Below are 72,089 nucleotides of genomic sequence, written 5' to 3' on the forward strand. Positions count from 1 at the left end.
ATTTTTTGGAGATGGATCCGTCTCTTCAGTTCTGTACTTAAGAGTTTTTGTGCGTGTATCCTGGGTTCATCTGAACTTCCGCCCAAATTCAAGTCTATCTCCAGCACATAAAGCCTATCCGAAGCGTAATTCTTTTTTTATGTAAGTTCCCTACCTCCATTAACTCGTGCTCTTTCTTTTCTGAGTTTATTTCTCTTTGGCTCCCTTTCTTTCCCGTCGCGGGTTAGGTTTGTTTTAGCAAATGACAAAGACGACTAAATTGAGATTAAGGAAGTTAGTCGATACTGAAGAGGCGATGAATAAGTTCATCGTTGATTATAGGATTCCCCCCAACGTAAGTCTGGAGCACTGTAAGATGGGGGAATGGCACTATAAGAGGGGAACGGGCGCGGTAGTAATTCCCGTCCTCGCCTTTGTTGAGGGAGGCATGAGAATCCCTATGGGGCCAGTGACGAGGGGTTATCTCAGACATTTCCGTCTAGTCCCCACCCAATGTGCCGGCAACGTTTTTAGGATTCTGGGGTGCATGGACGCTTTGAATGAGAAGATGGGGTTAAGACTGACCCATAATGCCGTGAACTGGTGCTATAACCTCCAAAAATTGAAAGGGAAAACCTACTACATGAGGTCGAGGGACAAAAGGGTTTGGTTGATCCAGTGCCTCCCTGACTCCAACAAGGGACTGAACAAGGATTTCCTTATCGTCTCTGGGGAATGGCACGATGGCGATCCATGCCCCGTAGTAGAAGGAGAACCAGGTGGGGTACTGGGAATGGAAGGGATAACCCTTTACGCCATTCTAATCTAACGTTGTTCGATAGCTAACTATACATATATGTTTGTTGTTTTTTTTTTTGTAGATGAACACGCTTATACACGGCATTTTCACTTAGTCAATCGGGCGGACTTGGAGACCGTTTTACAAGCGGCGGTTTTTGTGAATGACAGAGATGGCCAAGTCCGAGCAGCTCACAAAATACTAGGGTACCCTCCTGTTCAGAAGTCGTTTGGGGACGCAAGGCACGTGATTAGTGCCCGCCGTCCTTGGCTTCCCAAAATTACCGTAGTTGAGACGGGATTTTTAATCTCCCAGGAGCCAGCTGTCCCCGAGAACATCCCACAGGTGGGCCCCTCCTCGTCTCACCCAGTAGCAGAGGACGAAGACGAGCCAGATCAGCCCGAGGAAGGTTTTGGGGTATTTGACCTAGTCTGTCAATTCGAGGACCCTCCTGGTGACATAGGTGACCCAGCTTTGTCCGAGGCGGAATTGTCGTCAATAGGCACTTCTTCTCAAGCCGAGATGGGAGTCAAGAGAATACCCTTGACCCCTCTTCTACAACTCCTCGAGGGCCAACCAGGGAAGGATACACAGGAAACACCACAACCCGATGCTCCTCCTCCACCACCTCGGCCCCTTACAATCCAAACCAGGTCATTCTCCACCAAGTCCCAGCCACAATCCACCCGCCCCGAACTTCCCACTTCCTCCCAACCAGCTCGGCCTCCTCGACCTGAAGGTGCTGATTCCAAGAGAAAGAGGAGCCACAAGGGCAAGGACATTGTGGACGAGGGAAAATCCCAACCTCCTAAGGAGAAGGATGAGACTCCGCGCACAAAACAACTGAAGGTCAGACCCCAAGGCAAGGGCAAAGGAACCGAAGTTCAAACTTCTCAAGGCAAGGGAAAGGGAATTGATTCCCAGTCCCTACCAAGTGCCTGGCTTCCTGCCCCAATGCTTCACGGGGGTCCATTACTGGAGACGGCCTCTCTGAGGGACCTTGGAGACGGCGAGGGTGGCTACGTGGCGGATGCATTAAGGAGAACCATGTTACTCCCTAATGACATGGATGAGCTGAGGAGAATGAGGATGCAGGAGGTTTTTCTCAGTACTAAGAGATACTTGGGCATGGTAAGATTTCTTGAAACCTAACACTTTATTAACTCTTGTCACCGGTTTGTTACTCACTACACGCTCATCTTTCTTGACAGGTTCTCCAGGCAACCTATAGGATGGAGGAAGAAGTGCATGACAGGAGTAAGGCGGCCAAGAACGAACGCAAGAAGCGCATAACGGCCTCAAAGACTCTCGAAGCTTCTGAAAAGGAACTTGCCAAGGTCAAGGATGACTTAACAATAACTACCTGCGAGAGGGATAACGTCTCGGCAGGCCTTGCTAGTGCCTAAAAACAGGCCAAGGACCAAACAAAGCGTGCACTTGAAGCCGAGGACCAGTTACGAATAGCCAAAGACCTGATCGAGGATTTAAACAAGCAGCTGGCCGCGACTGTGCATGAAAAGGGAGTGGCAGAATATGTCCGAGATGAGGTCCAAAGGGCAAAGCAGGAGGCCGAGTTTGCCAGGAATGAGGCAGAGGCTGCCAAGAATACGGCCGAAGATGACGGTTACAACATGGGAGTCGCCGAGACCCAGGCCACCCTTAAGGCGCAGATTCCTGGAGTGTGTAGGTTTTATTGCTCCCAGGTTTGGGAAGAAGCATTGAAGCAAGCTGGGGTGGATGCTTCATCTGATTTGTGGAAGGCGGAGAGCATATTCTACCCGGCGGCCATCCGTGAGGCCACTTCTACTAACTCAGCGGCTACGTGTGATCAACCCGAGGAAGAGATCACCCCATCGGAGGACTTACAGGCCAGCGGTTCCTCTAGCAAGGCGCCCAAAGAAGGAGAACTTCAGGATGTCATAATGATATCTCAGCATACGGGTCCTGAGGCACCTAAAGAGGTTACTGAGCCCGTGGTTGGCATTCAGGTGTCTAGTATAGAGGAGCCAGCCACACTTGCACAGCCGCCACAGGCCATTCCCCTTGCTGTGGTCCCTCAGAGTACCAGCGCTGGCCCCGTTCAGCCTTCCCCAGAAGGGACCATCCTCCCGGGCATCGAAGCTGATCCTGTTCCTTCCTCTCAGGACGTGACCGACAAAAAAGTAGAAAAGTAGAGATCTTGGCTAGGCTTTTGTATTCATTTTTATTTTAACGATTAACTTGTTTCCTTTTATTTCAAAAACCTCCTAATTTGTTGATGATTTGCAAGCATTTGAACATGTATATATGAAATCTTGTTTATCCTTTTTCTTTCTGGTTACATCGTTAACTGCCCTCGTTGATACGCAATATTTGTTTATAAATTCTGCGCTGTTTCATTTTATCATGTACGAATGTCTATGCATGCAATACACTTATCATCATGTTCCTCAAACCCTAACTTATTTGCACCCGCAGAGGCTTTAGATTCATTTCTAACCCTCGTTTAATGAAGATATAGGCACCATTTTCGACGTCACGCATAGTAGCTAAGTCTTGCTTAGTGCCCAATTTTCTCATCCAAGTAGTTGGTTTTCCCGTAGGCTTGAGTCCAAGGACCATGCAATGCCTTGGTTCTGTCCAAAACCTAGTTTTCCTCATCCAGGTAGTTGGTTTTCCCATAGGCTTGGGTCCGAGGACCATGCAATGCCTTGGTTCTGTCCAAAACCTAGTTTTCCTCATCTAGGTAGTTGGTTTTCCCATAGGCTTGAGTCCGAGGACCATGCAATGCCTTGGTTCTGTCCAAAACCTAGTTTTCCTCATCCAGGTAGTTGGTTTTCCCATAGGCTTGAGTCCGAGGACTATGCAATGCCTTGGTTCTGTCCAAAACCTAGTTTTCCTCATCCAGGTAGTTGGTTTTCCCATAGGCTTGAGTCCGAGGACTATGCAATGCCTTGGTTCTGTCCAAAACCTAGTTTTCCTCATCCAGGTAGTTGGTTTTCCCATAGGCTTGAGTCCGAGGACCATGCAATGCCTTGGTTCTGTCCAAAACCTAGTTTTCCTCATCCAGGTAGTTGGTTTTCCCATAGGCTTGAGTCCGAGGACCATGCAATGCCTTGGTTCTGTCCAAAACCTAGTTTTCCTCATCCAGGTAGTTGGTTTTCCCATAGGCTTGAGTCCGAGGATCATGCAATGCCTTGGTTCTGTCCAAAACCTAGTTTTCCAGCCCATAGGCTTGAGTCCGTGGACCATGCAATGCCTTGGTTCTGTCCAAAACCTAGTTTTCCTCATCCAGGTAGTTGGTTTTCCCATAGGCTTGAGTCCGAGGACCATGCAATGCCTTGGTTCTGTCCAAAACCTAGTTTTCCTCATCCAGGTAGTTGGTTTTCCCATAGGCTTGAGTCCGAGGACTATGCAATGCCTTGGTTCTGTCCAAAACCTAGTTTTCCTCATCCAGGTAGTTGGTTTTCCCATAGGCTTGAGTCCGTGGACCATGCAATGCCTTGGTTCTGTCCAAAACCTAGTTTTCCTCATCCAGGTAGTTGGTTTCCCCATAGGCTTGAGTCCGAGGACCATGCAATGCCTTGGTTCTGTCCAAAACCTAGTTTTCCTTTGACGCTGGACCTTGGCTTTAGGGGAGTTAGCTCCTCGGCCAAGCCCCTAGAATTATCCGCGCGATTAACGTTACCAAGCGTAGCCCCTAGTCAAGAAGCATAGCCCCTAGCAGAACTTTACTCTAAAACTCTATAGCCAGTTGTCAGAAATGACAAGGGAACTCTCTCGACCCACCGCCTATGCCAACACACAAGCCTTCCCCACAGACGGCGCCAATTGTAAGGACTCGATTCGTAACGAACCGTAGCAGTGTTGGGTTCGCACGTAAAAAGGCCCAAACAATATCATTTGTAGAGCGTGGGTTTGGAAGGCTAGGCCTTAGTCACCTGGTGGTGGGTTTTTCGTGGTGGTCATGCGTGGTTAAGTTTTCTTCACCCCTGGAACCTTTCTCCTGGAGGTGGGCTGGGAGGCTCTGGTTTTTGGCTATTTTTCCCAGCCTCCTGCTTGGTGCACCTACCTTTTTATTATATAGTCTGTCTTGGTTGATCCTGGCCCTCCACTTGTAGGTCAAGCAGGAGCTTATTTCTGTATCCATCCCATCAACCGTCCCGTCTTACTTTCTATTAGTTGCATGGATCGAAGTTTACACCGTCCAAACGTCTTTTCTCATTAATCAGCTCTGGGTATTGGCAGGTGCATTTACTGAAGAGGGGACGCATTTTCCTTGGTCCAATTTCACACCCTGCTTCCCTGTGGGCCCCATTCCGTTCATATCCCCTTGAGGGGGCTGTTTGGGGATTGCCTCCACCATGATGTTGGTCTTCCCATTGAAGCTCTGGAATGTCGAGGACATGGTAGTTTCTCAGCCGTTCCCCTTGCTACCCCGGCCATTGATCATTCGTCCTCGGCAAGAGACCTCCTCGGCACGGGCCCTGGGCCCAGATAGAGTTTGGGCCGGATTGCAGACCTCTCGAACCCACAATATTTATTACTACATTATTTTGTAAATTTTTTTATTGTAAAAGTTATAATAGCTTTAGATTATCCAAAAAGTAAAACAAATATGCATTAATATAAATTTAATACAATCACCATTAAGTAAATAAGTAATATTAAAAAGTAAGAATAATGAATTTTAAATAAAAATTTCAAAATAAAACTTAAATTAAAAATTTTTAAGTGATATATAAATATAAAAATGCCTGTTCAAACTTATCGCCATAAGCAGCGTCTATTGATCCAACCATGCATAAAGTTATTCTCTTCGTCAACAGAGAATGGGCAAATGCCAACTTACTCAAACGACATGTGAGTTCTACTTTTGTTTGGCTGAAAGTTAACCAAAAAATAACTCTTAAAACCCATTTTCCCACATATTGGACCCAAGTAATAAAAATTAGAAATAACATTCATGTGACATGAAATTGTAAAAAAATTCATTATAAGAGTATGAAATTGTAGTAAAATCCACTTATGAATCCCTTCATGGGACAAGTCCTATATCCGACATCACATTCCCAGGTAATTATAAAACATTTTCAATTTAACGTATTAAAAAATTTCTAAACTTCAACCAAATTACAAATACACTTTAGAAGTAGCATATATAAGAGCATTCGCATTGACATTTGGATATGCCAAGTGTAAGCTCTAATTTACAATTCAGCCCAAAAATAGCCCACAGTTGGACTGGTAAACATGAGATATGCCAATTTTTTTTGGCATAGTGCTACAGTGCCATCGCAAATATAGGATGGCACTATGGCAACTTTTCTATATCACAAATTATTATTTTAATGGTACTGTAGCTATTTTAAAAAAATATATGATGGTACTGTAGCAATATTATATTATTTTAATGTGTAAATATATTATTTTAATGAGTAGAATAGGAAAATAAAAGTTGGGATATTGGGTATATTGTAAAATGATATGAGATAATTGATAAAATAGCTTTTTGAAATGGTAAAATAGAATAGTCTGAAAATACCGGATGTGAATGCTCTAAACCTAAAAATTAAAAAAAAGCAGTAACAATAACAATCCATCTTTAACATGTTCTTTATTTGGATTTTTTTCCATTTAAGAATTTTCTATCTTTCAAGTACTTTTATCATGATAAGCAACTTCAAATCAGTGGAGATTGTTATTTTACACGGGTTAGAATTCTTACCTTCAAAACAATAATCTCTTTAATAATTTAGTACCTAAGTAATAGAATGATGAATTATGTCAAAAGAATTAATTTTAAAGAAGTGTTACGTCCATAATATTTTCGCAATAATTAATTTCAGAACAAATCATAGATTTTAAGTAGTTATTGGTTTTATGAATCATAGATTTTTTGCTTATCTGTAACAACTCATAACAATCTACAATTTAACATTTGTTGTGAAAGTATTGTGAAAATATTGTGGACATAGCATTTCTCTTAATTTTATCCTAATCAAAGTAGGAAAAATACCAAAAATCCAAATTTTGCTTGTAAAACAACATTAAAAGATTCCTATAATATATTGTACCAGTCACAACAACATCAATAACAATAAACATAATATTAACAATAATTTTTTTAACAATGTACTTTCTTTGATCAGCTTCTGGTGATGAAAGAAATTTCCTAGCTTTTAAACATTTATGATCAATGTGATCTTTAGCCAACTGGAATATAGTTTACTATGATGTAAGTTTAAAACTATTACATATTTCCCGCATATTTTAATAGTTTTCTAATAAGCACGTGCCTCTTATACGAAAGTAAGAGGTAAGAATTTAATCCAAAAAAAGAGAGTAAGAAGTAAGAATATTCGAAGGTTGTTCATATCAAATTATATGGGAAATTCATCCGTCATAAAAATCGATCTTATAAAATTTTGCTATAAGATTTGAAGGCTGTATGTGTCAAATTATAATGGAAATTCATCCGTCGTAAAAATTGATCTTGTAAAAATTTGCTCCTCATTCATGTTGGGAATCTTAGAAATTGTGTCAAACAAATTAATCCAGTACTCCTCCCTCGTTAGAATCTTCAGCTCTGTCCTTTCTCTACTGTAAATTTGTAATGACTGGACTTAAGATCAATGTAAAATATAATGAATTAAATTCTAACCTCTACTTTGTTATGTAATATCTGTTAATTTTATAATTTTAAACTCGTCTTTTTGAACTCTTCAGTTGGGTAAATTTTCTTTAATATTTCCCTAACTTGAGACAATTTGTTATAGAAAAAGAAAAAATCATTTAAAGCAGTAAAGTGATGCAAATATAAAATACTACTAATTGAGTCAGTTATTTAATTTTTTTAAGGTATAGCATTTCAAATACTTAATTTTAAAATATAATAGAATGATACTAAAAATTTTATTTAAAATCATTATGGATTACACAAACTTTTTACACATGTATTTCTTGCCTCCCAAACAACACCAAACTTATCCTTTTGATATTGTAGAACCTAATTAATAGAAGATTCATTTCAACATAGGGTTCATTTGGATATAGCTTATTTTGCTGAAAATTTAAAATTGAAAACTGAAAACACTGTAACAAAATAATATTTAAATGTGTGAATAGTGTCGTGAAACCTATTTTTAATGAAAAAGTTGAGTTTGTGGTCCCGTGAACAGTGCACGGGACCCACTAATGTGCACTGGTCATGGAAGAATAACTGCGGCTAAAAAAAAGAAAGAAAAAAAAGAAGAGAAAAACGCTGAAAAGTGAAAACGTGAATCCAAACAATCACATAATTAACTTTGTCCCAGTTAATGTAAGAAAAAAACCAAAACCCAAATTTGGTGTAAAAAACAATAAAAGAAAATCCTATATCATACCATAAAAGGTGAGAACAATATCAATAACAATAAACATAACAATAACAGTTAGAGCATTTGCAGCAGTGGAGCTAAATAGTTATAATGCTATTTTAGCTCCACCAAAATACCAAAAACAGCCATGCAGCGGTGGACGAGGTGAGTCTGTGCACTGTAGCATACATCTAAAAAAAAAAAAAAAAAAAATTTATTCACCCCGGATTAAAATAACACTACTTGTTTTATTTTTTTCATTTCTTTTAATCTCATCTCATCGTGCTCAGCTCAGTGTCACTCTCAAGCTCCCATTTGAAATTTCTCTCAAGCTCTTACCTCTTTGTTTACCACCGCCAGCCCTCCCCCCCATCTCACCTGAAACTCAAGCTCTCATATGAAACTCAATCTCAAGCTCTCATCTCTCAAACTCTCACCTCTCTGTTTACCGCCGCCAGCCGACCCACCATCTCATTTGAAACTCAAGCTCTCAAGCTCAAGCTCTCAGACCCACGTCGTCCCAAGCCGCCCATCTCTCTCAACTCCCACCGAAGCTCGACCCACCAGCCATCCCAGCCACCAATCGCCAAAAACCCACCAGCCGTCCCAGCTGCTGATTGCCTCCGGCATCATGGATCGAAGTGGCTTCCCTCACCTCCACTCCGCCACTGGGTTGTGGTTGTGCTCCGATGTGCGTTGGTATCGGGGTTGAGATTGGTGTGCGTTGAAGGTGGTTGTGCCGTGTTTTGTGGTATCGGGTTGAGATCGGGTTTGCTCCAGTGTGCATTGGTATCGGGTTTGTTTTGTGCCGCTATGTTGGCGGTGGTTGTGCCGTGTTTTGTGGTGTTGTGGTTTTTTTTTTTTTTTTTTTTGTTTTTTGTTTTTTTTGTTTGTTGCTGTGGACTGGTGGTGGTGGTGGTGGTGGTTGTGGCTGTGGCTGATGGTAGAGTGGTTGTGGTTGGTGCTATGGATGTTTTTTTGGGTAGTGAAATATATTATTTTATTGTAGTGGTTATATTATTTTATTGTGATGTTCATATTATTTTATTGTGTTAAAAGCTAAAATAGATCCACTGCTGCAGTATGTGTGTAGGTAAAATAGATAAAATAACTTTTGGTGGAGCTAAAAAGTTAAATTTTTAGCTCCACTGCTGTGGATGCTCTTACAAGTCCTTTTTTTTTTAGCAATATACTTTATGGAATGAGGGCGTTTTGTTGCGTTTTTATTTATTTTTTGCTGGGGCTTTTTTCTTTGCTTTTGATGATGAACACTGGTTATTATTTAGCAGAAAGAACATATCTGGTCCTACGGTCTAAGAGATCTGAACTCACGGCCATGGGTTCTCTTGCAGTACAGGAAGGAAAAAAGCAGAAGATGTATTTTAAGTTTTAATACCGTTTGTCTGGGCTGTTAAACTAGATAAATGTCAAAAATTTAAGAGAGGAATTTAAGGAAAAGTAGCCAAGATATTATATTTATGTTTTACCGAATTGTCAAACACTATATTACTTTTCAATAAATATGGTAAAATATACATACCACACATTGTGGTTACCTGAAGTGACTTAATATATGTATCAAAGAAGTTAATACCGTACCTTACCAGTTGGTACCGTCGGTATTTATCATACCGGCACCTAAACCGGTACTGAAACATGTTTGTTTCTTACCACTCCAAATACCGGGGCATAGTGGATTGTACAGGCCATACCGGGAAATATATCGGATTCCGGCCAAAAAATAAAAATAGGCCGGTATTTGAAAAAAAAAAAAAACCAAAACAAATGATGTAGTGAATAAGAATAAAAAGCCAGATAGCTTAGATCCTCATTGTCACCATGATGTTCAGGTAGTGAGTCTAGTGACTCTATTTCATCCTCTCATCTAGTCCTTCTAATGTTGTTCTTCTTTGCGTAGAGCCCCGAAAGCCAGACTTCTTCCCTTCTTTTTTATTTTTTTTATTTTTTTTTTTATTTTATTTTTTTTCTATTTCTTACTTTATCTTATGGTTATGGATGGCAGACTCAAGTAATAGTTTTTTAACTTTTATTTTTTTGGAGGACATGTGTAGCTTTTATGGCCTTTAAACTTGAAGTTTGGGTAGTGTGCCTTTGAAAGGCTTTGATAGGACACTAACTCACGTTAACTTGATAATTCAAAGTTTTAAAAATTTTTAGGGGTGTGTAGAGGAGTTTGAGTAGTGTTGTTTGTAATTTTTTGAAATACGTGTGGGTAGAAAAGTATGTGAAAATGTGTGTAATGTTGTTTAAAAACTGAAAATGAGTGTTTGAAATGCTCTACCAAACAAGCCCTTATTTTTTTTTAATTAAAATCTTTTTAAAACCTTAAAGCATCCACAGTAGTGGAGCTAAAAATTTAGCAATTTAGCTTAACCAAAAGTTACTTTATTTATTTTACCTACACACATGCTATAGCAGTGGATCTATTTTAGTTTTCAACATAATAAAATAATATAAACATCACAATAAAATAATGTAACCACTACAATAAAATAATATATTACACTACCCAAAAACATCCACAACACCAACCAAAACCACCTCTACCATCAGTCATAGTCACAACCACAACCACAGCCACAACCACCACCAACACCACCAGCACTAGTACTAGCAGTCCATAGCAGAAGAAAAAAAAAAACCAATTTTTTTCGTCAACCCAGACCAAACAAAATCACCAATCACAAAAAAATAAAAAATCACCAATCACAAACAAGCACAATGTCGGCGAGCTGGGTCGGCAGAAGGGATGGGTTGGCGGCAAGGGTCTGAGGCGATCGGCGGCTTGGGACGGCTGGGTCGAGCTGGCAGCGGTGAATGAGGGAGCTTGAGAGAGTGACGGTGAGAGAGGAGAGTGACGGCAATCAGCGACTTGGGATGGCTGGGTCGGGCCGGCGGCGATGAATGAGGGAGATTGAGAGAGTGACGGTGAGAGAGGAGAGTGACAGTGAGGAGAGTGACTGAGAGAGGATGAGAGCTTGAGACATTGAGAGTCTTGGGAGAGGATGAGAGTTGAGTGATTGAGAGAGAGAGAGAGACACACACACGGAGTGAGAGAGAGAATGAAATAATATATTTAATCTCCGGGGCAGAATAAAATAATATATATATTTTTTTAGCTCTCATGAACAATGCACATTTATCTATAAATGTGCACTATAGCAGTGGAGCTAAAAAAATAGATTTAGCTCCACTGCTGGAGCAAGATTTTGATGTTTGAGGAGTTATAATTTAGCAATATAGCAATATAGATGTACTGTTGTGAGTGCTCTTAGAAGTTTCCAATGGCAGGTAGGAAAAGACATTAATTATTATTATTAACTAAATAGTAAATAGTAAATACATCAATGAGCTAATATTACTAATTAGCTCACACTTTAACTAAAGCTTAATATATTAAGTGAGTTTTTTATTTCTAAATTTAAATTTCTTTTACAAATTATAGGGATTTAACTTAACATATATAAATATATTAAATTAGCGATAATCCTGAAACGATACACCGGTATTAATCGGTATTGAAATATTTCGTTTTCATGACCAAAACGAAATGCCCTCTAGTATGGTATTGACTTCCTTATTATGTATGTATTACACTTTGTAAAATTAATGCATGTGTTTCTTTCATATGAATAATTAAGTTAATTACTTTACCTAAAACTCTATTAAGGATTCAATTGACACACTAGTTATTAATATAATATATTTATGTATAATTTTTTAATCAAATCTTGCGTGGCACAAGCATAATACTACTTCCATGAAAATTATCAAAATTCTATTTTAAAATTACCACAAAAAGGTAAGTATAACATAATTAAAACTAAAACACCTAATAATTTCACATTTTATTGGTTCACAAATTTTAACAATTTGCATTTTAAAGAACGGGAAAAAAACCTGCGTTTCAAAATCAGAGCTACTTCTAGCTTTTTGGAAACATTGTTTTTTAGACAACAAACACATCTTTGCAATGGCTAATTTTTAGGATGTAAATTCCTAAAGTATTATCTATTTAGAGAAATGTTATATATGTCCACAATATTTTCACAACAAATTTTATGTCGCAAGTTGTTCCTTATAATTTCAGTGGGGAATTCAAATAATTCCTATGGGCTGAGGCTAGGACATCTGTGGTCTAGAAAAATCGGGTATGCTTGACTTTTATATAGAGGAAGCATTATTTTGGCTGTTAATAAGAGGAAGGAACACGTTTTAGTGCTTTTGCTACATGTCATCCAATTATGGTGAATTTGCCTTTCTTTTCTTTTTTTAATGTTTACAAGCCAAGTGAACATGTGATGTTTCCCAAGAGCCAAGAGCCAAGGAATTATTTTAGTTCAACGCACAATAAAATATAATTATTTTTTTTTCATAATTGTCTTTTATGATAGATTTTGATTAGTTGTCTATTACTATTATATGAATCACAATTTTTCTCTATCATTCATGAACACTTGTGACAAAGTGTATGCTATTATAATTATTTAGACGCAAAAGCTATATTAGGGGTGGCAAAATCAACCCAAATCCATTTGCCCACCCAATTATTAATTGGGTTAAATGGGTATTAACCCAATTAGACCCAATTATAATCCAACTATCATTTCTACAAATCACCCAACTCTAAAATGCCCTAAAACCACTAAAATTACCAAAATACCCTCTCAACCTAAAAAATGATCAAAATAACACCTAAACCTAAAAATGACCAAAATACCCCTAAAACCTAAAAAAAGACCAAAATACCCCCTTAAACCTAAAAAATGACCAAAATACCCCCTGCTAGGGTACTTTTTTTTTTACACTTTATTTTATTTGGGTACCACCTATTTATTTTCAAACACCACTAATAAGTTATTGGGTTTTCCCAAATATTTTTTGCTCTCCTATTATGTTAATCACAAATATTTCATATCTTATTATCTAAATTGGGTTATGATATAAAATACCACAAAAAAAGCCCGAAAGCTCATTTTTTTATCCAATTTTATTATCATGTTCTATTTAAAGCCCAAGAATACTTATGCTTGACAATATTTGAGAAGCCTATGATTCAAGTCCATGGTAAAACAATTTTATCAATGGAATTCAAATCCATGATCAAAGCCCATGATTTAAACCCATGGCAATTTATTTATCCAAAACCCAATTTTCATTGGCAACATCAAAGCCCAATTCTCATTGGCAATATCAAAAGCCCAACTTACGTTGGCACTATTTAAAACCCAATTTTCATTGGCAACATCAAAACCCAATTTTCATTGACAATATCAAAAGCCCAACTTACGTTGGCACTATTAAAAGCCCAAACTAACTATTTGGCACTATTCTATCAAAAGCTCAAGGTTATTAATATTTGGCAAAATACTATATATTATTTCACTTAAAAGTCTAATAATGAACAATACTTTAAATTCTTAAACATATTATTATAATATTACAAGTTTGTGGAATTTATGAATTATCTATTCTCAAAGTATAAGAATAGAACCCACTTAAAGTAGTCGTCTTAGACCCCACAATACCTTGAACCGGCCCTGTCCCCTTATGCGCATTTCCCATATTCTCCTACTTTACACTTACGCCCAATAAATGTCCACACTTATAAATTAATAAATACTCTATTTTTTTTTTTTTAATCAATGTGGGATTCCAAATTTGGCTAAAACACTAAATTTACTACATCAAACTCTCATATCTTGTGGGTTCCAGTTAGCTCAATTGGTAAAGTCTCTGATGGTTATAAGTTTCAAATATTTATTTTTTAAATATAAGAGTGACACTAAGAATAATAAAAATTTTATTTTTAAACAATTTTATCATTATACATAATTTCAAATCATTAAGAATTAGACAAACATTTTACACAAGTATTTCTTGCCTCCCAAAAAAAAAACGAAAATTATCCATTTAATATTGTAGAACCTATGTAATAGAAGATTTTCAACATAATTAACTTTGTCCTAGTTAATGTAAGAAAAATACCAAAATCCAAATTTGGTGTTAAAAAAAACAATATAAGGAAATCATAAATCATACCGAAATAGGTAATTAAGAACAGTATCAATAACAATAAACATAAAAATAACAGTTATAAATCTCTTTTTTGTGTCATATATATATATAGTGAAACCCCCAAGGGTGAAATTTATTCAATAAAAAACAAATCCTTAACGTAAACATCTTAGATATTTGGCGGAATTAACTCCATCCAGACAAGAATAAAATCAAATGATCTAGCTCTTTTAGCAAGACTATGGGCAACAATGTTTCCAAGTCTCTTGACATGACAAAAATTAATCTTAGAAAAAAACGATGAAAATGTCTTTCAAAATATCCTACTCGGGTTGATATTTTCACATTTTATAAACACTTGATTTAGTCTGGGGTGGGGACTATATAGAACCCATGCAATTGAAAAACACTCATGTAACATGAATTAATAATCATCTAGTAAGAGATTCTCAAAATAAATAAATAAATAAATAAATAAATAAATAAAGGTCATTATCAAAGTCACCTAGTTACCTTTATATAGGACTAGTCCTATGATTCATATAGGTATCCATATAGGTATGGCTATGAGGTCTCGTTAAAGAAGTTTTGTTTCTTTTAAAGACTTCTATATTATAATACATAGTCTTTTTATTTTATGGTTTGACTTACTTCTAGTAATTTTTAACTAGAATCACATTAACCACTAACTAAATAAAATGTAGAGATTAAAATTCACTATCACTTGCCATTATGTATTTAAAATAAAAGAAGATTTCTAGTTAAAAAAGTACTGGAAGTAAACCAAATTTTTTTTATTTTTATCTTTATTTTTATAGAAGGTTTCAACTTATAGTGTCCGCTCCTAATACATAGTTTTAAATGTTCGTAAATTGTGTAAAAACTTCATTCCATTTTTATTAGATTTATCCTTTCAATTTTGTACCACTTAGATAATTGTGTATTTGTGTTAGAACCATTTTCTTTCTCCCTTATGTGTGTTTTTATTTCTCAAAAAAATAAATAATATAAGGATTTAATGTTGCAAGAATGAAATCTCTTATTTAGCATAGGAAAAAGGAAATACATTAAATATCCAAATTGGGCATGAGAAATATAATATTAAATATCCATTTTTAATTAATAACAATATCAATTGAAACAAAAGAACATCTATAACAAGTCTTCTTTTGACACGGTATTTTTAGGGAAGCTTTTAGTCATGTAAGAAGTTTCCTCACTTTTAAACACTTTTTCTTGGGTTATATATTTTATCTCCTTGTTTGAATAAATATGTTTTTTTTAACGTGGTTGCCATATTTTTATATTATAAATTACTAGTGTATAATCTATGCATATGCACACTACAATTAAAAACAACACAATTACATATAAAGGGATTCAAATTATATATTGTTTAAATCATAGATATATAAATGAGTTTTGCTCTTTCTTTCTTTTTATTTATTTATTTTATCTTATCTTATTTTATTTTTTGGATATACACATGAGTTTACTCTTTTTTATTGGGTTTTTCTTTTAGTGGTTTATTCATTTAGACTCTTTGACTTTTACACAACATTAACTTGCCTAGAAATTAAAAAAATATTTAGATATATAGGACACGTGACACAAAATTATATAACAATTAGAATCTAATTTGAAATCTATATATATATATATATATATATATAACTTGGAGAATGAATTCAACTCCCAATAATGAGTAATCCCTCAATCAAGAGAACTTGTTAGCAAGGAGAGATTAAAATAAACACAACTGCAAATACATAAAATTAAAGCAAATAAAATCAACAACTAAGAGATTGATGAACCCCATTTGAATCAAATTGAAGATCATAATACAAGAGTTGATTACAAATGTTAAAGATGAACAACAAGACAGTGACAGAAACTCGAATACAAGAAGATCACTTCTACACTAATCCTACTTATAGATGAACTACAAGAACTGAACAACCCTTTGTCTATGATAAAAAAGAAGACATGCATGTTGTCTTGAAGTTGAATATTAATGTGTGTTGAATGTTGCTGTCTTTCTTCATGCAAACCCTTCCCCTTATATAGACAATGTTGGACGTTATTTTCATGCCCATAAACCTACAAAGCAAGGAAGTGGGGTGATTATATCCATTTGAACGACAAGTCTCTTCGAACCTTTTTATCTACTTGAAAAGAGTCTTCAAGCCTTCTAACTACTTCACAAGGAAATCTGCAGTCCAAAATTAAGGCAGCATGAGCACTGTTTGAACAATGAATACTACCAACCCAATCAAAAACCACCTTAGCATCCAGCTATATCTTAATTGCCTCCATATTCAAATTTTTGCACAAGAAGAGTCCATCTTTGAGGGCCCATAACTCAGCCTCAACACTAGTAGCATGATGCAGGACAGAATCTTCAAATTAATTTCTGTAATTTGTTATATTTGGTATTTTTATGTAATTTTTGATATTTTAGGTTTATGGCATTTATTTCCTTGTTTTTAGGTGTTTTTAATGCTTTTTAGGTCAAATTTGGTTCTTGTTATGGTTAGGTATTAATTAGGACTTATTTTAGAATATATTTCCTTATCTATCAAGTTTTACGAAGCTCTTAAATAGGCATCTAAGTTTATAAACCTTTTTTTTAAGTATTATGTGGACGACTAAATTTAGAGTTTGAAATAAATCAAACAAGTAAAATAGTTTTACAAATGTGAATTTGTATTAATGAATGTGTGGTACAATTTTCTGTGATTACAAAAGAGCGATCATCTGATTCGATCTCCTTGCAAGACTTGTTGATTGGAATTGTGGTAATGTGATTTTGACTCGAATGCCAAATATCCTTCAATTTGTTTGAAGAATAGATCGAAAATCCTTGAAACAGAATTACAACAAATCTCTAACTATAAAGTTGTTAGAAATTCTTTGTTGTTTGTGTTCTTCATGTGTTCTTTGTCCTTGAAGGTTTATTGTGGAAGTTCTTCGGAGCTTTTGGGGCTTAAATCCGTAGAACTTCACTGATTTGTGGTTTGTTGAAGGTTCTAGAGGCTTTGAGCTTGATTTCAGCAAACTTTAAGATCTAAGCAGGTAGTTTGGATGGTTCTGCTTCGAATGTTTTTCGATTTTGAGGTTGAAGTTCTGAAAGGCTTTGAGACTTGATTCTTGCAAAGCTTCTATACTTCTGAGTGTTTCTGAATCTTCTTTGATGCTGCTAGTGCTCTAAATGTCTTGGTGTGTAGAAATGCCTTAGGAAGGCCTCTATTTATAGGAGTTTGGGGGTGGATGAGCGACACGTGGTGGAGTTTGATTGGTGACATGTGTCATAGTCTAATTGGAGGAGCATTAAGACTTTTTCACCATGACATGTGGCATCTTTTGATTGGCCAAAATGTCTTGATTTTCAAGGTGACACATGTCAGCACCCGATTGGACTACTTATGTCATTGCTTACATGCACCGATGTGTGATCAGTTTTCGCACGCTTTTTATGCTTTTATTTCAACGACACTTGGCAAAATTTCTGTTGATTTCTGAATAGTGACTATAGAACCTAGTTGTAGTACATGTCATTTTGTAATTGGATGTACTTTATGGACTTTGAAGTATGATGTGTTAGCTTGTGATAGGTCGGGAATTTTCCCTCTCTACATTATTAATATTAATAAAAATTCAGATTTTTGTCTATTATTTCTCTAGTAGATTCTAGAATCCTTTCTCCTAGGGGATTCAAGGAACCTTGCGGATTCAAGAAACCTTCATAGATTTGAGGGTATTTTCATAAGCAAACGTGTTTTGTTTCTTGTTTTCTAAAAGTAGACGTGTTCTGCTTCTTAACACTTCTGCATCTCGCATCATAGCCAATATTCTGGATGAATCTAGCTATATATCCACATCCCTTTATCAATCCACCACCACTTACTCTGCCTGGATTGCCTAATGAAGAGCCATCTATATTAAGTTTGAACCAATTAGCAATAGGCTTAGTCCAACTCATCTGTTATCTATATATATATATATATATATAAAACCGAAGCCTTTGAAACTCCCACAATTTTCCACATCATCATTTTAATTTAAAAAAATTTTAATTTTTAAAACTAAATAGTGAGAGAGTCCTAACAGGAGTCTTTTATATATATAAGAGACAAAATCTTTGAAAATCCTAAAGCAATCTCCTCTGTCCGTCTCCACTAAGAGAGAAAACCCTAAGCTTCAATTTCTTTGGTATGCTTGCTATTGCTTTTTCTCTTTTTTGTGAATTAGTTTTTTTTGCTTTTGTTTTGTATAGAGTAGTACTTTATAATATATAGTATAACTACAAGTATTGTAGTAAGTTTGCTAACTTTTTGTGTGGTTCAAAGATGCTATATTCTATATTATTTTAGATTATATAACCTTAAGCTTTACCTTATGGAGACGTATGTACAAGTTTTCAATTCTTTTTGTGTGGATATTTTCTCACAGTTGTGGAGTAAGGAATATGCACTATATGTTATCTTATGTTTTCTCTTATGGTGTCATGCTTCTTTGTTTATTAATTAAAGATTATGTTGGAAGCCTATATTATTTGCACCTTTAAAGTGTTCGACAATGTTTGAACCAAATTTTTCATCAATTAGGAAGAATTGGATAAAAAAAAACTTAGAAAAGCTTTCCATCCTTACTGAAATTGTCTCGCAATAATGACTTTTTTATTTATTTATTTTTTATTTTTATAATTTGTAGGTTCTGAATGTTTTGATTTTTAATTTTATTGTCTTTTGAAAGTTTGACCATCTAAATTTTTGGGTTCAATTTTTTGCAATATTTGAAACAGTTTAGCAAATTTCAACTGTTATAACTATGGATTATTCTCTTGAAGGTAACTTATCTTTCTCTTATATTTCTCTATTTGGTAGTCATATATATTTTGTTTTGTTTCAATAATTTCTAGGCAGTGCCAGTAAATTTTCTGATTTTTTCCCCCTTTCGAACGTTTTAACATCAGAACTTTTTAGTTATTTTTTTTTAATATCTAAATTTGGCTTATTCATCAAATTGTAACTCAAAAAGATAGGAGCAATTCACGCAATAGTATAGTTTCATAATCAATTTAAAATTTTATAAAATTATTTTAGTCTATTATAAATAGGTAAGTTCCCGTGCGTTGCACGGGTTTCCGACTAGTTATTAATATTACTGTTTTATAGTATATACTATACGCATTCCTTATAGTAATGCATATAAACTATTTAACCTGTTTTTTCGATCAAAATAAACTATTTAACTTTGGTTTAGAATCCTCGCATCTTATAAAAACTTATTCTATTCTTTTGAGTATATGGCTCTCAAGTAATAGAAATTAGAAAGTAGAAACGAAACCATATATAGTCATGACTCATGTCACATGAATCACTTATCTTATGGTTGGAGTTAGAAATATAAACGGAAAAGAAATTAATGATTTACGTTAGACATTCGAGTGTAGGAAAAGCCATCTAGGTGACTATGACCTCAAGGGACTAGTATTTAAAAAATAATAACATTATTATAAAATAAAATCCAATGAGAAACCATTGTGGACTATTAATTTATGGATAGATAGCTAAAATTAAGAAAGGGTAAAACGTAAAGTAGACTAACAATTGCATGTAATATCCCTATCACATAAGAGCGGGAGGGATGTCATATATAAGTGTTAAACGAAGTAATAAATCAAGTTCTGGAGTAGGGGTGTCCATGGGTCTGGCCGGTTCGGGTTTGGGCTCGACCCAAAACCAACCCGATCCTGTAGGGTTGTAGGACAGGCGACCCACTGCCGATCGTGAAAAACCGCGGGTCGAGTTGAATCAGGCTCGAGTAGACAATGGCCAGATCTGACTTCGATCGGAAAACACAAATCAAGAACCAAACTTTGTACAAATTTCAAAAATTTGAAAGAACAAATCTATACTAACAAACAAATTTACAAAACTAAACACCAGTAGCCCACAAATACAAAACACAAACAGAAATAGAGAGAGATGATAGCAGATTTGAACTTTCAAGTGACTCAAATGAAGAGAGAAAATGACTAAAAATCAAACCTAAGCAAGGTATTTGCATATCGACGATGGGTGATGGAGGAGATTTGCAGTTCGGTGATGGGCGATGGAGATTTGCAGATCAGTGATGGGTTGGAGGTTTTAGCTATTGAGTGTTGAGAGATCAAGAGTGAGAGATCCTAGAGACTGAGAGAGAAAAAGAGGACTGAGAAACAAATAGTAATGACTGAGGAGTGTAAGGGTTATCTATCATGGTCGAGTTGGGTGGATCGGGTTTTGGAAGGGAAGACCCGCAACTCAACATATCGGAACCGGGTTGGGAAGGCAAGGACTTGCCATCAACTGCCAGGAAGTTGGGTCGAGTGATGGATGGTTCGGGTCCGGTCGGTTAAGCCGGGTGGGTCAGGTCTACTGTTTTTTGGACAGGCCTATTCAAGAATCAAAGAAGAGGTTTTGTCTTTTTCATATATGTGCTAGTGTGCACTATGCCACATATGATTCTAAAGTGATGCGACAATTGTACCTTAAGCAATTGCACAAAGGTAACTAGAAGCGTCACATGTTGACCAATGGTCAACTTTGTTGTCTATCTTAAGAAGCCTAACAACAAGAAAGTTTAGGAACATAACAAAATGTTAACATTTTCACAAGATTCTTACTTTTAGTGCGGTGGATTCTAGTATAATATATACTATATATAAGAGGATTCTTCTCTTTCAACTAGATTTTTTTGTAGTTTAAAAATAGCTTTGTTAATGAAGGGTAATTTCATTTAGAAATAAGGTCATAAATGTCAAATAACAAATTTTATTTTGAATTCAAAAGGAGAACTTCTAAAATTTAGGATTTTTTTCCCTTCACGGTCAAAAAAGAAATTACAGTTACTGTTTATCTCTAAAGTTTATCATTTTTATTTATTTGAAAAAAAAAAATCTAAATTATAATAAATGTAAATTGTTAACTTTTACTTAAAAAAATAGAAAAACATATGAACATGCGCGTGAGCTTAGAGGCTAACACATCAATTGATATGAAAATTAAAGTTACGACAACAACTAGCCTCACAACTATTCTTGTGGACTTAACCATGAGATTCAGTTGAACAAGGTCTACTTGTAACTGGTGGATGGGTAGCTGAAGGCACCCAATAACTAGTGTCATAAGTAGATTGAGCTTAGCCCTTAACAAATCATGAGCCGTGGTTGGTCGTTCTAGTTCCTCAATTCTCAAACCCAATACTAGTGACCCTTTTAAGGGCAACTCAAGACCAGTTTCACTGGACCAATTTTCGTTACTGTGGCTAAGCTAACTTAGCCAGTCAGCCAGGCAAAATCCCAAGCACGACCGTACATAGCATTAAAGCTGAAGCCCATTGAAGATGAGAAGCACGACTGAGGTGTTCAGAGCAAGTGTGAGCCCAGTAGAGTTAACCCATGAAATTTAATAGGAAATGTATACATATATATTGGACAATCTCACAATCAATTTTGGTTCTTCTAAGAAGGGTCCAAATGTCTATTAGACCTACCTAAACAATGCTTAGTCAACCACGTTTTACTTTGGGTCCTAGAAATCTTAGTTGTGTAAGTAACTATTTTCTATTTGGGACAAGTGTCCCCACTTTCATTAACTACTAAGATAGTTTATTAAACTCTATTTTAAATTTCCGAAAATTTCAAATTATAATTCAACTAAATTATATCACTAAAAGTTTCAAATAATTTGAAATAAATTTAACATTTTTTTTCCATTATTTTGATTATAAATTTACTCACCAGACACATTGCAATTATGCAAAATGGCTTAATATGTGTATGTATTATGTCTCATAAAGTTAATGTGTTTTTGTCATATGATTCATTAAGTTACTAAAGGTAAAACGCTATTAAGGTTTCAAATGCCCCCCCCTCAAAAAAAAAAAAAAAAAAAGTTTCAAGTGGCCCATTAATTATTGATATAATTTCAATATATTTACATGTAACTTTTTAATCAAGTCATGCATTGCACAGGCACAATACTAATTCCATTAAAATTATCAAAAACTCTATTAAACTAATCACAAAAAAGTAAGTATCATAAAACTAAAGCACATGATAATTTCACATTTGAATAGCATAAGAGAACCGAAATTGTAGCATAGGACAATCTTTTTTACATAAAAAAAATTCTTGATAGATGATGCTAACACTTACACATAATCAAATTCCACTGAAATTATGAAAACAACTTGCAAAACTAATCATAAAAAGGGATATATCACTAAAATAAAGCACAAGAGAACTCCACATTTGAATAACATACGATAAGAATGGTATCTTTCAATTATCTATTTTATAATTAGGTGAACAAAGACTTAAAATAATTAAATAAAAAGAGCCCTTTCAAAGAGACTTTTTTTTTTTTTTTTTTTTGAGAATGCCATAAATCCAAAAACCCAAGTTCTATTTGCCACAATTTTAGGCATTTATATTCTAATACATACTTTTAATTGAATTTAAACTCTTTTTTAGAATCTTACAACATCACATTATCTTTAAATGATAGAATAAATAGTTCCATATATTATAATAAATATTTATTAATAATTACTATGATTATTAAATTACATTTTTAATATTTCATAAATAAACATAATCTAAATAAATATCTATTAATAAATAATTATCATAATTATTAAATTTTAAATTTATATTAAAAAAATCTTTCTTTTTTATGACAATCATATTCATATAAAAGAAGATCAGAAACTGTTCTGGATTTGGGTCCCACTTTAGACATTTGTTCAAAGCAGATTTGAAGATCTAAAAGAAGAAAAAAAAAAGATTGATTCAGCCAGGGCCCTTTGATCCCCGGCAATTACGCTTGGAATTATTTGGGTCCCACAGCCAGCAAAATGTTTTTGGTCCCACACTCATTGATGAGCATTTTAGCAACGCGTTTTCTGACAACTTTTTAGAGCTTCCCTTCTGTGATGAATTGGTCAGTGCGAACAATTATTCTCAAATCTCAACCATCAAAATTAACGATTTTTTTTTTTTTTTTTCTCTCCTCTTTTTTAAGTGTTTTGCTTTGGCAAAAAGTTTATGATTATAAATATATATATATATATATATATATATATATGAAATAGGTCTAAATGTTCGAGCTGTAGTTGTCTAATTTTGATCGTATGGTCTTGACTCTTGACTCTTAAGTCCACCAACTGTTTAGTTGTTTGATCCAGATTACAGCTCTAATGCTCTAATGGACATTTCATTTTAAATGTCATACATATTTTATAAAATGGTTTTGCTTATTGTACATTAATGTATCTATATTTGGTTTAGAGCTTGCTTAATTGTTTGCTTTTATCTCACTGAGTTTACACCATTAGTTAAAGTGTGAACAATCTATAAGGAAAAAAAAATTCACAATTTATGGATATTTTATAAGAAAAAATATTCAAGATTTGCAAATTGTAATTCAATCATTTATCTCAAATTCTGAAATTCTAAAATATTAAACCGCCTTTTTTAATTGAAAATATTCATGCCAACATGTCTTTTTTGGGTCAACAAAGCTGAGTAGTGAGGACTTTTTTAATCTCTTTCTCAACAATATTTGTGGACAAGAATGATCTGATAATCTCATGGTTATTTCATTCAAAATTCTTAGTTAATATTCTATCTGTCCCAATTTGTTTGTCTTATTTGAAAAATCAAACTTTTTAAAGAAACATCATTTATTGTCTTGTCTGCCTTATAAAAATGTATACGTTTTTCAATACTACCCTTAAGTAAATTTATCAGCTTTTTTTAAAAGAATTATTCTTAATGAGGCAACAAAAAAGGTACCCCAATTAGATTGATTTAAAAAAAAATATTTGTTAGTTTTTTTTTCAAATACTTTTGAAAATAAAGTATGGGTATAATAGGAACATTAGTAAATTGATGACTTCTATTTTTAGAAACATAACAATATTTTAAAACATTTCAAAATAGAATAGAAGACAAACAAACTGAGATAGAAGAAGTATTAATTATTATTATTTTTTTTTTTGGAAACTAGTATTAATTATTTATTGGAGTTTGAATTTTCTATAAGCACGATAATTGTACAAGGAAAGGGATAAGGTTTTCTGTGCAATAAATTTAGTCGCTCCCATCCAATACCCACCAAAATGAGGTTAAGGCCAAGAAAAAGCTTTAAAAATAAAATAAAAAGAGTCAATCAGGAAGGCCAAGTCAATAACTCTCATTCTTGGTACAAGCCAAGGAATCTCGTGTCTCTTTCACAATCATATTCAAACTTTCAACTTGCCAAGTCAGAGCTGAAATTTAAGATGAAGTTACAAGAGGAAGAGGAAGACTAGTCACCATAGGCAAGCAGAGACTTTAGAATCTCTGATATTTTGAGCCATTACAAAAACTTTCCTTGCAATAATTTTCATTAGCCAGACAGCCAGAATAGCACCTTGCTTTTCTTCAACCAAAAAAAAAAAAAAAAAGAATTCTAAAGAGTAAAATAATAAATAATAATCAGCCCCCATAACATTACCATATTGAAAACTCTATTGCTTTTCCTATCCAACTACAAATTCAGAAGAAGTGATTCCTAACCAGCTTGAAAGTGGAGCTGATTTTCATGGTAATTATAGTTCTGCAGAATCTGAGATGTTGTCATTAACCAATGAATCATCTTTTTATCAGAATCAAGAAAGTAGTGACATGGGAGGAACAGAGCCAAAGAAGAAGCTGAAGAAATTGAGGTCAGTCAAGCTTTCAAGATTGCCAAGCTTAAGATCATCCACAAGGAGGGCTAAATCTCGATCCAATCACCTTCCCATTGTCTTATCTGCTAATGTATCAAGCTCAGGGCAGTCAACTCCATTTGAAATGTCAGATGGATCTCCAAATTTTGTGAAGGCCACAAGCAGTGCAGATGCAAAGAAGGAAACTTCGCAGGTAAGCATTTGTATTTCTGTATCTTGTTTTGGTAAGTAATGATTCAAGTAAAGGGTATTCTTTTCCTTTTTCTTTCAATAAGTGGGGGAGGGTGATTCAAACCCGGGTTGTCCTCGTTGGAAGAATCGGGAAATGTCATTAAGCTACAAGGTTCTTGGCAATTAAAGGGTGTTCAAATTGTTTGATTCCAAATATTGTTTTTCTTCTGGGCAGAATTCAGTGACAAGGTTGATAAGGAGATCAAGTTTTAAGCCTGGGAAGAGTTTAACAAGAATGTCTAGTTTGAGGTACAAGAGGCCTTTGATGAGTAAAAGCTCTGGAGGGACAGAGTTGCAGAGGAAACTGAAGAAGTCAAGATCAATGAAGAAGGCAAGTTTTAAGGGGTCAAGTCTATCCACAAGAAGCACGGAATCTGGCTATCAGGCAAGTCCCCATACTTCTGAATCCAGTTTTAGTAGCAATGGTCAAATTAGGAAAAAAACAAGAGCTCCAAATCCAAAACCAGTCTTTTCTGGTAACAAATCTGTGAGAATTATAACAAGAACATCAAGTTTGAAACCCATGAAAGTGTTAACAAAAATGGGTACTTTCAAATCAAAGAAAAATTCCATGGGGAGATGTTCTAACACATGTCAAATCTCGGACTCAAGCATGCGTAAAGCTACCTGTTCTTCAACTCTCAAGAACTCCAAATTCCCTGTTTCTTCAACTCTCAAGAACTCCAAATTCCCTGTCTCCTTGGAGCTTCTTCCTGGAGGACATGAATCTGAAAGAAATTCAATCATGAAGGTTTGTCCATACACTTACTGCTCTCTTCATGGCCATCACCATAATGATTCACCTCCATTGAAGCGCTTCATATCTACAAAGCGGAGTTTATTGAAGACCCAGAAGAGCATGAAACGGGACAGTCAATTTCTTAAAGGCAGCCGATCTGGAAATATGAAGAAAGGGATTCAGAAAAACAAAATGGTCCACAATGGAGATCCTGCAGCTCGTAAATCCCGCAGAGCTATCTCTCCCATTGAAGAAAAAGCAGGCAGGGACTTCACTGTAGATATATATGCTGAACCAGAAGCCACATCAAATGCAGTAGCCACTTCAGGTGGAAAAGATGAAGGGCTCAGTGATTTTGATTATGATACTGAGATGCTGCATAGTGAAAGGTCACAGCCACATATATATGAAGCCACTCATATGGAAAGAAGAGAAGAGAGAAGTGTTGCATCCAACCATCATGATGAAGAGGTTAATTCCATTCTCACTGATGACATGTACAATGGTGATTCAGAATCATTTGGCGAAAATTTTAAGGCCAATTGTTTAATTGTTGAACCACCTGATGGATATAGAAGACCAATCCTTGATAGATTTGTGGAATCAACAGGAAGTAACAGTGTGGTCTCTTCTGATATTGATCATGAGCCAATGGAGGAAGAAATTACAGGCGGTGAAGAAAAGAAAGGATGTTCAAACGATGTAGAAGGCAAGAGGCAGTTTAAAAATCAGAAATATATCAGAATGTGGCGCTTGCTATATAAGCATGCAGTGGTAGGTATTGATGGAAAAGTTGAAAACCAGCATCATCTAGATGGAGTGGACAGTGAAGAACAAGTGGAAGATGGCAACAACTTGCTTGGAATGAACAACTCTAGTTCTTCTGAGGATTTTTCTGAAACAAATGAAGACACCGCTAAGGAAAGTCACGATACATACCAACAAAGGAATGAGCTCAGCCAGATTGATGCCATTAAGCTGGTACAAGAAGCAGTCGATAATGTCCTTCTCCAAGACTTTCAAGACAACTCAACTGATGATCAATCAATTACTAGTAGCACAAGTTCAGACCAGGAACTCTTAGGAAAGAGTCATGGTGAGGGTGGGGATCGGAGCATGTCAGATTCCAGCGAGCCTGCTAAAGACAGTATGATACAAGATACAAAAGCAATATGGCTCAACATCAATACTATTAGTACTCCCAAAGATGAGAAAGCAGCATCTGAGGTGGGAAACAAATCTGACAAGAAAATGCCCAAGGGATGGAGCAATTTGAAAAGGATAATCCTCCTCAAGAGATTTGTCAAGGCACTGGAGAAGGTGAGGAATTTCAAACCCCGAGGGCCACGATATCTATCTTTGAAGCCTGATCCAGAAGCAGAAAAAGTTAATCTGAGGCGCCAAACAACAGACGAGAGAAAAAACACTGAGGAATGGATGCTTGATCATGCACTTCAACAGGTCATTTCTAAATTAGCTCCAGCTCAAAAACAAAAAGTAGCACTGCTTGTAGAAGCTTTTGAGAAAGTACTTCCACTTCAAGAAATTGAAACTAGCCAGAGGTCCAATGCAGCAGTTTGCACTCGAGCAAATTCCATTCAATCCTGTAATGGTTTTTCAATTCAAAGTGGAGAAGAAACATGTCAAGAAAGAAGTTATGAAGAGTCTGCTGAGAACTTGCCAAGAAAAACATCATATCTAGAGAAAGAATTCAAAGACTATCCAGACCAAGTCGGCGATTTTCTTACAGACAAACAGCAAACTCCAGTGAAATTTTCTGAGCTTGGAGCAGATTTGGAGAGTTGCTGCATTAAAACAGAACATGACATTCTTGCTTCTCAAGCCACCAAAGAAGACTGGAAGGAAAAGAAAATTGTTGCCATCAATCTTGATAAGGTGGACAACAAATTCATTCTTGCTGATGATCTGCCTGATTCCATCAACAGTTGTTCACCGGAGGTCAAAGTCCCCAGCTCATGTGATGAATTCTCCTTGAAGCCAGAGGACATTGTGAGCACCTGTCACGAAGAAGTTCAAGAGAATGGAGAAGTCTCCAGAGAATTTACTTCAAGTTCAGAACCTTGCAACAGTGGTTCTGAATCAATTGCAACCCGGGAAGAAAGAGGAGGAGCTAAGCCAGAATCTCAGTCCCTTCCAGGGTTTTCTCCAATTGAAGAATCTAAGCATTGTTCCACCGCTGATGTAGCAAATGATACACAATTTGAAAAACAGAAAAACATGGGGCTGTGGGGCTTAGTATATAAGCACATGGTATCAGCTCTTGCAGAAAATGATGAAACCAAGCCACATCTTGATGAAGCAGGTAAAGAAGAACAAGCGAGCAATGCAAACTCATTGCCTGTACCAAGCATCTCCAATTCTTGTCAAAATTTCTCAGAAATAAATCAAGACATGGAAATAGATAACAAGCCAGATGACCAGAAGGTTGAACTCCAACGTATTGAGGCCATTAAGCTCGTAGAAGAAGCAATTGATGAAATCCTTCTTCCAGAAATGCAAGACCACTCAACTGATGATCAACAAATCACTAGTGGCATAAATCCAGATAAAGAGCTCTCAGAAGAGAAAGGTGGTGAAGGAGGGGAACCATTCATCTTGAAGTGCAAAATTTTGGATAAAGACAGCTTCGTGGAGTCTGAAAATACAGATTCAGAAGTAAAAAGGCTCATATCTGATAGTGTCAGTACCCAAGAAGAAGAGAAAACAGAAATGAAGGTGGGAAAGAAATCTAACCAGCAAATAACAAGGAGCTGGAGCAATGTGAAAAAGTTGATCCTACTTAAAAGATTCATCAAGGCAGTAGTAAAAGTAAGGAAATTTAATCCAAGGGAGCCACGGTATTTGCCTTCGGAGCTGGACCCTGAAGCAGAAAAAGTTCATTTAAGGCATCAAGACATGGATCAGAAAAAGAATGCCGAGGAATGGATGCTTGATTATGCACTTCAACAGGTTGTTGCAAAACTGACTCCAGAACGGAAAAGAAAAGTGGAACTTCTTGTAAAAGCATTTGAAACAGTCACTCCAACTATTGGAAGTTGAAAGGCAAGACGCAGCAGCTTCATATCATGCAAAACTGCATATAGTCAAGGTAAATACAAAGAGCCTCGACTTTCCTTTTCATTTACATAAGGCAGTGCAAGAAGTCCCATAGTGTACAAAGAGAAGTATGATATTAGTAAAATGTAGATCACAAAGTTTCATTAAAGTAAGCTAAAGAGAAGAAACTCATAATAATAGGGACACATTAGCCACTTAACGCCCTTGTTCTGATCTAAAACAATTATCTATTAGATTGCATAAAAGTTTCTACTTAAGCTAAAAAGTATCTGACCATCCATGCATTAGTTCAATCATAAACTAAAGATATTCCCAATTGATGTGCTCTCACAAGCGACATCTTAAATTCATAATGTATATTTCTCTCGTGGTGGAGTCTCATTCTTCTTTTTGATAATGTGCAGGTAAGGCGACAAAAAGCAGCTTCTTGGTGGTGATCAGTGGACATTGCTCTGTAGTATCAGTCTGAGGGGAAATGTTCCAAAGTAATAATCTCTGAACGTTAATCATTCTGACATGTAGGACACAGAAGTATAACACATAGATGCAAGTTGCGAGTCAATAGAGATGGTAACCTCTCAGCTGAACCACTGAACTGTTATTTATTCTGTCATTTAGAACACAGAAGTATACCCCATAGATGAAAGTTGTGAGTCAATGGAGATTGTAAGGTGCATGCCCTCTTTTTTTCCTTTGTGATTTTTTAGTCTTATTACAATCTGCATATATTGTGAAGAATAAATAGAAATACAATGATAAAAATTTGTACTTGGGAGTTGCAATTTTGTAGTGTATCAAAAACTGTTTTATAATGTACATTGTAATGCAGTAATGACTCGAGAATTGAACAAGCACAGATAGTTCATAGTCAATACCATTTCATCCTTGGGTAAACGCTTCTTTCCCAACTCTGAGGCTAATGGATTAGCCATAGATTGAACAACTTCCTCAAATTAATATCTGGTTTTGCACCATGAAATGGAAGCACATGAGCATTTATATCTACGTGTTATGCAATTTATCTTCTCATCCTCTCTTTTCAAAGCAGAAACCTCATACAGTAACTCACTTACAGTCACATGTAAATACTTATCTTAATATCATAATCCAAAAGTTAGAAAAACAAAAAGGTAATATTCAGGAGCTAACAGGACTTGGGGACTGATTGCAGAATCAAACCAACTAGATGAACAGCTCTAGCACAACATAGACTAAGTGCCTGTTTGGTTCCACTTTAAGGAGCCAAAACACACTTTTTTTTCAGCCCAGAACCCAAACCATGTATTTGGTAAATTATTGCAAACGCACGTTATGAAAAAGTGACTTATCCAAATACGAAGGAGACCTGCGTTATTGTGTAGCAGTTAGAGAGTTGCAGTTGCAAAACGCAACAAATGCAAAATAAATATTACCATTGGAAGGTGTATTCATTTCCCAAATTGTCCATAGTTTTTTCTTAAAAACCCAATTTTAACCTATTTATTTTAAAAGATAGATTACACACCGTGCAGCCCAGAACCAAATCTCAATTGTGCCAACAGTAGTGGTTCTTCTTTCTTTTTCTTTCCTCCAAATTCCAACCAACAGAACCGACTACAAAATTCTAAATCAAATGTACAATTGTAAATCATACCAAAAAGGCACATTCTTTAAATTGAGTACCAATTGTTCCTTGTGAGTGCCATATAGATGAATCAGTAAAGTCTCTTGCCCTAGAATATGGGATCTAAGAAATCCCGCCTACACCAAAAGGTCCAAAACCAATTAATGTCTTATCCAAATGATAAAGATCAATCATCATAGAGAAATAAGTTCCTCGAACTTTGTATTTGAACAATCAACCCTTTCACATTAGTTTGTGACAAATCAAATTTTCTATTATTATTTTTCGTTACAGCGAAACAAATTCAATTACATGATGTGCACATAGTTTCTAACTTTCTATCAAACATTAATAATTTTGAAATATCATTATTATCATGCACATATCGGGTAATTAAATTCATCAAGGTTTAACAGAAAATACTAACAAGCTTAATATGCAGGAGATTATTTGATAAAATTATATAGTCCTAAGAACAAATTGAAACTCACGGTTATTTTTATTTTAAATCTCAAAAAATATATAACTTTCCAAAACTAATCCCTGTACTTTAAACTCAAATAAAGCTAATATAAAAATGCTATTGATTTTTCAAATAAAGCAAACCGTAAGGTTGAAAATCATTGTTCTAAGGTTTTGTGATGAACATATAACACCAAAAAAAAAAAAAAAAAAAAAATCCTATTTCTCTACAATTTTACAAATAGGATTTTTTATTTTATTAATTTGTTTTCTTTTTCTTAAGGAATTTCATTGGTAAAAAGTACGGCCCAATAACAGCCCCATGGGCTTGAGTTTTAGGAAACGACGCACTTTCTTTTTTTTAGAAAGATAACGAAGAACTTTGAAGCATAGCAGGGCCTACATTTCTTTTTGAGATAGAAGGCCCAATTTTAATTGCCCAGATTTCTGTGGTTGGACTTGGATACTCTTGGTCTTTTTCCTATAGTTATGGGGTAACACCCCCATGGGCTTTTTCTTTTTTAATTCAATAGTTTGAGGGGAACACCCTATGGCCCATGGGTTTAAGTAATGCACTATAAAGCACAATTTTTTTGAGATACAAATTCATAACTTTGAAGGATAAAGGGTTATAAGAAAAATATAAAAAGGTTATAAGAAAAATAGCACTGGATACCCTAAAAAAAATTTCAATATTTATATTTCTGTTAGTATAAATATATTAATAGAAAATACCTATACAAATTAAGTCATAATCGTATCAAAATATATGCCAAGTGACAATATATGTATATAAAGATATAGAAAATTTTAGTAGATTATAAAATTTAGTATAAAATTCTTTTGTGTAAATTATAAAAATGTCTCTACAAAATTTATTCCTTTCTATTATGTCATTTAATTTTCAATTGTTTAGATCATATCTCTACTATTCAACAATTTAATTACAACCTTTTTTAATATGTCGTTAGAAAAATGAGCACATGATATGCACATGCGCGAGCAGACACACACACACACATAACTAGATCTGAATTTTTATTAAAAATTCATTCTTTTTCACGATGGAAACTCAATTCTAAATATTTCATCAAGCAATCTTTTAAAACCTTTTTGATACAAAATACGATTGCAAATCTAGGATTCTTAAATAGTATTTTAACTCTATATCTAGAAGTTGACATGGCATTTGTTACATATCATTTAACATTTTGAATATGGGTACTTAATGATCATTTAGAGTCTAGAAGACCGATTTTTCTTAAATTAAGTCTCTTTTGATGTTGATTACAAAGATTCGAAGTGATGGTTCAAAATGAAGTTGTGGTTAGAAGTGGAATCTAACTTTGTAGATTAGTGAAGGGGTTTAGAAATGCCTTGCTTTAGGGGACCTTTATATGTGTGTGTGGTTATTTTTAGTTGCACTCATGCATATGCATGAGATATAAAACAGTTTATTAATTATATGTTTATTTGAGTAGAAGCCGATTTTTCTTTAATCAAGTCTCTTTTAATGTTGATTATAAGTGATTCCAGGTGATGGGTCATTAAAATTAATAAAATAAAATCTTATAAAAATTAAAACATCATACATATAAACTTATATTAATTTTCTTTTATAGGATTTGGTTTCTCTTTTTAAAAAAAAAAAAAAAAAATTATGTACAAATATTTGAGTGGGGGCTTTTCTGAACCAACTTCTTGACGAAAATACATGGTTTAAGGGTAATGAGTGGCAACCAATAATATGATTTTCTAGTCACTTAATGCTTAGTTGCTTTAATAAATAGCCTATAATTTTTTATGCTTTATATATATATATATATATATTTGCTTATATAATTTTATTTAACATATAAAAGATCTCAAAATAAGAAAATTAAATATGGAATAAATTATTTAAATTCTTAAAAATATAAAATATAATGATGTTAATTTCTTTTTTCAAAGTATACATAACGTACTTTGGTTAAAATTACAATAAATTCTAATGATAATATTCCAAGAGTAATGTACAAAAGGTGTGCTCAAAGGATCCTAAATCAAATAATTCTGATTAAAACAAATTAAAATCTATGTGATATTATTAGAAAATAATCAAAGTCGGAAGAATATACATAATTTATTATAACCATTTAAATACTATACAAATAGATTGTTTTTTAGGAATAAAAATATACATCAAAAACATTTTTAACAAAGCAATATATCATAGTTCAATATGATATGTTTTAAAATGAACTTTGTTTTGAGAACGTACTTATCTAACAATTTTGTCATATTTATTCATTTTAGACGTAAAGTAATTCGATTTCATTCCTATTGGATAAATACATACATGAGATGTATCTTGTAGATATATAATATTAATAAGATTAAGGTCAACTACAACACTCCAAGGAACATTTTTTGGCTTCGCAACTGCTCGGATTAATTATGTGATTTTGATTGGATTGGATAGTATGAATGTATATCGTGTGGACATGTGTTGAGTTTTACATTAAGTGTTTATTGGAAAAATTGTGGCAATATAATTGATTATGAGACTTTATTAGTATTCTAGATAGCACAAAATTGGCTCTCGAAAATAAGGGTGTGTTGTGTGAGCTTGTGACTCTCACATTGAGTATTTTATGAGTAGATCTTGGTCATAAATTATTATGATGAGTTAACTATGGGGAATAAATATTCTTTTATTCCTTGTTCTTTTATCTTTTCTAGTTAATTTATTGATTTTTAGGTATAAGAATAAAAATTACTAGACTAAAGAAAATGAAGGCTAACTATATATTTTTGTATATTTAGGTATTGATATAGCTAAAACAACAAGAACAAATAATGTTATGAAAATCATCATTTTTTCAATGAGTAAAACATAATATTGAGTAGTTTTAATCGAGTCGAGTTGAAAACACTATTTTTATGTCAAAATGTGTAATTTTTTCATTTTCTCAAATTTATATATTTCTTTTATTGTCGTAATCACCGGTTCATCATTGTTTTATCAAAGATGCTTTTTTATTATTATGTGGAATTAGGTGGTAGAAGGGTCGTGGTAATATGATACTGTTTATGTACAGAAATTAGGGTAGATTCTAACTTAGAGTCAAAGGAAATTAGTGCAAAATTTAGTACAGAATAAATCATATATGATTTTCAAGTTTTTTTTTTTTTTTTAATGAAAAAAAAATGTAGAGTTATATGTTGATAAATGATTAATTAAATTGAACTGTATTAAAAAATTATTTTATCTTTTTGTTATTACAAAATAGATGTTAGTTTTATTTATTTATTTATATATTAATTTAGTATTAAATCTTCTTATGAATTCTTATTCTTAAATTGTGAAAAATAGAATAAATTTTCATACTTTGCTACGAAACAAGAAATCCTCCCATCCACAGTGATGCCTTCAGCTGGGACTGTTCAGTGTTCAACTTCATATTCTTTGCAATGTGATGGGTCCTTAAGCATTGCGTTGATCATGCTGGCTCAATGCCCTGTCGTCTCTTCCCAAGTTCAACATCTAAAAGACAAACCTAGCTAGTAGCTGAATTCGATGTCAACTTTATTAGAGAGTTTGGAACCTAAGTACCATGCATAATCTCAACAATTTTCTTCGACCGTACGTATTGAAGGTATGGTGTGTGTGATAAATCCCGTGACTGAAACCGACAACAACGTGATGGGAAGGCAATCAATCTGTGGCGAAAGAGTAAAGACTGGGTTTTGAGCTGTATTAATTAAGAAGGACCGATCATATAATTGGAGCTTTGAGTTTCGGTTTGGAGATGACTGGTTGGTGGTGGAAACAAGTTGTAATGAATCCTAAATGTTTTGGACCTACAGCTTGCAGTTGTGCCTTGAATTGGTTTCTGGCAGGTTAATATGGGAGTGCTCGATTACTTGCGAATAAAAATCTTATGTCTTATTTTGAATATTCAATCTTATATTTCACCTATCACAACCTGTTATACGTTCATTGTTGTTTTCTTATAAAATAATCAAAGTTTGAATGAAATAATTAGACATACAATATTTCTATTCATTTTGAATTTTCTATACTAGTTGGATATATTGGAATAACAAACTAGTACTTCTTGGTATGCTTTTGTATTAATTAGAATCTTATTTTCTCTTATATGTTTATTTCCAAAAAAATAAAACACACAATAATAAATGCCTAATTGTAACTATCATAATTATCAATTTCATATTTAGAAAAAAAAAAAAAATTCATGCGTTATACGGATTACCGAGTTGTATGTGCAGAGAAACATTTTCTTTTTATGGGACATTCCATGTTGTGGTTGTTTGGTTAAACTAATTGTCTGGTTCAATCAAAATATCTCAAATCTTAATTATTTCACTTCCAATTTGGGCTTTTTCTTTTACTCTATGTTTTAGCAAAGTTATAAAATTTATATGTTTTGGTCAAAGAAGGAAGGACGGCTAGCTTCTTTTCAGATGCATGAACCATATATACTACATTCTCTTAATCAAATTTTCTTTCCAATTCTGTAGTGTATTTAAACACCGAGCCTTCACTTTCAAAAAGAGAAGATATATCACCTTTTTTTTTTTTTTAGTTGATATCACTTCAGTTACCAAATTTTTGCATCTATATTTCACATCTGACAAGTTACTGAATTTATTCTAATTCCTCTCACATCCGGTTAAATTTGGATCAAAGTAAAGAGTTGGCTCATTAAGAAGTTGGAAGGGAAGCATAAAGTTATATATAAATCCAATATAAAATTATTTTCTAAAATAATACCATCTGGTAAATTATGGCACAAATTTTGTTTGGTGGTAGGAACCGGATCCAGATGACTTCATACCAGGAAGTCAAATGGAATAAAAAAGAAAAATAAAAAAAGAAACAAATAGAATATCCGGTGGGGTGCCTTTTTTTTTGGTTAATTTTTCATTTTTACAAAAATGATAAAGACATAATAAATTTCTCAATTTCTTTTACAAATTTTGATTAGTGTAACATTAATTATTTTCACAGGGAATGACAATTGAAATAACTGTACATTATTACAGTGCATCATTAGTATAATAGTTACTTTACAAATATAAATTTTTGTAAGGTAAGAGGATAAGTTCTGGAGTTCAGGTTTTCAGAAGAAAACTTCACATACATAAATACTTAGATTAGGTTAAAATAAAAATTTTATTTTATAATAATAATAATAATAATAATAATAATAATTGTACAATGAGCACAACTTGACATTTCAATATACAATAATAATTATATAAAAAAATGAAATAAATTGTATATCTAGACTTATTTTAATTGATTCTTTAAAATAACAAAACTTTAAAAGGACTTAAGGCCATGGGTTGCAAATTAGGAAGGGGCACCTCTTGGGGTAACCGTAACCCATAAAAGAAAAACTTTGTAAACAAATAAGTAAAAATTTCACGCTTTTATTGTTATGGTAGGGACAGATATCACATGCTTAATAATCAAAGCCTACCTTTTCTTCTTTTCTCTATATATAGCTGTGAACGTTAAGAGCCAGGACAATAAGACAAAGTCATAGATATAAAGTTCTCAGTTTTTCTTTTAGTCTTCTACAGATTAAAGAGTTGAGAGCTTTCATGGCTGGCCTTCAATACAACTTCTTCCCTACTGATTTCTACTACCCTCGTCCAAAGTCTGTGGCCATAGACACCACCACTCCCAAAGCTGTTCTTCCTCTCCAACAAGACCCCATCAGAGACGTTATCAATGATATTGAAGTGTCCAAAACTTTGGTTCAAAATAACCCTGTTAAGAAGGTTACCCCTTTAACTTTGACACATAAATCAGCCTCTTTCTTGGTTACGAAGGACCCCAGAAGAGCCTAAGGCATGAGAAAAAAAATCTATGTGCAAGATCAATTTCGTTCGGCAAATTGAGCTTTATTTGGCGTTTTATATATATACAGTATTTGTGGAGCTTGAGTTCTTCTCTTGCTTGGAAAAAGAAGGGGTGGGATAGGATTGGTTTTTTCTTTTTTCTTTTGAATACTTGTTTTTATAGAAAGATGTTATGTAATATGTTATATATGTACTAATAAGATCAATCTCATCATTTCACCGGAATAGTGTATCTATACATGGTTGTACTGTAATTTTTTTTTTTTCTTGACAAGTGAGTAATTCAAACTGTGTAATCCTCAAAGAGAGGACCGAGTAATGTTATTGAGCAACGTGACTCTTAACATGATTTGTATTGTAAATTACTCCATAAAGGAATTAATTATGCATACTACAATTTCTGTTTGTATAGTTGCTATATTATTTTTCTTCTTGTTATTCACAATTGGCGCAGAATTTGAGAATTCTGAGTCCACATGGCATGTTTGGTAACCTGAAGATTACCAAATGGGTTTGTTTAAAACTTTCAAAAAACAACTATCACATAAATAAAGATGCCTAACACTACAGAAGAATTCATATCGAAATCACACTTGTATCATTTTGATAAATTATTGATTGTTTCAAAAAATTAAGTTATTAAAATGTGATAAAATATCACTTAATTATTATATTAACTCTTCTTTTCTTGACTAAATTTAATTACTTTAACTAGTATACAAAACTAACACTTCTACTGGCGGCCCTCAAAGAGTCAAAAGAGTGAAAGTTTATTTAAGTGATAACTTGTTGGGTTTGTTTGTTTGACCAATTTAATATTATAAATTTAAACAAATATAGAATATTTAAATAATAAATATGACTTTTGATTCGCCCACTTTTTATTTTGTTTCATGTTCAAGAGCATCCTTTTCAAGGGTCATAGTTGGTAAGAAAGGATACCAAGGACCCATAGCCTGCAGTCAATGGAGGGTGCTTGATGGAACGGAATATTCGTGAATATGCCCTGAAGAAAGTGTAGAAATTTAGTTAGCCCAAATGCATCCTGTTAAATGTAGCAACTCAACTTCTTACTTTTCTTTCTGTGGCTACCAAATATAAAATTCATTAAAAATATATTAATTTTCTTGGATGAAAATAATTTTTCTGTTTCTTATTCCATGAAAAGAAACCCTGATAGTGATAGGTTTCTACAATCTACGTACCAAAACAAATTAGAAAATTATAGAATAATTCATAGTTCAATAAATACGCATTCACATTATTCCTCTCCCTTGGATAGTAAGTCAATTTAATTAATGAAAGTAGGAGAAATTATACAGTATTAATGATGGATTGCGTCGCTTATTCATCATTCTACTACAAGACTCTTACTTATTTAAAATTGTTGAGTTAATTTATAATAAAAATACATTACTTGTCCACCATTTCACTACAAGAGTCTCACCTATTTAAAATTGTTAAGTCAATTTATGATAAAAAAAAATTAACAAAAAGTGACTTCCACTCAACAATTTAAATATGTGGAAGTTTTTTGTGAAATTGTAGATAAGTAATGTGGTCCACCTTGAAGACCGTATAATTTCTCGATACAATAGCTCATTTTTACGTGAGAAGATGGAGCACACACTACACATTTCTTTGGTCATGCTTATTATACATTTTTCCACACATTTAAAAAGTCTTAAATATATATAGATTCCAGTTAGTTCAACTGATAAAATTTCTGATGGTTTAATAAGACATCTGAGATTCAATTCCCGCCTACACTAGAAACTGATTGGTATTTTTGTCTAATGATAAAGAACACAATCATAAAAAACAAATACCATAAATTAAAACTTATAAAATATATAAATAAATAAATAAATAAAAAGTCTTACAGAATCATCCTTTTTTTTTTTTTTTTTTCGTTTCTTTTTGGGTGATAAGTTATGTTAGTCGCATGCATTAGTCTCACAAGTCACAACTAGGGACTAGCTAGTTATCTTATCATTTCGCCCATAAAAACAGAAAGGTAGCTTATCAATCATCTTATAAAAAAATGTCCATATGGTAAATACAAATATCATGCCTTACGTGTAGAATTTGGCCTTTAGACCATCCGCGAAGGCGTCAATAAAAAAAGCTGTGTTATAAGAGCATGAAGGAGCAATGGACGGCTGGTATTGTCTCTTGAGATAAGCTGACTCTAATTATAAGTTGATTTGTTTTTTAATTAGAATGAAGCCGACCCTGAGTCAATAGAGTGGTGCTAGATAAATACTACATAAGTAACATTATACTAATAAACCATTATATTATCAATCACAAAAAAAAATATATATATTTAAACATTCATTTATTATGTTTTTAAAATCTACTAATTAATTCTTATATATATATATATATATATATAATCACATTTTTTGTTATATCAGTTTATCAAGATTTTATAGTATAAAAATTTATAATATCTTTAATATTTTTAAAGTAATAATATTGTCTAGACTCTTTGTTGGGTATACATGTGAGTATAAGTCTCACAGTGAGAAAAAAATAAATAAAGAAAGAAGTGAATTATGACAAAATTCAGAAATCTTAGCGGTCTCATAAATAATAGAATATAGAAAGCCCAAATGCATTCCAGCCTCTCTCTTTTAATTGATTAATTAAAGAAACTTGGGTTGATGATGATCACGTGTACGTATTATGTTAGGTTGCAACTCCCCCTAGATAGTACTTCTTCCCTCAGGGTCAGATTAAGTATACACCACGAGATTAATTATATGAATTAATTGAAGACAATGAATATATAATATAAGTCAACCTAATTATTTTGTAGATTTTCTTCCAAACTGAGCCATACATGAAATAACATATTTCACTACTCATCTGCCTATCCCCTGCCCCTCCCCCCTCTCCTTTCTCTAGTATCGATTATGGAAGAAATTTTTTTTGGGTAAATTAAAAACTGGATTAATTGGTTACTAGTGATAGGTGTGAGCTACCTAATCTAACTAAATCCAAAACCTATTAGATTGATTGTATGTAGAGTTTAGAAGAAAATTTCGATGAAGAAATAATTTTGCAATATGATGAATATAATGATACAACTGACTTAGATGAAGTTTTTGAAATGTAGAGTTTCAATATATGACATTCGCTCGTGATGATTGCTTTTCAGCATTAGATCGAGATACCAGTTGGTTTTTAGTATAAGCGGGGATGTAATCCAGATCTTTTATTCAACGACAAAAGACTTTAATAATAGTTAAGCTAACTGAAACCTACCACTTAGATGAAGCTAATTAGGTAAGATGATAAATATGATGATTTTTTTTTTTAATTGATCTTGGTTTGAAATATTTAAATACACCAATTATCATCCATGTTCACTTCTTTGTAGATTACTACTTGAGCCAAGATAATGGAAAAAGATTTGCGGTAAACTAAGTGGCAGCAACTTTTGCAAAAATACACATATGTCAATGACTTAAATAGGGAAAATTATTAGGTACTCCTGGAGTACCATAAATGCGTACTCCCCCCTCTCACATAAATGGTGGGTCCCATTATGAATTTAATTAATGGGACCCACCATTCATGTGAGAGGAAAGAGCATGCATTTATAGTACTCCGGAAGTACACAATAATTTCCCCTTAAATAGATACCTGTCTAGACTTATATTTAAATGAAAACTTCTTCTTAAGATTGAATTTTTTTACCAAATAGTCACTTGATATGTATACATTTTGCAAGAGTTGCTGCAACTTAATTTACTACAAATCCTTGCTCCAAGAGAATTTGCTTTAATTGTAAATGCATTACATTGGACATGGTGAATCCAATAATATAGTGATACTGCTATGCTATGGCCAAGTGGTTCAATGATAAACGGTTACTCCCATGTGGTTTGGTGAGGGATAGACATTGAAATTGATCTGTCTAGAATAATAGTTAACTTTGATGATAGTGATGTTATGTTATGATTGAACGCACCTTAGAGAGCACACGTGAACCACGTTCTATGTACACCTTTATTAAGGCATTGATTTTCAACAATAAAGACTACTCTGAACGTGTTTTTCACAACTTATTGCTCCCTAACCAATATCAATATGTATGGCTCATGTTTAAAGTCTAAAGTATTACTAATACAATTCCACCATTTTCTCAATGGTGGGTCCCCGAGAGTATTAGGACATAAGAAAATTTCACGAAATATCCCTAGCTCTCACAATTTAAAATTACACAATAGGCGCCATCCATTATGAACATAAATGAAACGTTGATCCAATGTGCACTAGAATTTTGACTCATTTGGCTGTGTTTAGAACGTGTTTAGCTTATGTTCCACACAAAAACACAAAAGCAAAAGCAAATATTGGATGATCGATATGGCTTTTGATTTGTCCACTATTTGTTTCATTTTCAAGTGTATCATTTTCTCAGCCAAAAAAAGAGATCACTATTTTCAACTTTCATAGTAGGTAAGAAAGAATATACCGAGGAGCTATAGCGTGCTGATCGAACGGAATATGCGTGAATATGCCTTGGAAAAAGAATTGAAAATTCTGTATGTAGAAACTTTAGCCAAGCCCATCCTGTTAAATGTAGCAACTCTCACCTTTTTCAATTTTCTTGGATACATTACTAATTAATGCTTTCCTCACTTCACATTTTCAACATTGAAAAGTCTTTTCTTCTCCTATTTTTTTGGTGGGGTTGATAAGTTATGTTATGTACATGCATAACTAAGTTAGCTTATCATGTCACCACCAAAAAAAAAAAAAAAAAGTTAGCTTATCAATCATATTATAAAAAAAAATTTCCGTATGCCAAAGTATTTTTCCTTCTTTGTCAATCATTTGTTTATTGTCTGCATGTAATATATCACGCCTGCATCTTACGTACGTATTAGTTTGGTTTCTAGAGCACCCCTGAAAAACAAAAACAAAAAATAACAAAACAAAAAACTGATCTTGTAGGTTTTGACTCACGAGATAATTATATATAGCTTACCCTAATCTTGTAGGTTTTTTTTTTTTTTTTTTGAGAAACCCTTAGCTAGTAGTATTATCTTCTTTCTTTCTTTTTTTCTTTTTTTTTTTCTTTTTTTTTGGTAGAAAAAGGATTGCATTGCATTAAATTAAATTAAAAGAGTTAAGACAAAGCCTCTCATAGTACAAATCCATTGAATCATAATACATCAATAAAAATAAAATGATATCCATAGGTGGATTGGCAAAAACCATAAAATTCCGCGATTGATTTGCTCCATTCTTAACAAGTCTGTCTGCACACTGGTTCACCTCTTGGTAACAATGCTTAATTTTCACACTTGGGGTCTGTCTCATCAGTTGCCTACAATATGAAATGAGGGTAAAGTGAGCATAGTTATTACACATTCTACCTGATACCCATTTCACCACTACTTTAGTTTAGCATCAACCTCAATTTCCACTACTGGCAGGTTTAGTGAACAAAAAAATTTTGGACCATTGGGCAAGGCCCAAAGCTTTGCGTCAATACTTGAAGCTGTATCAATGGCACTGCTAATTACAAACGGCCACACACCAATGCATTATGGTCTCGGATGATTCCTCCATCACTTGCTCTGCCTAGGATTCCCAATTTAGTAGTATTGTCTTTGAGGCTTTGTTGGATACACTTCCACATTAAGAAAAAATTAAAATTTTAATATAAAATAATTGAATCCAAACTCATAAACTTAAAATTTTAAATTTAGTAGTGCTCATATGATATTAAGCCTTCAATGTGTTATATCATCCAACACTCTTAATAGGATTGTAAGCACAAACCCAAAGTCAATGCTATCAACTAGTAGTTACTTTTGGAGAAAAGGGGAGATTAGTTAAAATAATTGAATATATAAAAGCCCAAATGCATCATCCTAGCTAGCTTCTCTCACCCTTGCATTGATTAAAGAAGAGGCTGATCTGATCACGTGTATTGCATCACATTGCAATGGCAATCTCCACCACCCCCCCACAATAATTCTTCCTCAGTGCCAGATTAAGTTTACATCGCGAGGTTGATAGGGTTAAAAATAAAAAGAAGAATGGAAGTCAACCAAATTATTTTGTAGATTGTTCTCTAAACTCAGCAATGACTTAGTTTGTGAAATAACATATTTCAATACCCATCCTATCCCCTCTTTTCTCCAGTATCTTTTATGAAGAAAAAAAAATGTGTGTGAAATAAAAACTGGATTGATTACTAGTAATAGGAGCAGGGACATGCTAACTTATCCATATATAAAATCTATAAGCTTGATTGTGTTTAGAGTTTAGATTCTTTAGAAGCTCACTTCAAACATGATTTGCGCCACTTAATCTGTAGTTTTAAAGGAGCTCGATACCTCTTCTACTATTTGAGGACTCATATAGCCATATCTCTTAAAATTGTTTATTAAGTTTATTGCACGCAATCTGGTAAGGTCCTTCAGTTAAATTGAAGAATTTTTTACAAGATCATGACAAGGTTAGTAAGATTCAAAATATGAAGCAAACAGCTAAAATCATCGAAGGTGTTGATACAGCAAACTTCAGCATTAAATTTTGCCACTCTAGCCAGGTTTGAAAAACCAAAAATTCACGCAAATGACGTATCAAGGTTGAAGTTATTACTTTTTGATTTATCCGGCAGTTAGATTTGACTAGTTCTTTTTCTGTTCTTTTTTGGGTTGCGTTAACCACAGTTTTATGTCATTTTTTTAGCAGTTTTATAGGTTGTAGGGCCAGTTTCATAAGGAAGAAGAAATATCAACTGTAGGACCAATTTTATATATTTTTCTTCTATTTATTCAATTTTTTTATTAAGTGGGATCCACATTAGTCCAACCTTAACAAACACCGCACAATGCTTGTTAACATTTGCCTTCATTTTTTTTTAGTTAAGTAGACAGTTGGGAGCTAGAGTGGTGGATTTCAAACTACATACATAGAGCATTATAATTCATAAAGGATGTCATTACCACTAAACTATCCCTTGAAGCCCTTCTAGGATTATTTCAAGGTATTCTATTTTTATAAATAGTTCATTTTTAAATTTTAAACACTACTAATACAATTCTTCCATGCATTTTCTCAAGGGTAAGCACTCATGAAAAAAGCCACTGTCTGATTGAAAATTGCTTATTTTTTTATAACTTATTTGCATAGTGTTTATTATATATATAGTTTCTGGTAACTTTTATGTTAACTGTGTTACAAAATGCTAAAAGATTATTTATTTAAAAAAAAAAAACTAAAAAGCTAAATTATTTGCTAAAAAAATGAGGAAAGGCAAAAGTTCTTTCAACAATTCTCAAAAGCTGTGTTGCTTTGGGTAAAACCACCATCGGGCCATGAAAAGGAAGATACATGGATCACAGGATCAGAGCCCAGCCGCTTAAACCAACAGTTAATTGAACATTGAGAGGTTTATTATTATTATTTCTTTTTTTCTTTTTTAGGTTAGAGTAGACTGGTGGTTTGGCCTTCCTCCAATACTTCGTCAATTCAATCCCATAACCCATCTTGTATTCCTGTGCCAGGACAGAAGCCTACACCGTGAACTGCTGTAAGGAACAAGCGTGTTTGAGATCCAAAATTGCAAAATAGATAGCACTCGAATTTAATACATCTGAACTCAGTATATCTCAGCATTGTTTGTGTACCAGGGAAAGCATGTCCCACCCTGTATATCTCAACATTGTTGGTGTACCAAGGAATACATGTTCCATCTTAATTCATTTGCTTGTGTGCTGATGAATGCGCGCCACGAATCATAATTTGTGTTCCATCAAAAATTAAAAAAAATAATGAAAATAAAAAATAAAAAAAATCCAGAAGCTTTCATTCCTTATCCATGATAATGAGCCTGCTCCTGTGCACAATTTACTATTGGGGAGATTCATTCCTGATTAGTTCACCTGCAAGGCATTCTAGCCTACCATCAGAGTTGACCCTCGAACTCCACTAGGGATTATGGACAATCTAGCGATGAAAATCCGACACAACTTGAGTTATTAAAAACCAAGTCACCAAATGATACACATTTGATTTGCACAATGAGGCTCCTAGACAGGCTACAAAAATTGCATAAATTACAATAAGTTGAATTTTTTTGAGTAATCTTCTTATTTCAGTAGGGGGGGGAGGAGATGAAAGCACATACAAAAACAGCAGAAAGAAGCAACTTAGTTCATGCATCATGCATCGGACTTGAATCAATAAACGATCCCAATTGCTGAACCATTTGTTGCCTCAACTGCATCCTGCAGCCTTATCCTATGTCAGCTTGTATTGCAAAAAATGATGCCATAACAGATACATATTTCATCAGTAATATCATTTCAAAACAACCTGTGTGGATTGGAAATTAAATTTGGTTGCTGAATTAGCTGATGATCATTTTGTTCAGAAATTCAGCTTGCTCAGGAAAATATTCCAAAATTTCATCCTTGGTCACCCAAACAAAATCCTCACACTTCCCAATTTTGAACTTGTTGGTTGCAATCACTTGGGACTTGAAGAAGAATCGCTGTCAAATCAAGAAAACAATCCAGGGCTTAAGATTAAAATTGATGCAACAATTATCAATAGTCAATAAGTTACATGAATTGCAACCATAATGCTGCCATATACATTTTGGCAAAAGCCAGAGCAAAGAAAAACCAATATCAAGAAAATATACCTTAAAAGATGGAGAGTTTGACTCATTCTCTGTTGGCTGTATAACCATATGACCCATCGGAGCATTTCCAACAAAATATGTGTGGGAAAGGTCTCCAATCACAGATTCCAATGCAGTCTCCGCACACTGCAAACAGTAAGAGTTAATATGAAAAGAAAAGAAAAGAGGAAGAGACAGAGAAGGAAGAAGAGGCAGCTAAAAAAATAGCAACTCTCACCTTACGCAATGTCTCCTCAGTTTCATAAACTTTTTCTGGAAAATGCCAGACATGCTTATCACTAGGAGCTCCACTTGCTTTGCCATAGAGAAGAAGATAAAGTCTTCTGTCAAGTGCTCTCTGTAGTGACCTAAGGTGAAAAAGACAAAAAAAAAAAAAAAAGGCTCATAAATTTGCGAATCAAACTGTAGTGATCCATATGAAAATATTAAAACAAGTTTCCATTAGCCATCATTGAATTTCACTACTCTTATAACTTTAACAACATATGGCCTCTAGAAATTATTTTAGTAGAAGATAGTGCTGGGGATATATATATATATATATATATATTTTATAAGTAACGAAAATTTTATTAAGCAAAGAGAAACAGCCAACCCGAGTACATTGGGAATGTACTAAGAGGGCACAAATCAAGGACCAAGGTTACAACGATCAAGCAAAATAGGAAGGGAAGAACAAGAAATATGACAAAAGACCACACTCCAATCGAGGAGAGTGTGTAAAAAAAAAAGACTTAATCTCTAACAAAGAGTGTTCACATCCCTCAAAACTTCTAGCATTTCTTTCACGCCAAATACACCATAACAAGCAATGAGGCACACGTCTCCACAAAACTATGTTACGATGCCGTCCAAACATGCCTTGCCAAGGCTCAAGCAACCCAATAACCTTGTGAGGCATAACCCAGTGGATACCAAATAAACAAAGCACCAACGACCATAACTCGCAAGCTATGGGCAATAAAGAAGAAGATGATCCACTAACTCCCCACAACTCTTACACATATAGCACTAATCAAGAACTAGCACACGTCTTTTGCAAAAGTTATCTGTTGTTAAAATCTTACCTAAGGAAGCAAGCCATGAAAAGAAAGCTACCCTTGGAGGAACCTTCGAATGCCATATCATTCTCCAAGGGAAGGATAAGAGGGTAGGAAGGCAGAGGGAAAGATAGAATCCTCTAACCTCAAAACCTCTACTCCTAGTTGGCTTCCAACAAACCCGATCAGGACCCAACCCCTACACCGTCGAAGAGTAGACCATATCCATAAACAGATCAAAGGATTCTTGTTCCCAATCTTGTGGGGGACGTCGAAATTTAGCATCCCAATGAATCCTCCCACCAGACCAACACATAACCTCCACTACTGAAGAATCCTTTGTCCTACTAATACAATAAAGTTTTGGAAAAGCCTCTTGGAGAGTACTATCTCCACACTACACATGCTTTCAAAACTTCACTCTAGTACCATCCCCCACATCATACAGAAGGAGTTTAGAAAAATTCAGCCAACCCACTTCTAATATATCTCCACAAGCTAACACCATAAGCATCGGTCACCTTTTTCGTGCACCAACCACCCCAATCATTCCCATATTTCACCTCAATAACCCTCCTCCATAGAGCATCGGTCTCCATGCCATACCTCCAAAACCATTTCCCTAACAAGGCAAAATTAAAACTCCTCAAGCATCTAATACCTAGCCCTCCAAGCTGCAGCGGCTTACAAACCTTCACCCAATTGACTAAATGAAGTTTAGAATCACCACTAATACCACTCCACAGAAAGTCTCATTGTAATTTCTCCATACAATTAGCCACCTTCCCAGGTAAAGGCAGAAGGGAAAGAAAGTAAGTAGGTAAAGAGGAAAGAGTACTTTTAATAAGAGTTACCTTACCCCCCTTAGATAAATACAACCTCTTCCACCCAGCTAATCTCCTCTCCATCTTCTCCAAAATGGGATTCCAAATTGGCAACTCCTTTAATTTAGCACCTAACAGTAGGCCCAAATATTTCAAAGGAAGAGAGGATTGCCTACAACCCAACATCCCCACCAAAACATCCATATTGTGCACCACACCAATAGGAACCAACTCAGATTTCCCCAAGTTAATCCTTAAGCCTAAGACCTCAAATCTAGCCAGAATTTCCCTCAAACTAGCTATTTGCATAGGATCAGCATCACAAAAAGATCACAAAAAATAAGGGTGTCATCAGCAAATAAAAGGTGAGACACCATCACTGAATTACCAGCCGTATTACCGACAAAGAAGCCTGAGAACTGTCTAGAAATAGCCGCCACATCCAACATACGACTCAAAACCTTCATAACAATATCAAATAGCAACAGAGACAAGGGGTCCCCTTGCCGAATCCCCCAAGAGCTACCAAAGAAATCAGAAGGACTACCATTGAGCAAAATGGAGAATTTAACAGTTGAGATGCAACACATTATCCATTTTCTCCATTTCTTTGAAAACCCACAGCGCAGAAGCATATATATTAAAAAACCCCAACTCACATTGTCATACGCCTTCTCCACATCCAACTTACACAACACCCTTGAAACACCTGTCTTCAATCTATTATCAATACATTCTGAAGCAATTAAAAAGGAATCCAAGATCTGTCTACCTTTCACAAAAGCATTTTGAGAATCTAAAATAAGCCCATAAGCCACCCTTCGAAGCCGATTGGCCAACACCTTAGAAATAATCTTATAAATCCCACCAACTAAACTAATAGGCCGAAAATCCTTGATCTCCTCAGCATCCACCTTTTTGGGAATAAGAGCAAGGAAAGAAGCATTAAGGCTCTTCTCAAACACAGCTTGAGAATGAAAGTTTTGAAACACTGCCATAATTTTAGCCTTCAAAATACACCAGCAAGACTGAAAGAATGCCATGGAAAAGCCATCTGGGCCAGGAGCCTTATCACCCTTAAAATCACTAATCACCCAAAACACCTCATCCTCATCAAATGGCCTATCAAGCCAAAGGGCATCTTCCTCCGAGATACAAGAGAACTCCACATCATCTAGTAAAGGTCTATGAGCCACATTTTCAGTATATAGTTGCCTATAAAAATGAGAAATAGCACCTGCTATAGCCTTCGAATTGAAAGACAAATCTCCATCCACCATAAGCCTATCAATGGAGTTAAATCTCCTATGAGAGTTAGCTATAGGATGAAAGAATTTGGTATTCCTGTCTCCTTCTCTAATACAAAGGACTCTAGACTTCTACCTCCAACAAATTTCCTCCATCAAAGTAGCTTTTTCTAATTCACCTTGAACTCTCTCCAATTCCAGCCTTTCCTCCTCCAATAAAACTTGACTATCCTCCGTCAACTCTAAAACACTAAGATCTCTCCACAAATTTCTCACCCGATCTTCAACAATCAACGAGAAGGATATAGGCTCCCCCATTACCACCCTCATGCCTCAAGTGATTTGATCTTTAAATATGTATACATGCACATACCGACATTATAAACAAGTTTATGAATTATTGCTTTTATTAAATAACTTGGCTATATAAAGGAAAATTATGTCAGTGCTTTTACTATGCCTATCACAAGACTTTCCATCAATCATATCAAGACATGAATCTATTTAGGAAGGCCTTATGCTAATGACACTAAGAGATGATGTTGCTTCAAGTAAAGGAAAAGGTGAAAGCAATTATGTAATATTGGGACTAGGGTTACACACTTGCGCATAAATTGACTCATATCAATTATGTAAACTACATTTTTTTTAAGTTCTTAACCAAATTACAGAAGCTATTAGAGATCTAGGTTTAAATTAAAATCACTGTATGTAACATCCTCACCAGACCAATGACTTCTCTATAAAATTTCATATCTGTTACATATTGCTAATGTACCCCCCATAATCATTATAAAAAGCCAACAACAGAAATTAAAAACAAAGAAATTCATCTGGTATTAACAAGGGGAGAAAAATCTGCTTCATACTTCTTATCATTCTTTTTGTCAGCTTCGGTGATCCGTGGAGCTGGTACATAATCCATTTGGTATTCACCTTTTCCCCTGTTCATGAAATTCAGTTGCATACATAAAGTTGTTCAGATGGGGTAAAAACATGGCAACTTCTACTGCATCTATATGAGATGGATAGAGTGTGCATATAGAACCAGTAAACTATGACATACAAATGCATTCTTACACAAGTAGTTTGCAAGAAGAAATAATGGATTAGCAATGCCAAGTATAAATTTTACTGATTGATATCTTCAATATTACACAAGAAATTAACATTTACCCTAACTAGATATGCAAAATGTAAGATTCACACAAAGGACAATACAATTGTGCCATGACAGAAAAACTCTTTCCAGAGTTCTTGAAGCAGAATATAGACAAAGGCTTACAGCCTTACAGATTTCAAACAATGTTTCAGCCATAAAGCAGTAAATCCAAGTCTCCTAATCTCAATTAAGCAACAAAAAAGCTTAGTTACCCCTTTTGAGACACACCCCAGCTACTCCTAATATACTAACACTTGTCCCAAAAATTTAAACTAATAAGAAATTGTGAATTTAATCACTTAACAATTATTCTAAAAATGCCAAACATATAATTTTTTACTTAGAGCTACACCATTCCCCATTGTCTAAGCATAAGTGTCTTTCATCCAACAGAATTTTGACAAATGCTAATGTGATAGGTTGTATTTTGGTGTACAATAAAATCGATGTCACTGGTGGTCACAGTGAAAGTGATGTTGCACTAATCACAATCTGCAAACTCAACAACAAACCTTAATCCCAAATTTTTTGGGTCGGCTACGAATCCTCACCAGATTATTAAAGGTTGGCCATATATATATATATATATATATATATATATATATATATATATTTTCAAACTCAACAATTTGCCAAAAAAATATTGTGAAATTTGTTGTGTGAATATCATTGTTTTCAGATGGATGAGTGTATTTTATTTTCAAAAATATGAAACAATGGTTTATATACTAGCATTAAATATACCAAAAATAACAATGACAATAAGATTGGACCCAGAAAAAAAAAAGAAAAAAGAAATACATATTGTAAATCTGAGATATCAATCAACAATAGAAATTGTATTAGAATCCATTGAAAAGAAAATGAATTAGGCTTCCCAATACTAAAATTAAAGCTGAACTTGATATATTGAGCTAGAGATTCTAAAAAAAAAAAAATCTAAATAAAAAGGAAAAACAGAACTTACCTGGAATTAGACTTATCTAAAAGCTCATCCGGATATCTACGTCGATATTGCTGTCGCCACCGAAACCTAAACCCAAAAAAAAAAAAAAAAAAGAATGTTAGAATCAGAAAGGTTTGGTGCTCAAAATATGTTACTAAAACGCATTATTAATGTTGGAGAAATGGTAGATTGAAACAGAGACTTACGAGAACTCCTGAAAGGCGTAAACGACAGGGTCGATCTTAGGGATCACAACCGGAAGCCTCTCGAACAGTACGGAGGCTACGACCTTCTCCGCCGCCGCCGCCAGTTTCTTCGTGCAGAACCCACGCGCTTTCGTCAAAGACGTTAACGATCTCTGCATTTTTTTTTTTTATAGATCTGTTACAATACAGTAACTGTAAATTGAATTTTTTTTTTCTTTTTGAATTTTTTGGGTTTTGTAGCTAAAAATGAACCATAACAGAGTGATGATTTAGTGAAGCTGAAGAAGAAGAAGAAGAAGTCGTGGAATGGAGGTTTTACCGAGGGTTTTTCTTTGCTGAACTTTCACTTATTGGGCTGGCTGGCCCATTTGGGATTTTCTTGGGTTTGAGATGGAAATTTCTGCGGTTGTTTGGGCCTTTTTTTGGAATAATGTGTTTTGTACAATAGGAAGGGAAAAAAAAAAAAAAAAAAATCAAAATTCAAACAAAAATATTTCAACTTATGATGCTATGAGATCTGCGCCATGATGATTTTATGGAGGTAAAATTTGTTTATGAGATAAAATATATTTTAGAAAAGGTTTTTTTTTGGTTATATTTAGTTTGGTCTTCCTAAGAAAAATTTCTAGTTGGGCTACTTTTTGGGAATCAATGATCATATGCTAATACATGCATTAGCAATGATAAAGATTTAAAAAAAAAAAAAAATTCTTATAGAATACACCGTATATTTCTTCTAATATGTCTTTTATTATTCACTTTTTTCCTAATTATATATGGGTTTCAATTGCATACTTGATATCATCAGGTGAGTTGAGTTGGATGGTACTTTCTCATATCTTCAATGTGTGAAAAATAAGGAAAACTCAATTAGTGCCCAGAGTTTTAGACTATATTGATTGCCCCTAGGGCCTAGCCCTTCCAATATGGCTTGATTGATTTATTTTTTGAAGGAAATCTGATATATTACTGAGTGAGTTGAGTTAGATAGCATCTCCTTATGCTTTAACTGTGGAGAAAACTCGAAAACCTCCAACCCTAGGTGGGAAGAAGAAGAAGGCAAAAAGGGCACAAAGTCATAGACAATTCTCATATGGCTAGGTTGAATTTTATTTTATTTTTTTAGTTTATAGAAAGCCCATATGACTTGATTTAATTCCCAAGAAAGAAACTCCTATTCGAGAAGGAAAAGTAGAAAAAAGAGACTATTCACAGAAGCCAAAAAGAATAAAACAACATACGCCCACCAATTTCTCAAAAAAAAAAAAAAAAGGTACGCCCACCATTCACTCCTTGTGACCCAAGTCTTGATTCTCTTGAACCAAGGTCGGTGTTTCTCTCTTCCAGTATATAAAAACATACCCAAATATCAAAAGCCTCTTAAAAGTAAAAAAAAAAAAAACCAAGACTCAAAGCTTTTGTAACTTTTGCGTTAGATTCAATGGCTGGCCTTCAATATTACTTCTTTCCTACTGATTTCTTTTACCCTCGTCCAAGTTCTACCAATGGCGACAACACTAGCAACCCGGTTCTTCATGTTCAAACTCAGAAGCAGGCAGAAGCAGAAAACATTGAAAAGTGCAAAATTGTGGTCCATAACAATGTACAAGGCAGCAGCAACAAGCTTTGTTATCAACCTCCTCAAGCTTCTACTTCTTGCACAGCACTAGTTCCTTATCCATGCATAATCAAGAAAGAGTTGCGTCGTAAAGGGTCCATTGTGGCAAACCGTTGCAACAACAACAACTTTGACTAAACCTTTTTCTTTCTTTGTTTTAGGCTTTTGATTTAGCTGTGAATTAAGTTTTTCTAGTATTTTTTCTTTTTTTTGACTTTTGTTTTGTATTTTTTAACTCTATTTTTATTTTCTTTAATTTCGTTGTCTTTCTTATCTAAAGCATCCACTCGTTAACATCGTTGATTTGAAATTTTGAAGGATGATGCATGTTTAATTCAAAGTTCAAACCTTCTTTTATGTCAGTGACTCTTGTAGGGTCCCGATTTGTGGCCCAAGTCCAAAACATATAGGATTTTGACCTAATGTGCCCGATACAATAAAGTTATAGAAAGTGGGTCAAAGAACTAGACCCTAATAAGTTAAACAACAGCTAATACTGAATTGAATGACAATCAAATACAAATAAGAAGTTATGATATTAATGGACTTTTAATCCGAGGAGGTCACACTTGTATATATTGGTCACAGTTGGATATAGAAACAATTTAGATTGCTACAATGTTCTCTCTCTATTTTTCCGATTCATTTTTTTATGGAGGGTCTTTTACATTATATAATTCCCTTTGGAATATATTGATTCTACACTTATTGATCATCTAAGCCTCCACTTGAGTACCTGTCTCATCAGATACCCTCTTTGGCTTTCTGTGAGTTGTGGTAGTCAAGGTAACAATATTCAAATGTCTTCTCTACATAAATGTGGCCAGAAAAGTAGCTGCCTGCAATGCATTTAATGCAGTATCAACAGCTTTCCCTAGATATTTTTGGGTTTCCTTCCTTCTTGTATGTTTATGAGGCCTGTTTCCATCATTGGAGCTTCTTGGAGAGTCATTTAAATTGCTGGAATACATATTTGAACTACATACGCCACATCCAAGGAGGAAATCTTCCTCGGACCACCTTCCATTTTGTTCCTTACTCATGAGACTTTAAATTGAGACCCTTAATAACTATTTGCCCCTCCTCGGACCATTCAATGTCCTTGGACAAAAGCCCAAAACCCAAAGCCCAACATATTATTCTGGGCCTTTATCCCTACAACTCTAATCTCAATCATTAAAATTTGTGACATTAAATAGAAAAATCACATAATTGTATGATGTTACAGTTTTTTAGCTTTTATTATTATTGCCAATCAATTTATAATTTGCTTGTGTTCCTTATTAGGTAAGTGAATCTTTTACCATCTGTCATATATTTTGACATATATTTTGACCAAATCTGAACATGGTTTCTTTCTTTTCTTTTTTAGTGGGAGACTAAAATAAAAAGTGGTGGGTTGTTATGTGATTTTAATATGTGTTATGAAAATGTTGTGAATTAATAAATAAAAAGATTAATTTAATAATTTATAAAAAATTAATTACCCAATTTAAAAGAAAAAAAAAAGCACTTTTTAAAAAATTTTCATGTAGTTTGGATTCCAATTAATTAAATTGAAAATTATCTTGTTACTGATTTCAAATCACATACAAACATTTATTAGTCTATTTAGACAATAATTATGTGCCCTTTTTTCCCTTACAATAGTGAGCTAGGGACTGGCCTCCAATTCTCCCAATAGAAAGAACCGGATAACAAAGTTCTTGGCAAATGCACCATTCTATTTCTTCTGATTCGCCTTTTAAAGACCCACTTTTATCTTCTTCTTCTGCTCCTTTTTTTTTTTTTTGGAGAAATGACCCACTTTTATCTAAGCGCATATGGATTCGGTAATATAATATGTTTGGTCCAATTTACTGTGGGCCTTCCCATATCCATATGAGCCTTTTTTTTCTTTTTCTTTTTTTTTTTTAATAATAATTTTAGAAGACCTTCCCATATGACTTGATTTAACGCACAAGAAAGAAAGTTCTATTCGAGAAGGAAAAGTAGTAGAAAACAATTTCTATTCGAAAAGGAAAGAACAAAACGCCCACCAATCACTGCTCCTTGTGGCCCAAGTCATGACCCAAAACCATTAAAATATAGCCACAGATTAGTCTTTCTGTGTTCCAATATATACATGTATATAAAAACCATCAAAATATAGCCACAGATCAAAAGCCCCTAAAGAAAACCAAACCAAGACTCAAAACCTTTGTAACTTTTTGTGTTAGATTCATCAATGGCTGGCCTTCAATACTACTTCTTTCCTACAGATTTCTTTTACCCTCGTCCTAGTTCTGCCAATGGGGACAACGCTAGCAAGCCGGTTCTTCAAGTCCAAACTCAGAAGGCAGGTGCAGAAAACATTGAAAGGTGCAAAATTGTGGTCCATAACGATGTGCAAGGCAACAACAAGCTTTGTTATCAACCTCTTCCAGCTTCCACTTCTTGCACAGCACTGGTTCCTTCTACATGCATAATCAAGAAAGAATTTCGTCGTAAAAGGTCCATTGTAGCAAACTGTTGCAACAACTAATTGTGGCTAAACCTTTTTCTTTGTTTGTTTTAGGATTTAATTTAGCTGTGAATTGAGGTTTTTCTAGGATTTGACCGTGGCTTTTGTTGTAGTATGTTTATTTCGTTATCTTTCTTATCTAAAAGCATTCATTCGGTAACATCTTTGATTTGAATGATGAAGTTTTATTCAAAGTTCAAACCTTCTTTATTGGATTGTTTTATCCACTCTTTTTATATTAATTCAAATCTCAAACTGGGCTAATTTACAGTGTTACAAACCTACGAGAATAAACGTTATTGATGGGTATATTTTTTTCAATTTCAACCATCAAAATCTGTGACATAACTATAACTGTATGGTGTTACAATTTTTGGCCTTTTGTTTGTGTCGTTATCTTTCTCAATAATATATGGGGTAATAACATATTTCTGTCTTGACATATTTAGAGAAATGACATTCTTCCTTTTTGTTTATATTAATAATGAAATATTCTAAGTTTTTATAAGAATTTTTTTTACCATTGTTAGGAAAAAAAAATTAACTGATAAATTCATAATAAAAATACAAAATTTATTAACCACCAAAACACTTACAATAGAAAATCTCTCCATAACTTGTTGAAAAAAGGAAAAAAATAAAAAAGCAAAATTCACACTTAAGTGAATTTTTAATAGAAGTGGGTAATGGGAGACTAATGGGAGATTAACGGAAGACTAACGGAGCTTACCTCAGATGGGTAAAATGACATTTTTCAAACCAGGGGTAAACAAAGTAATTTTGAGCCAGACTACATGGTGGGTTTACTGCAATTATCCCAAAAACTTAAGGCGAAATAATACTCCAGGCAATTTTTTGATCCCACTAGAATTTGGCCAATTTCTCCAAATATGGATCTGAAATAAACAATTGATACTTATTTTTGAATCAAATCACTGGCAGAGCATTTTGATTCTATATTTAATTTACGAGATATATATATATATATATATATATATATCATAATGGGAGAACAAGATGCTCTTATATATATATATATATATATATATATATATATAAAAGGGGGGGCTTCTTTTATGATAATCTTATGGCAATTTTTAATATTTCCAAATGAACCAACTCATTTTAGAATTATACTAAAAACATATAAATGAATATATTCCAAATGAGAATTTCATTTGGAATATCTAGATTCTAGAAAGCACGCGAAAGAGAATTTCAGCACATGGAAAGTCCAAACCTCATTGGCTTCCTCATTACTCTTAGAAAACAAACCACCCAATATGCCATGGGAATGTACACGGTGCGCACTCTACATTGATCAAATTAACTACGTCCAAAAGCGCACAGTTCCAAAAGTTGGAACACAAATCTCCACCCTTAACCATTACCGATAACTTGAATCCCAATAAATATTAACTATATCTTGCGCCTCTAAATAAATGTAAAATGGTAATGACATTATACACAAAAAGAAAAGAAACATATATAGCTACATACTCTTCAGTCTTAACTCTGGAAGTGCTTGTGAGTTGTGACTCTTTCTGGTTCTATATTGACTTACAAAATTAAGCTTTCATGGCTGGCCTTCAGTACAATTTATTCCCCTTGGATTTCTTTTACCCTCCACAGCCTATAGCCTTAGACGCCACTCACACAGCAACTCTTCCACTTCGAACCCGAAAAAGAAACAATGTGGACAATCTTGATGAGCAGCCAAATGAAAAAAAAACATAAGTGACAAGAAGATGATCAAAGCTCCTCCCCACATGGCAAAGAAAAAGGAAGGTAGTGTCAATGACCAAGCTGATCATGGAAAATATCTCAAAACTCTCACCAAACTTGTTTTTTTGTGAGGTTGAAGAGAGATGATTGATAGACATCTTGAATAGTTTGATTCCTAAACTCGAACCCACTATTGTTATAACCATGTCTAATAACAATTGTCACTAAGCTATTAATTTTTAGAGGATAGTAGCAGGGACGGACCCAGGTGGGGGCCTAAGGGGCCCGGCCCCTGAGCCCAAAATAAATAATAATAAAAAATTTGTAGGAAAAATTTTCAAAAAAAAAAAAAAAAAAAAAAAAACAAAGACTTGGGCCCCCTTATTTTCATAAATTAACCATCCTATCCCAACCGGCCAGGCCAGTCAAGAGCCCATGTAACCTTGACTATTGACTAGGAAATAGTTTAACGAAATCTTTTTAAGTGCTAAAATGATACGCTTGCATCAGTCTATCACTAAACAAGATATGGTCGCAAAGGCAAAACTTATATTGAATAACCTTGACGGCTTGAGGAGAAGCTTCAGGTGGCTTAAACATAAGTACACCCAAGTGGTTTATGGCTGGTGGTGATTCTATACTCTGCTCTTTTCTTCTTGTATGTTAATTGCTAAAAGTTCTGTTTGAATTTGACAATTTCAAATTTTATGTCATTCTATAACTGTGTTTATGAAGTTTGTGGGTTTTGTGATCATAAAATTCATGATTTGGGTTGATCAATAAACTGAGTGGTAAATTGGTGGGTAAACTATGTTACTTTGTTGGCTCCTGGTGGATATTATTTCAGGCTTGGAAGTTATTTTATTTATGTCCCTTGTAATTCTTGCTAGCCAACCCCCAAAATTGTGGGACTAGGCTTTGTTTTTTGTTGTTGTATGATTCTTGATGCTGGTGTCATCGAAAGCTATATTTGTCTTTTGAGATTGCCTAATGCTGATAAGCCACCTTGGAGTACTCTTGGTTTTCTAATTTTTGGCACTTAGTACAAAATATAAACATGGGATTTGATTTCTTTTATTTATTTATTTATTATTTTTTATTATTATAGGAATTTGATTTCTTTCTTAAGTAAAGGGGTTGCTTTCATCCAATGAAGCACGGGTGCGTTTCGGGACTCGGGTGCAGGTGCGGGTACGGGTGCGGGACTCGGCAATTTTTGAAAAAGGTGAGTGCGGGTGCGGCGGGACTCGGCGATTAAAAAATTATTAAAAATATTTTTAATATATTACTAAGCATGCTTTTTTATATAATAATAATAATAGAAAACTTATATAATAATAATAGTATAGAAATAATAATAATAAAATAAATAGATAATAATAAGTAAAAAAACAAAAAAAAAGTAGGAGGCTCTCTCGTGTAGCTTCCCATTAAAAAAGAAAAAAAAAAAAAAAGGGAAGATGGGGGCTCTAACGTTTGGTCAGAGAGGCACAACAAACAAAGAAGAGTTTTTAAGAGTTGTACTTCTCAAAAAGAAAAACGGAAGCTACAGAACACTTCCCAAAAAAAAAAAAAAAAAAAAAAAAAACAAAGAACAACTCAGTCCACCGGCGACAAAGAAAACCAGACGACGCAATGAAGAACACGAAGAAGCAAAGATTCGGTCGATTTCCTTTTTCCGGCCGAAACAAACCGATATTCAACTGATACGATCCGAATCGGCACGAATCCGTCCGGTTCGGAGCGAATCGGCCCACGTCGGAGTCGAATTGGCGCGAGTCGGCCCGATTTGAGCCGCGTCGGCGTGAGTCGGGAAATCCACGTGGCACGGACGCGCGGTCTGCGACGTTCCTCCCGCGTCGCCGCGTCCCGCCGCGTCAGACGCGGGTGCGCTGGGTCCGGAGCCGCGTCCATGCATCCCAGCTTTCATCTAGTTGTTTATATTTATTGTAAAGTACCATCTTTGGTTATGACCTTAGAATTTTTTTTTTCTTGCTTTTTATTTTGATCATAACAAAAACACTTCTTTCCCTAGCCCAAGTTAACGTTTAGCAAGATCCTTCTTTCCATGTTATTGTCTTTTGGGTGTCAACCCGCATGGTAATTACACCTGCAACATCTCTATTGTAAATACTCTGGTTACAGTACATGGTTGACTCACAGTGTCTTTTGTTTTGTTGGTAGATAATTGTATCTTAATATATTAAGAAAAATTGATTTTTGGGTATTTGTCTTAGTTAATAGTTTATTAATACTACATGGATACATATTTGAATATTTTTTTTTTTTTCGTTTATATCCGATCTCCTCCAGCTTGAAATCCTAGGTCCGTCCCTAAACAGCAATATAAGTATTAATTTTTTAATTATATGAACTTCCTTAACAAAATTAGAAAGATAAAATCAAAAGAAGCAAATCCTTGTAAAAGAGAAAGGAAACCAAACAAAATTGTGTTTTGGGTTAAATGTTAACTATACACTTGAACATTAATTGAAGCCAATTGAGCAACTATAATGTGCAATACTGGATTCAATGTCCATAGCCACCTTTTTTGCAGGGATCGATGGAAATATAATCCAAGGGCTTGAAGACACAATCAAGTGAACAAAGAAACAAATGTAAATGCAAAATCAGCTTTCAAAATGAATTTCTTTTCCCATTCCAAAAAATAATTTGTATATACAAAATGTAATGTCTGCAATTGTCCACATATCATTAAAAAAAAATAAAGGACTTGACAACTTGAGATTTTTCATCATTGGCTATAGAATGAACAAATTGAATACAAATTAATTAAAACAAATACCTTTCAAATAAAATAACAGAATAGAACAAATTGAACTAAAGTAAAAGTTTGTGCCTATAACTTATAATATAAAACCATCATATCCAGAGGATTGAACAGTATTGGGTGGTAGTGGTGGCAGACATTGCGTCTTCTTGCTCCAAGCTTCCTCTGAATTGAAATTTCCCATTTTTTGGGGGTTTGGGAGAGTTGAATGATAGGCATCTTGGATACCTTGATTCCCTAAATTGAACTCAATACCCAGTGGTAAACTGGGCATGTCCATGCCTGTCTCTTGATGAAATTTACAGTCTGTATACAAAGCTCCTATATTTGTGGGGTTCCAGAAAGATGATTGATTGACATCGTGGTTAGCTTGATTCTCAAACTCAAACCCACTACCCGGTGGTAGACTGGGCATGCCTATGTTCGCCTCTTGTCTAAAGTTGTAGTCCATGTACAAAGCTCCCATATTTGTGGAGTTCGGGAGAAATGATTGATAGACATCTTCAATTGCTTGATTACCCAACTCTAACCCACTACCCAGTGGTAGACTAGGCATGTTCATGCCAATGCCCATATCTTGATGAAGTCTGCATATCTTCTTGGTTGGCCTGGTTGCTTCTGAATTGAAGACTTGGTTAGTGCATGAATTTCCAACTTCAACATAGGTGCCTGATGAAGTACCAATCCCAGTTTCAGCACCAGTAGCAGCACTAACAGTATGGTTGTAACTAGTACTCACTTCTGATTGGTAGGTGCCAGATGAAGTGCCAATCCTAGTTCCTGTCTCACTGGGAGTAGTAAAGTTGTTGTTTGGGACAGGTGATTGGTACGCAATAGCCTGGTTCCGGTACGAGAAACAGTGCCTGAAATTACACTTCATTCCCTTATGATCAAAACCCTTCTTCTCTGTATTCTGAATGACGCAAAGGACTAACTTGCTGCATAGTTCTGGGTCTGCTCCCCCCAGTGAATCCCCAGCGAGACTGAACTCATGCTTAATCCATTCAGTTTTGCTCATCCCATCCTTTTCATATACCTTAAAATTCAACAATTTCTTCATCCCAATAAGTTTTTGGGTTTTTAGATCATAGATATCCTTGGTATTACTTACGTGCCAAGCCCCATAATTACCGACCGTACGAGCCACACGGTCCTCACTCACTCTGTTTAACATAGTAAAGAAGTAGTGCTTCTCATAATCCAACAACGCCGTATCATCATTACAGTATTTCCATGGAGGCAAAGGCTTTTCGTCAGAAGATCCATAAACAGATTTATGGTATTTCATAGCTTCACGAGGCAAACCCAAAGGTTGCCCACGCACTTGTTTTACTAGATACAGGTTGATGACTTCGTGATCTTCCGGTACAAACTTAGCGCCTTCTGGCAAACCCAATAGCTGCGAAATCATCATCTTCTTATTCTTCGTTTTCTTTTCTTTCACTTTCGCTTCTATATCCTTGATATATTGGTTTTTTTTTTTCCTTTCATTCCTTTGGCCAAGGCATGAATATATAGGGAGACAGCACCGACATACCACAGATATATGAATGTGGGTGTCGGCAAATTAATTAATTAATTATTTTTTTTAACTAACGATAATAATAGGACTTAAAGTCTTAAATTAAAGTAAAAAAAAAAAAAAAAACAGATAAATTCTAATTAAACTAGTATTCCACTTCAAGTATGTGTGTGAGATCATCCAAATAATTTGGACAATTACTTTTTTTTTTTTTTTTTCCCCACTAATGATAGTATAATGTTAGTCATATAATTCTAGGACAGAGCTAGAGTTTTTTAGATTTAAAATAGCAAAAATTATTAAGTCAGTTATTATTATTTTGTTAATAGTGAAAATAATATTTTATTTTACCTGATAGTGAAAATTTAAGTCACTTAGGCCCTGTTTAGTTCACACATCACTCATATCTCACTTCTCATATCTCAATTCTCATGACTCAAAACTAGGGGTGTGCAGAAAACCCACCGACCTGCCAAACCCAAGCCGACTCGCCAGGTTGGGTTGGTTTTTTAAGGCTAGGTGGGTTGGGTTGGGTTACAAAAAATTTTTTTATAGCGGGTCGGGTTGGGTTTGGGTCATAAAATTACAAATCCGCCAAACCCGACCCGACCCACCATATTTAATATATATTTAAAATATATTATATATTTAATAATTTTTTTTAAATCAGCTGTAGGGCACTTATATATATATATATAATATTATATAATTAATAATTTTTTTTTTAAATAACCAGTTCTTCCTATCCTATATAAAAGCCAATTAGTTCACACAAATTCTAAAAAATTACTATTGTTGTTTAGTCATTAGTGTTGTTTGCCTTTAAGAAGTTACATTGATACTAATTTTTAGGTTTTTTTAATATATTAATATTTATATTTTTTTTCTACTCAATTTAATAATAATAATAAAAAATTTGTCAAACCCATGGGTTCAATCTGACCCAACCCGACCCATGTGGGTTGGGTTGAACTTATGTGATGGGTTGGGTTGGGTTGAATATTTTTTTGACCCACCATGGTGGGTTGGGTCAAAAAATCCCCTCAACCCGGCCCAACCCGACCCATGCACACCCCTACTCAAAACTCATTCTCATATCTCATATTTTATTCTCTACTTTTCTCATAACTCACTCAACAATGTGTTTGGCTCAAATATTTGCTTTAGTTTTCAGCTTGAAAACTCAAGTTTAGCTCAAAAAAGTGGAACCCACAAGTTTGTTTTTTTAGAACGGTAATAGTACTCTTCTTGTTGCCCTTACTCGCGTGATATTTTCTCTCAGCCCACTCTTTCATTTTTCTCTATAAAAATTTCAAGCAAACAAAAAGGGGCATTAGCTAAAAAGAAAGGAAAGCAAATCCAACACAAGCAGATAATTCCTTTTGCAAATTCATGTTCCACTATACATTAGTTCATATGCACACACATATCACAAGGGTACAGTTCTTCTAATACACACGTATACCAATTTTGAAACAAACCCAAATCCCAAAACAAAAATCTTGTATTTTGAAACCCAAAATCCAAATCCAAATTCCATTTTTCAAACCCCCAAACCTAAATCAACCAAATCCCTAAACCCACAAACAATTACAAAAGAAGGAATTTTTAGGTCAAAGAAAAAAAGAGAAAATTGAGCAAATAAATAGAAAGAAAATAAAAAAGAAAGAGGGTTTCAAAAAGAGGGTGGAGCTTGAAGCTTAAACCATGGTGGTTCGGTTTAGAGAGAAAAGCCAAACGTGAGAGACCAAGGCCCACTTGGGCTGAGCTTGAAGTTTCAACCATGGTGGTTTGATTTAGAGAGAAAAGTTGACGATGAAAAAGCAAGGCCCACTTAGGGTGAGGGACTCGAGACAAGGAAGACTCGAGAGTGAGATCCATCTCAAGTTGGCTCATGGTGGTGGCATGTGATGCTCATGTGGCGGTGAGTGGTGGTTTATGGAGGTTCGGTGAAGAGAGGAGATGAGAGCTGTGTGTTTGAAGAGAAAAATAAAATAAAATATGTGAGAGAGAGAGAGAGAGAGAGAGAGAGAGAGAGAGAGAGAGAGAGCACGAGTGTCATGAAGTCAGATTGATGAGACAAGTCATGAGGTGGGTCCCATCCAGTTGAGTAAAATACAAAAGTGTCTGCTAACTTAGTTTTCATAATTCTTTTTTTTTTTTTGGTTAAGAGGATAATGCATTAAACAACTAAAAAGCCTCTAAACCAGAGGCAACAAACCGATCAAACAGAGTTCTAGCAGTATCTAAACATAGCAAAAATACAACATCAGGTGGGGGAATCAAAAAAATAATATAGTCCTAGTCCATGAGCACTCCCCTATGAACCAGTGCATCAGCACACTTATTTGCCTCCCTATAGCGATGTTGGATTCGCACCATAGGAATCTCCTTAAGCCCTTCTCTGCAATTAGCAACCAGCACATCAATGCCATTGGATTTTTCCATATCCTTCTTCAAAAGATCAACTACCAACTTTGCATCAAGCTCAAAAACAACCGCTGGAAGTTTAAGGGAGATACAAAGTCGAATTCCGTCTCTTAAAGCCCACAACTCGGCTGCAACACTAGTGGCACAACCTATTGCTCTCGCATAGCCTTTCACCCACTCTCCCTCTTGATTACGAATCAAACCGCCCCCTCCAACCAAGCCAGGATTTCCCATGGACGAACCATCAAAATTCACCTTAACCCAATTAAGAGATGGAGGCAGCCACCTTACCTGGATCTTTGTTTTTGTCTGCTTGTGCTTTTCAATGATGCCCAAATAAGCCATCTCAACAGCTTTGGCTAGTCCTTCGGCCTTTAAGTCTTTACGTATAGTTGCCTTACCAAAGATAATGTTGTTCCGATTCAACCAAATCACCCAAATTGCTATGGGAAACAAAATAGCCCAATCCATATCAGCAACATCACACCACCCTTTCAGCAAGGAGAGCATGCACAGGAATGCTTTGATGACAACATTGTCAAAGGAAGCATTTAATCCTTGGAAGGTTTGGAATTTTCCATACCCACGCTCCACTGAAAGGCCGAATCTATGGCTTGCTTTCCTTTGCATTAGCTATATGATATGCATCTTTAAGATGAAATTCTCTGCTGGGAGAGGAGCTCCAAGAAAGTCTATCTACTCTTAGCTTGGAATAGGGAATCGGAGTGGCTTTTATTTCCATAAGAATCTCTTTGGGAAAGGAGAAGGAGATCCCTTCCCAATTCCAGCCAAGGAAGCTAGAAATATCCCTCAATCTAACCTCATCTTCTCCTCTATTAAGCGGGCCAGAAATGCAACTTCTGAGGGTGCCCTTATTCAACCATTTGTCAAACCATAAAGATAGGCCACTATCTTTCCCAGCAACCCACTTAGCACCTTTACTGACAATGTCTTCACCTTTCTTAATACCAGCCTAGGTGGATGAGAAAGAGGTGGTTTTGAGAAGGTTAATAGGTCTACTTCTCTGCCCTCGATATTTATGAGATAGTACACGAATCCATAAGGTTGATTTTTCAGTTTTGAACCTCCAATTCAGCTTAGCCAACAAGGCTGTGTTCTTTGATTTGGCTGCTTGAATACCTAATCTACCTACCTCTATGTCCCTCGTGATTTTTTCCCATCCAATAAGGTGAATTTTTTTCTTCCATTCGATGAGCCCCACATAAAGTTCATGTTCAATCTGTCCACACCTTCAAGGATTTTAAAAGGGAGAGCCACACATTGCATCGAGTAGTTGGGAATAGTGGATGTCATCGCCTAAGTCAATACAACTCTGCCTGCAAAGGATAATAAATTAGCCTTCCAACCAACCAACTTGCTTTGAATACGATCAATAATAAAACTGAAATCTTGAGGAGTTCCCTTGTGCTTGATGGGAATACCCAAATACTTCCCAAGGAATGGAGTAGATCGGAAACCCAGCACCTCACAGAGTTCTTCCCTCGTGTTCTGATCCACATTAGGCGAAAAATAGACCCAAGACTTCTCATCACTAATTTTTTGCCCTGATAATGCACAAAAGGAGTTAAGAACATCTCTTATTGCAATGCAATTTTTCCGATCTGCCTTGGCAAAAAGCATAAGTTCGTTCGCAAAAAATAAGTGCGAAAAGGCAAGTCCTCCCTGAGAAGACTTAACCGGATTCCAAAGCTTCTCATGACTTTTATTTTCAATAAGTGCTCCCAATACCTCCATGCAAAGAATAAACAGATACGACGAAAGAGGGTCTCCTTGACGAATTCCACAAGAGGGATTAAAAGGCTCTAATGCACCCCCATTGAACAAAATAGAAATGGAGGATGAGGATATGCAACTCATGATTAGCGATATCAATTTGTTATACTCTGTGTTACACAAGCTGATTGGGCGGTAGTTGTTCAAGATTTTTGGACTCTTGCACTTAGGAATTAGCATAATGAGGGTCTTGTTAAGGTATTCTAGAATTTCCTTAGCAACGAAATTATAATTAACTTCCTTTTTCATAGTCTCCCCAACAATCAACCAAAACCGTTGAAAAAGCCCAGCATGGAGACCATTTGGACCAGGTGCTTTGAATGGTTTCAGCCCCCAAATACCAGTTGTGATCTCCTCCTTGGTAACAACAGAGTTAATAGAAGTCACTTCTTCCTCATTTAAATAAGTGTGCTAGAATGAAGGATTCCAATCAGCTAGTGAGACCGAACAAAGGTCTGAAGTAAATAGCTCCATAAATCCCTTCCTAATGAAATCCGCAAGAGCTCTATCTCCATGCAACCAATTCCCTACTCTATCCTTCATACATAAAATACGATTTCTTCTTCTTCGAACCAACGCTGACGTATGGTAAAAAGCAGTGTTACGGTCACCCTCAACAAGCCGAAGGATTCTAGCCTTCATTGCTCAAAACTCCTCCTCTAACTCTGTCACTTTTGCATACTCAATCCGCAACTTCCTTTCTAAATCCATCAAGAAGTCATTAGGCCGAAAGGATAGGTTTTCCTGGATTCCTCTAAGCCTTGCCAAAATTCTCCTTTTCCTATGAAACAAGTTCCCAAATTCAGTCTTATTCCATGCATTGGCCTTTGCAGTAAAAGAAGATTGAGCTTGCATCAGAGTAGGTTGGCTGGACCAGGCATCTTTTACCACTCCTAGGAAGGAAGGGTCAGAGAACCACATGGGTTGAAACCTAAAAGGCTTCAAAAATTGGACAGTCCGATTATTATCCATACACAACTTGACAGGGCAATGGTCTGATTCAGTCATTTCTAGATGGAAAACTGTTGCTTCAGGATAAAGAGAATTCCACTCGGTGTTGAGAAAAACCCTATCTATTCTCTCTTGGATAAGCCAAGACAGCGGCCTACGATTAGACTAGGTGTATCTAGGCCTAGAAAAGCCAATATCAATCATATTGCAGTTATCCAAACATTCTTGGAACCACATAGCTCTGCCTAAATTAATTGGTCTCCCACCAAACTTATCATCCCCCATTAGAACTTCATTAAAATCTCTTGCAATAACACAAGGCATGGCGTGTAATTCAGCTACAGAATTGAGGTTTTCCCAAAAGAGGCATCACTCCGCAAATCTAGGGCTGCCATAAATAGCTGATAAAAGCCAGAGAGGCTTCCTTGAGGAGGATACTGTTGCATGAATCTCTTGTTCAGTTGAAGATAGTTCAACCACCTCCACCTAACTAGAGTCCCAAAGTAACCACAGGCCACCCGATAGGCCAATCGAGTTAGCAATAATAGCCCAATCCATAGGGAGTCTATCTACAATCCTTCTAGCTCTATCACCACACACTTTGGTTTTCATGATGATCATGATAGCAGGGGAGTGAACACGAACCATATCTTTAATATTATTACAAAAATTTGGGCTTAAAGCACCCCGACAATTCTAGATTAACGTATTCATAATTAACACAAGAAAGGGAATTTGAACAGAAAATTAATTGGAAGGATTGAGAAGCTCACCACCCTGTTCAACTTGCATATTTGCCTCTGAGTGAGACCCGTCTTCTGTTCAAGGAATCCTCTTCTTCAAGCCCTGTTCACTTTGACCGTAGTGAAGGATCAATCCTCTTCAGCTTAAGCTTGGTTATTCGCTAGACCTCCTTCTCCATAGTTGAACCCGAGTGATTTTCCTCCCGTGGAGAGTAGTTTGAAGTTACCTCCAATGGCTTCCTTTCAATTAGACCCATCTCCAATCCATCTAAGTAGGTGCCTTCTCTTCGATCTTCTGCAACGGCCAAAACCGGTTTCTCCATCGGCGTTGAGATTGCTTCGTCAGATCTCCCAGCAAAAAATCCCTTAAACTCCATTCCTATTATAGACATGCCAGCTGGATCAGAACCAAATTTGATGGGTGAGCTTAACCTGAATGGATTCGAATTGACAACTCTCCACTTTGAGGAAGCTTTTTGTCCAATAGCTTTTGGTCCATCAGTCTTTGCTTGGCTCTTTTTGTGTTGTTGTCCACACCTAGGGTTCTTCTCTTTCTGAGATTTTGGCTTGAAGGTAGACTTTTCACGGCTCAAAGATAAGTTAGTGCGATTTGCACGCAAGTTGCTCTCTTTTGTCATGTCACGGTGGTGTTGAAATTCCATGTTTGCCCCCAAGTCTGGCCGCATATTTTCTTTTGTTGGGTTCAAAAAGCTAGTGGGCGGACTTGGTTTGGACACGGAAGTGCCTACTTGGGTTAAAGTCTTATCTACTTTACTTAGATTTTTCCTAGGCTTCCTGTTTCGTGTAACAAAGACCTAGGGCCTGAAATCATCACAGTCAGGTACCACATGATCCTTCCCCACCCCGTGACTTCCTACTGCATCATTTTCTCCCACTATCTTCTCCGCTTGCTCTAGCAACTTCATTCTATACGGGCATCCCTCAGTTTTGTGGCTGACACGTCCATATGAGAAACAAAACACATTAATTCCTTCGTACTACACAGGCAGTTGAAGACCGCCTATCTTGACAAGCTTAATGATCGGTTTATCAAACTTAACCTGGACACAAAGTCTCGCAAAGCGTCCTCTCGCCTCCGTTGCGGTTTGGGTGTCAATTCTAAGTACTGGTCCTATTGCTAGGTCGATATCCTTCAAAACCGATGGTTCATAGTACTTGATGGGCAATCCCGACAACCTTATCCACACTGCAATAGCCGAAAGCTTGGTGGTTTCTGCCCTGAAGTTTTGTTCCCAACATTTAATGGAGAAATAATGGCCACCAACAAACCATGGACTACCTTTGAGCACTCTTGCTTGGTCCTTCGCAATGGAGAATCTAATGAGAAAGAACTCATTTCCGAGGTCTATGCACTCCATTCTGCCCACCGGTTTCCATAGACTTACCAACCTTGAAATAAGGAAGTGGTAACCTAGGGTTTTCCTAAACACTTTAACTATAAGTGCATTTGTCCAGGCAGCCCATATCTTACCTTTCCTATCTCCGGTGGTGCATACTGTTGCCTCGCCCGGAAGGTCTTCCTCCTTTTCATAGTCTAACATTGCTTCCATCTCCATAGTATTCTCAACTTCAAAAACTTTTTCAAAAACTGCTATGCACTCGCCCACAAGTTTACATAATTCAAAAACAACAAAAAGTTGTTTTCATTTTTCATGACTCTAACTCAATTTTTTGAGTAATGAGTTATGGAAACTGAGAACAAAAATTAAACCAAACAACATCAGTTTGTGTGGGGCCACAGAATGTGAGTGATGAGTAATGAAAACTGAGTATTGAGCGATGAAAACTTAGCAAACCAAACATGGTCTTATTATTTGATTTTTTTTTTTTTGGTAATTTTCTTATATGATTATATTATTTTTATAATTTTAATTTGATATAAAAAAAAAAGTTGTAGTATAATTTTTAATTAATGGTTTTGAAAATATATGTATTTTAATATTTTGTTTTATTTATATGTATGTTGCTGTTGGGGCAATTTTAAATTAGTTAGCTTGATTTATTTTGATAGTTTAAGACTTAATTTTGATGAAAATGAAATATTATACCTAATGGTGTAAATTATAATTTATTGAATAAAGGGTTGAATAAAAAAATAAAATAAAATAAAATAAACTTTTTTTAAGTCTCAAAAAATTGCATCAACCTGCCAACTGAACCCAATTCCTATGGGTTGGGTTAGGTTGGCATTTTCTGAACCCAAAGAAATAAAATTGGGTTAAAACATACCCAATACACACCTCTAATATAGATAGGAAAAATGCAGCTAAAATTAAACAATATTCTTTTTAATAGTAATAGTACCGCCCATAAAAAGAAGAAGTAATAGTACCGCAAAAGCCCAATAGTAATAGCCTTATGCAAGAGTTTGATGTTATTTCATCTATCCAAACTACCATAAGATTTATTAAGTCAAACATTTTTTGGTAATATCAAAAATAATATAATTATAGATTTTCTTAATTGATAGTGAAAATTATTAAGTCATTAGAGTTTTTTCTTTTTTGTAATTTTCATATATTTTTCCTTTTCTTATAATTTTCATATAAAAAAGGTGTAATATAATTTTTAATTAATAGTTTGGAAAATATATGTATTTTACATTTTTCTTTAATTTATATGTATGTTGGGGAAATGTTTAAATTAGCTAGCTTGATTTATTTTGATATTTTTAGACTTTTTATTTTTTATTTTTAGAAAACATATCATATAATTCATTTGGGTAAACATTTTGTTCCTCTAGCCATACTAAAATGGTCTCCGTTGAAGGTATGCTGCTCAACTAACTTTCATAACCCACCATTGATTCTTATTGCAAATCTCTACTTACTTTCATAACCCACCATTGGAGATATGCAGCTCAACTAATATTGTCATTTGATATAATTGATGATGGTCTATAATATCCAAGTTGGCATGCCTTCATTTGATTAGAAATTCAAATTTGAAAAAAAAGAAATATTGTAAACTTACTATCAAAAAATTGACTTTAGAACAATCATTATAAAGAAAATCACCGAGCATACATGTCACAAATGGTAGTTACTATATTTTTGAATAAAAAAAATCTTGAATGGTAGAAATTTTTTGTTTAATTTAATTTTCAATCTTAATAGAAACCTATACTTATGAAGTTTTTGAAAAAACCTTTAGTAAAAGAGTTTCACATAAATGAAATTAAAAAAAAAAAAAAAAAAAGATTATGCACATAGCACATGCACGTGCAATGAGGCTGCTGACTTGTTAGCTAACTTATTTTTCCTCTTATTTATGTACAATTTTATAAAAAAAGATTTCTTAGTTATAATTTGTCAAAACCTTACCAAAATACATCTCAGATTTTGAAATATTGTGCCCAAAATAAGCTTTAGCCTTAGTTTTAGAGTTGTATAATAAATGAGACAAATCCAAGAAAAAAAGAAAAGAAAAAAAAAGAGGTTTATAAACAAGCTTGTGAACAATAGGGCTTGATAAAAAATCAAGCTGAGCCTAAACTAGTTTTATAGGCTTGGTAATAAATTTGATATGGGCTTGACAAATAAACTCATATCTTACTAAGACTTTAAATAATTGGAATGTGAGACCACTTATCCAAATCAAATGACCTTAATAAAACGTTATAATATACTTGTGTTGGATCTTAGCTCAGAAGCTTGATATTGAGTTCGAGTTTGACCTTTATATTGAGATCAAGTTCATCTTGACTAATGAACTAAGCCAAATTTAAGCTTTTATATATACTTTTAAATGAGTTCAAGCTTAATCATTATTTTAAAACTTGGTTCAATCTCGAACCGAGGTTGAACATTTTACTTTGTTATCGAATCAAGCTAGAACATTCATTACTCGACAAATTTCAACTCATTTATAGCCATAGGTATTTTATTGAAAACAAAAGTTTTATAAATTACATATCATCAAAGGGAGATGGTGCCAGATCTATTGAAAAAAATAACCTCTAAGAAATTTTCAAGAATTTGTTTGTGCTATGGGTGTATCATGTAAAATTGAATAAGGTGCGTGTACATCATGATCTAATTGGCCCAAGTGAGAGATGTTGAATCATGCAGCCAGCTAGCCATCATTGCATTCAACGGCTAGAAAAATATTTTGTTTAAAACCTCCCACAATGTTGTATATTACAAATTATTTGATAGTATTTAGACCCCTTAAAAAAAAAACACAATTGAATTAACCTAGGTAATTAGCCAAGTTATTACTTAGTCCAAATTCCAAATCTAGGTTATCACAATCAAACAATCATATCAGGCAAAGTAGCAGAAAGATAAATAATACAATGATATGATCACCCAAGAAACCAAACCAGTAAAAGCTTAGGGAGGATTTAATCTAGCTATCCTCAAGGTAAACCTGAATCCACTATGAAAGAATCGAAGTTGTTCAACAGGACTTAAACCACTAACATCTTATTGTTACCCACCAGTAGAAACTTACTGACACGACCACGTGCAAACTCCGAAACCACGGACTCCTTCTTTCTTGGATTCTCCAGCAAGTACAAGCACACCCGCTTGTGTTTCTTTAAGTTTTTATGGCAGCAACTGAATGATCATCAAGTTCTTGAACGAATCTCCTTCTTGATAATCCTAAGTTTGTGTAAAGGAAAGCTCATCACAGATCTCACAAGAGATTTACACAAACAACAATATGAGCAATACTAAAACGTGACTAGGGTTTGCCTTATATACCTAGGGCAAAAATACAAAACCCTAAACGTTTTAAATAAAACTAGGGATGAGTTGGAATTCTGCAAAAAACGCATTCTGCCCAAATTTCAATTGATCGAGCCTAAGCTTTGATCAATCGAACCAGGCCGAATTACACTTTTAATTCTGCAACAACTTAAATCCAACTTTACATAAATGACACAACTTTGAGCAAGTCTAAACACGACTAAATATCTTGTTTTGATCATGGTTTGCCAACAATACACATTAGAATTCTAAATACATAAGTTTCT

At 34.7% G+C, this 72,089-nt stretch overlaps 2 protein-coding genes across 5 annotated transcripts; one reads left to right on the forward strand and one right to left on the reverse strand.

Moving 5' to 3' along the window:
- The first annotated feature begins 24,468 nt into the window (after nucleotides 1-24,468).
- LOC115952856 (calmodulin binding protein PICBP-like) lies at nucleotides 24,469-29,819 on the forward strand. 3 transcript variants are annotated; one of them, XM_031070188.1, is made up of 4 exons: nucleotides 24,469-25,108; nucleotides 25,322-26,228; nucleotides 26,355-28,994; nucleotides 29,368-29,819. In XM_031070188.1, the coding sequence occupies exons 1-3, from the start codon at nucleotides 24,818-24,820 to the stop codon at nucleotides 28,943-28,945; spliced, it is 3,789 nt and encodes a 1,262-aa protein (XP_030926048.1). In that variant the 5' UTR covers nucleotides 24,469-24,817; the 3' UTR covers nucleotides 28,946-28,994; nucleotides 29,368-29,819. The 3 variants fall into 3 exon arrangements, with proteins under 3 accessions (XP_030926048.1, XP_030926047.1, XP_030926046.1); XM_031070187.1 differs by having other exon boundaries at nucleotides 25,322-25,800; nucleotides 25,834-28,994; XM_031070186.1 differs by having other exon boundaries at nucleotides 25,322-28,994.
- A 14,897-nt stretch (nucleotides 29,820-44,716) lies between these two features.
- On the reverse strand, nucleotides 44,717-51,304 carry LOC115952395 (39S ribosomal protein L46, mitochondrial). 2 transcript variants are annotated; one of them, XM_031069565.1, is made up of 7 exons: nucleotides 51,011-51,304; nucleotides 50,826-50,891; nucleotides 49,566-49,640; nucleotides 45,803-45,932; nucleotides 45,586-45,711; nucleotides 45,255-45,432; nucleotides 44,717-45,166 (listed from the first exon to the last, which is right to left on the reverse strand). In XM_031069565.1, exons 1-6 carry the CDS (start codon nucleotides 51,166-51,168, stop codon nucleotides 45,289-45,291), a joined length of 699 nt encoding a protein of 232 aa, XP_030925425.1. In that variant the 5' UTR covers nucleotides 51,169-51,304; the 3' UTR covers nucleotides 44,717-45,166; nucleotides 45,255-45,288. The 2 variants fall into 2 exon arrangements, with proteins under 2 accessions (XP_030925425.1, XP_030925424.1); XM_031069564.1 differs by having other exon boundaries at nucleotides 44,987-45,432.
- Nucleotides 51,305-72,089: the final 20,785 nt, after the last annotated feature.

This window comes from Quercus lobata, chromosome 7 (assembly GCF_001633185.2).
Source record: "Quercus lobata isolate SW786 chromosome 7, ValleyOak3.0 Primary Assembly, whole genome shotgun sequence".
Taxonomy (NCBI): Eukaryota; Viridiplantae; Streptophyta; class Magnoliopsida; order Fagales; family Fagaceae; genus Quercus; species Quercus lobata.

Coding starts and splice junctions, on each gene's coding strand:
- LOC115952856 (XM_031070186.1), top strand. CDS start 24,818: ATGTTGTCATTAACCAATGAATCATCTTTTTATCAGAATCAAGAAAGT. Junction 25,109..25,321: donor CAAAGAAGGAAACTTCGCAG/GTAAGCATTTGT, acceptor TCTTCTGGGCAG/AATTCAGTGACAAGGTTGAT.
- LOC115952395 (XM_031069565.1), bottom strand. CDS start 51,168: ATGCAGAGATCGTTAACGTCTTTGACGAAAGCGCGTGGGTTCTGCACG. Junction 50,892..51,010: donor TACGCCTTTCAGGAGTTCTC/GTAAGTCTCTGT, acceptor TTTTGGGTTTAG/GTTTCGGTGGCGACAGCAAT. Junction 49,641..50,825: donor TTAGATAAGTCTAATTCCAG/GTAAGTTCTGTT, acceptor TTTCATGAACAG/GGGAAAAGGTGAATACCAAA.